Source organism: Amblyomma maculatum, chromosome 1 (assembly GCF_055883805.1).
Source record: "Amblyomma maculatum isolate TAMU_Amacu chromosome 1, ASM5588380v1, whole genome shotgun sequence".
Taxonomy (NCBI): Eukaryota; Metazoa; Arthropoda; class Arachnida; order Ixodida; family Ixodidae; genus Amblyomma; species Amblyomma maculatum.
Window position 1 is genome coordinate 350,535,300 of NC_139344.1, and position 60,948 is coordinate 350,596,247.

Genomic DNA, 60,948 nt, shown 5'->3' on the forward strand with positions numbered 1-60,948 from the left:
TATCACACTCACACGACTAGAAGTAGATGCTATTCCAGCTCACTGCAGGGTTAGTGGCGGGCCTTCGGTATTCGCAGCCACCCAAGCCACATGCTTCTACGCCACCGTGAGACCACCACCGCGAACCTTGTCTGCCATCAGCTACCCAGGCACGACTGAGGAATGCTTCAGCGGCTTGGCCAGACCGACCAAATCGCGAATCACGTGGGTAGAGCTCCTTCGCTGGTCGGCCGCTCGTTTGGCTATCATCTATGGTCTACCGATGTTAAACAGGTGCTCAATGCCCTTCCGACGATGAACTTACCGGACATGCGCAGTTGTATTGGATGTACGCTCTCGCGCTCAAGTCGGCGACATATGCCCCGTCCACCTGTAGTTTACTCAGAACCACAATAAGACTATAAAACACGCACGCAGCCTGTAGAATTACTACTAATCAAATAAAGTGAGCCAAAATCCTATTCTATCTTTTTTCAAGAACCAGCGTAAAAGTATTTCAGGAATGTATGAATGCTTTTCCTTTTTAGTCACTGTTATCACTGTGCTCTCGCTGTGCAGTCAGAGACAAAAGTTTGCGGGATGCGGATTTGCGGAAAAACATTTATTTTTTCATTGCCTCGCTGGTTTTTCCTGTGGTAGTTATTCTCCGATTGGGGCATGCATGTACCCTCGTGATTCGGCACATTTCATTCAGTACGTTTTTCTAGTCACACAGTAGGAAATATTTTCCCAGGAACTCACCTCCCGCAAACTTTTGTTCCAGACTGTACATACGTATTCCTTCACATATTTTCCTCTTTCAGTTTCTGCGCCAGGTGGAGTCTTTGGGCAGCCTCGAGAGGCGGCGGAGAGTTTAGGCAGCCGGCGACATGAGTCTTTCGCTGGAACTTCCCTCCCCTACGAAAATTTAGCCGGGCACCACTTCGTTTTAAAAGCTCGGTTTGACGACCTGAACAATGCCATTGTAAATAAAATGGGGGAAATTTTGAAAAAAGCAAGTAAGCGTATAGACGTGGAATATTTTCGAACTAAGCTCGCAGCTCGTTTCTTCCCGCGCTGAGCTGCTTTCTGCGCGTCCATCTCGCAATATGAGAGAAAGATCAGTTTGCATATTGATTTGTTCTTTATTTTCCCTACCAAAGTTAAAATGAATTTTCGACACAACATGCTAACAAGAATTTTAGTGAAAGATTCTTTTGGCGGATATAATACTTGAACGACACATTGAACGACGTCCATATTTACTCAAGTTTCTGGATGCACAAGAGAAAAGTATATTTAGTGACAACAGCTAGGTAGGAATTAAGGTAGTGTAATGAAAAATAAAACGAAGCATACATCAGAAAGCAATCTGAAATCTAGGATATTCGATAGGATAGCATAGAAAGGAAGGGGAGGGGAGGTTTCGGGTTTCTTGTATGCTCTATAGTTGTAGCGCTGCTTCGCAACCGACGTGCAAAGATTGAGTCCTGTTCGCGGCAATCGCTCCAGTCGGGCGAGACGCCCACGCAGATGGCACAGGGCAGGAGAGCGGCGTCTTCCGCGCCGGAGTCAAGATCAGCAGCTCCACTTAGCTACGCTGGTACGAGCTCACTGCCTCGCTTGGTCTTCGGTACTGCGCGTCAATAGCTTGCGGCTTGGCCGATGCAGTATATGCGTGGCTATGGCCGGGTCGTCGTCACGCGTCCACTAGCTACCACATTCCTTTCCCTCCTATACCCTTGGCCGATTATCCGCTGAATCACAGTCGCGCCCTCTACGTTACCATGGAGACGGCAGGCTCGCTGATCTGTTCCTTACCAGCCCGGCGTGGAGATAGTGGTTTGCGGGCTTGGCTGGGGATCGGAGGGATAGTGATTCGATTCCCGGTGGAGGTAGGCGTTTTCTCTATGTGCCACTACGGCGGACACTTTCCGCACACAGAATCTGATTACTTAATTCCCTCATGCGCCAAGAAAGGCTTTCATCTTAAAATGTATTAGGAGGGATTGTATGTGATTATAATTGGACTGTGTTCCGATTATGGAAGTGTTAGCATAATCTTTTGCTAGTATGTACTAAGCATATTTTTAAATTTCGTAGTATTAAAAAGAATATAACTAGAGTAGAGGCGATCCCATGAATGCTAATAAACGGAAGAAATACCGCCTGCCACGAAAATCCCCGAACTGCTCAATCCAGCTTTAGTGATGCTTCTTTTAAGGGCCTTCTTTAGACTGCAATGAAGTGTACAGTAAAAAAAAAAAAAAAAGAAAAAAAAAAAAAAGAAAAAAACAATAGATAACAGTTCTTAGCACATGACTGCGCATTACTTCGTGCAATAAATTCGTGAGCGCAATGAGGCATTTGCTTAGGAAAAAGGGATGAATATAAGAATATTGTAGCTGAAAGAGCAGTCCTGTATTTCAGAACGTCCATGGTAGTAAACCAATGACCAGGCTGTTGATAAAAAATGTTATCTATTTAGCCTGCCACATCCTAGAGAGTGGGGACGTGAATCTTCTTTATAAAATGAATTCACTCAGTGCAAACAAACTTTCTTAATATTGATCGTTTAGAACCTCGTTTAATTATGTAGCGACATGGAAAATACAAAACTGTTATTGGACTGAAATTATAGTCTGCAATTTTTAATTGTCATGACCGTCAAATATACTTTAGTACTACAGCTATTAGGCTCATGGCTATTGCCATAGTTCCGCGTCCTCTAAAGTATGCTTGTTGGCCCTTCATATTTCGGTGTAGCTTATCACTGCGTACGTTTACTGGATTTTAAATGAGAGCATTGGAATTCATATGCAATGCTCTGAGGTGCATGTTGCACTGGTGCTGATTGCTCTCGCTTTAGCGGTGCTGTAAGAGTTTATTTGCAACAGTCAGGATTACACTCAACACATCTTTCTGCGAAATATTCTGCAGGCGAGCAAGAACATGATGGCTTTCTTGTTGTCCTTAGTAACAGTTTATTTTAGTAGAGTTTCATATAGCTTTGTTTCATTATAATGCGTCGTAGTACGAGGCAATATCACCGCCTCATAGGAAACGAGGCTTCATAGCCATTCTGGCAAGGACGTCTTCTTTAGCTCGGGCTTTGCGGACAAGAAATATGACCCACTCCAACAACAGTGACAGAACAGCGACAGCGAGACAGGTGCAGAAGAGTGCAAATATCCCTTGAAAGTTCTCGAAAGACAGCGTGTCTCTGTCTTGTGGTTGACCGCAGCCTTCCCACTGGCCCGATGACTCGCGCCACCACTTTTGGATGAGGCCGCCCTCCAGAAGTCGAAGGATTCTGCGCATGTGAAACGAGTGGGGTTAGCGTAGCTATCACTCATAATAGTGTCTTACTATAACGGGCGCAGTTGTTCGCTGTGAAATGTTTCGATCATAAAGCTCACTAAAGCAGTAGAATTTCACAACACCTCTAATGGTGCTACTAACAGCAAGCTGCATTGAGCAACTTGGTTGATATTCCTTATGAGAATTAGCGCAAGAAAGGAGAAGAGGCAGACGAGCAGAAATCGACACGAGCCCTGCACAAGTACTGTACTAATGATATTATTGATTGGTTTGGTGAAATTAAATGCCTTATACAGGCGAAATAACGAACGGGAGAGGGAGTGAAAGCTCTAGTAAGACACAGTCGTCATTGTCAATGCTCTGTATGTGAAATCATTAGATGATTCGCCGACGCAAAAAGATGCCACCAGAAAAACCTTAGATGTCACGGCAGACCTGACAAAAAGACTCAACCAATACGCAAAAACTGCCGCATGAGGGCTAAGATGAAGATAGGCAATAATAACGATCTAGGATAGTTAAGAATAATAAGATTCTTAATAACTTAAACGATTTTTCAGAACTGGTAATGAGGCTAGTGATAAGGATTAGAGATAATATTGCTAAGGAATGAAGGTATGAAGTGGTAGACTAAACTGAGTATACAGTTATAATTATTAAGAGATTAGCGGTATGGTTAAGGGCAATAACGAGAAGGACTAAGAATGCAGCACACGACATTCCATTCACATATCCGTGTACCAGCTGACCCCAGTGCAATCCACGATGACCAAACGATGCTTCCGCTCTAGCAGCGCGTGGCTTCTTTCACAGATTGCGATAATCCGTGTTTCATTGAACGTGGTCTGAACACGTACAGCTAGAAGATAGGGGCATTTTGCATTTTCCTCCAAAGTCGATCGCTGAAGCCGGCATTGGATGCTGGGATCTGGATATCAGCAACAGAACGCCGCAACCGCTGAGCCAAATAGTGATTGTTTATTTCTAAAATACTTGTTCTGCGCAAGACGTCGGTTCTGAATTCCGCTAGCTCAGTTCTCAAAACGTACATGTGTGCGCTCTATGACGTATCATACTCCGATAACAATTCGTAGGCTGTAAAACTGTGACCTCAAATCTACAGGGCAAGGACTTCCAAAAATACGATGTCATGTTAGAATCGCGACATTGACATATTGTGGCTGAACACAAAGTCGAAATGGCTGGTGAAAAACAGATAACCAAATTTCCCCATTGAAGACAGCAATAGCATTTCTGCGGTCTTCCACAGTCTACTTTTTTTTAGATGAAGAGTAATTATAAATACCTACTTCCTTGTGACTCTTTAATAGAACTAACCCAGCAACCAAGTTTAGAATAATTTCATTTCCTGCATCTCATATTAGCGAATAGAAGTCCCTATATATTCTAATTAATTTTACTTGCTTGCAGAATTTAGAAACGAAGGACCTAGCAGGTGTGCACCTTCGATTGATGACATTGCGCAGTCGTGGTTCCAAGCGCTTGCTGAGGAACAGCACTGCGTTGTAGGTGTAGCAGGGTGTCTTGCCCACGTAGAGCTCGCCGCGAGTGTCGCTGGCGGCGCATGCCTTCTCAGCATGGGGAGCGTGCGAGGCTCGGCTCGATATTAGCACAGCTTCGGAGCGCATGGCTTCTCGCATCGCTTCAGGGGTCAGGATGCGGTAAACCGGGAGCACTGAGGCGTGCTTCTGTGCCATGCTCCACACTCGGCGGTAGGAAGGATCTGGAGAACCCTGCGCGCGGAACAGCACATCTTATACGTGCGTCTTTGAACTGAGCACAGCGCAGGAGGAAAACATCGACCACAAGCGTAACAATGAGCAAAGTGGTGGGGGAAGCCTAATACCCTCCCGGCCGACCTGAAAGGTAGTTCTGCAAGCAATGGAAATGCTTTTACAGTAGTAGCATTCATTGATGTCATGATGACACTAATGCCAACACTGCTAAGAAGAGGATGTCGATAACTAAGCACACTTGGTCTACTTAATGCAGTTAAACATTTAAAGATAATCCTAGCCATACTCAAGCGCGGCGTCACAATTCGGTCATAGTACGACTGATATTAGGCAACTTTGCTTTGTTCGCCATGCATAACCAGTTCATCAGTTAGGTGCGACCGCAGATAATGCACTGAATCATATGAGCGAACTTTAATTCAAAAATCCTGTCATTTCGATTGGTATATCGATTTGTCAGTTTCAGTTACTGCACAAAGAGATTTTTCTCGGTTCTTGCAGATAACACAGTATATCCAGTGTTTACAATAATAAAACGCCTCGTGTTAGTTTCCTTTGTTACGACTACTTACTCCTTACCCTAATAGAAGACACAACAGAGCTTCCCTGTGGGAGATATGGCTTTAGCCACGGCCTTTTGGCGATGTCTTGGATAGAATCTATTCTGTCAGCCTGTTTCTTGACCATCATGGAAGCCTTCATCTGTCCCGCGAAGGAGGTGCTCATGATGATCACCAGCACCCAGAAGACACTTGTCACCAGGCGGGCCGGAACAGCAGTGGGAGTAGTGGCGGAGGCTGCGCATTAACCGGCATCTTAGATGACACAGCAATGCGCACAGTAGCAAGTGCCAGCGAGCATGAATGAAAATTTGAGCATAATCATATTAAACTACTAATGCACCAGATGCCCCAGCTTAATGCAACCCAGCTGCTAATAGTCATGATACGTCCCAGCCAAGACACACTAAAAAGGGCTGTCAAAGTCGCGTCGCCTATAGCCTTCAGTATTTTTTGTTCTCTGAAGTAATTAACTAGAAAACTTCTAGTGAACTTTTATTTATTGCTTTCAAGAATAAAATGTCAATTAAGAGTCTGTAGACTGCGTTGAAAAAGAGCGCCATGAAATTATTCTGTACGAAAAATGGCACCGGTTGTGCAGCTAGGGAGAAATCTACCACGGGATAGTTGCTTCCATGCATCTCACCAGCGCACACGCAAATCTCTATCGTAGACAGCACAGTAGAGGAAAGCATATTTTGTTTCCTGAGACGCGTCTTGGAATGCTCAAGCAGCGTCGATGTCACGCCCGAGCTTTTGCATAAGACTAGTCATTCTTTAAGATAGTAAGATGAGCTGATTTACGTGATCACACATCAAAGCAGTTTTTTTTTTTTTTTTCAGTAAAATACGTAACTTCTGAACTGGCAACTCCTGCTTTGCAAGTGGAGATTTTTCCCTCCCAATATTTGCTTTTTTTTTTTTTTTGCCTGTGCCGTGTTTCTTCAGAAGAGACACAATAACGAGCTAGGGCACTTCCGCTTGTTTAAAACCTAGGTTATCTTTGACCGGGACACTTATTATATGTATCATCAAAACTTTTCATGTCTCTTAGAAGCATCACGAAAACAAGACGGGACGAAGTGAAATAACACAAAGATTCCAGTGCAACATTCAACTTTTTATGACCTGCTATTGTTGTGCATGTATGCCTGTACAAAGCTCCGGCGTTAAAACTAAAACAGTGAGGATGATTTGATGACACAACTGGTGCGGTTCATTTTTTTATTACGTTCATAACAATGGTAGGAAATATGGCTGTTATGAACGAACAAAGCGGTCGATAAGCTTTAATTCGGCGACCTTTTCAGCCACATAACTTGCGTTATGGCGGCAATAAAAAAAGGAGGAAATGAGGACGTTGTGGTATTTATATAGATCTTGGAATAGGATCAATTTTCTTTAATATCATTGAGATGTTAAGTGGTTTCACGTAAGTTAGGTCGATTTTGGGTTGCATAGAAGGCGAGAAGAATTAAGGAAATGTTTTGAAGGCATGAAATTGACTTGACATAATAGAGATGATAGAGAACTCTAGAATCGAGACAAGAAAGAAGCGGGAGTAAATAACTATCCTTTCTGCTTGCGCTTAGTATATTGAGGTAGAGAGGCCACGAAAAAAAGAAAAATTGCCGAAAGTGGGGCTCCGGTGACAAAGCGTAGGACGACATTAGGGGCTGTTGTTGTGCAAAATAAATTGGTGACTACACTGCCAGGCTGTTGCTACACTACTGTAGTGCAGGGGAGGTATGTAACAAGCAACCGTTCCACAGTGCGCATTGTGCAACTGCTTATCTTCCTTGATGCTTCGTAGACGATGCGTGGCTGCGCGCACATGCGCACGTCACCTGATTGTCGGGGGCAATAGCATCTACTTTCTCAATTAGTGTTTGACTGTCGCTGATGATTTTTTCAAAGCTGACCTGCAGAACCCAATTTGAGGGTGTGTTGGCCAATAGCAAAATAACAACACCATCCGATTTTGTATATAGCTTGCAGGCTCTGCGCATATCATCTCCAGAAAAGCGCCATATGATCTGGCGCATCACCTGACGCTGCGTGAATTGAACGAATTTTCACCACATGTCCACAAAAGAGAGAGTACAAAGCTTGCTCACTGCGTATCTACCTCCTGCCAGGGATTTGGGTGCAAATGATGTAGGACTGAAAAATCAAAAATTCTGACACAATTTTTGTATAAGTAAAGCTCTGACTGCAAACGTTTTCTTACTCCAATTAGATAATCAACGGTACATCTAGAAGCGTCACAAGACATGGAAATCGAACTCACAAGAAGCAGTTTGCAAATTATTTTGAATAAAAAATTCGCATTCGAATTGATGTAACGACGCTGTTCAGACTGAAATTTTTGGCCCGTAACCATGCTCAAAGGACATGTGCGCAGGCGACATTATGTTCAGGTGTAACTGGCTGAAAAAAAAAAAAAAATGAGATTATTTTTTACATTGTTTATAACGTTTAGCGGTTCTTTTACAATGGAGGATGGTTCTGAAAGTCAGGCATTTTTTGCGAATATATTATTTGCTTAGCAGCTTTGCGCAATATCGTCTATTGATTATATTCCAGGAATTGAACGAATAAAGCACTTTTTTTTAACCCCGTGATTGCTCTATTCAAAAGTGATTGAGGATCTAGAGATAACATCGTTATTGCTGAAATGATTGGTGCTACCAGCAAGAGTGGCGGCAAGTATCACTTGCCAGAGTTCTCACCTTCGCAGAATGTGTTAGCAATGAGCTCCCAAAGAGCATCTTTAAAGTCGTGAAGCCACGAGTTCCCCTCTGCCGTCGTTCGCTTCCAGAATTCGTTGGCTTGTGTGCTGTATGCGATCACAATAGCCGAAGAAAGCACGGCTCCAAAGAAGCATGCCCAGACCTAAACAAAAACAAACACACCTGTAGTGTTAATTGCAGTTAACGGACACGAGAAAAGGATTCATAACGCAAATTCCAACGATTTTTAGCATACAAAATAACTTCAAATTGAATTGCATATAAGTGAAAAGGAAAGTGACAAAGGTAATCCCAAGCGACGGAGAGCGCCATTAATTGCTCTTAAGAGGAATTATGTTGAAAGCAGAAAACGGAGCTAGTTTGGGCGTTAATGATGACTCGGGGTAGCCGGATATCATTTGAGGATGCAAAGTAGATCTAAAGAATAAGAAGGCTAGCTTGAGCTGGAGAGAGTTAGGTGACGTTGTATAGGTTTACTGAATATTGCACGATGGGTGACTTTTCCGAGTAGTATGCGTAATCTGTCCGACTGTGATTACTATTTTTATGCATTTGTACAACTGATGCCTCAAACAAGAGCAGTGACAGTACACTCGCAGTGATTTGACCTGTCTTTTCATAACGTGCCAGCGCCTTCTTTTTCATTTGCATCTTTTCCAACAAGATAGACATAGAATCTGTCATATGTCTAGTAGAATTTGATTTTACACGTACTTATCTATGGCTGAATCGTTCGTACACAGCGGCGTTACCTTTAGGTCGTCGTTCTGCGCCAGGACTAGCTGTGTACATTGTTGGAGATAAAGCTAAAATGTATGAGGGCAGTTGGTTTCCTGAGCAATTCTGTACGTCGGAGAAGCCCGGAATAGCCCTTCGAAGTCCAGTTCCTACAAGCAATTAAAACAAAATCGCAGTGCGTGCTTGCTGAATGCTGTTGGTCCTGGGAACCTCGCACATTTTGCTCGAAATTTACCAGGTTCACCGTATACTACATGCCTGCCAGCTGAATATGCGAGCTGTGTCGAGGATGCTGCCGTTGCTTCCGCTGATGCGCCCCGCCAAGATGACCAATTCGATGGGCACGAAGATCTGCACGCCGAAAGCAACTTTTTCGGCCTCGGCACTGGGGTTTATTACTGACAAGGCCAAGTCAACCTCCTGCAGAGGAACAAAATAACAATACTTAAAGTATCAAAGCCGGGTGAATATATAGGGCACGCTGTGGTCACACTTTTGATTTTAAGGCTGTCAACGTAGGTTAAGTGGGAAAAGCGGTCAATAACAAAGCCTCGACAAACCTCGGTCTTGAATTCTAAACAAGCCAGTACTCGCAGGTCCGGCCACCTAACTACGCAGAATTTTCCCCCTGCTTTTGTATACCAGGTGATTTTGCGTTCAAGCGTAAAAAAAAAAAAAAAAAACTGGACAAAACGTATAGAAGTACATCATACAAAGGTGTCTACTCAATAAAATATGTTTCTAGTTTTTTTTCATTTCTTCCTCTCTTTCTTATGAGCTATGATATCTTATCCTGTTGGCCATTGGTTGAAAAACATTCTTCTACTCTTGCATACCTTTTTATTGCTTTCTTTGTTTACACGCATATAAAGCGGAGGTGTTAACTGGAATGAATCTGGATCCTTCCTGATCATATTATCCTGGCACAGAAGAGTGCAGGCTCAATATACCTCGAAAATTATAAAAAACAGCAATTCGGAAAGTAAGGCCTCTTGCATGAAGATTGCAAACAGCACTAAACGCGTTACATCTCAGAAAGCACATAGTTTGTACGGATATATAACGCACTCACACTGTGCATGAGTGATCGAAAACAACTGGGAAATACTGTTCTACAAATTTAGTACTTTTCTTAATTTCATGGTGTCAACGTTCGATGTACCTGAATATTTAATGCGCTTCAAAATAGTTCGCTACGGCCCCAAGAGAATCAACTCCACATATCCAAGGTGAAGTACAACACGCCATGCCAATGCGGAGCGGACGCATTACTAAATCTCTCCAGTTTACCGCATGAGTTATATTTAAGCGTGCATGTTTCAAACAAAGTTTACCTTTACTTTACGCTTTATTTGTTTGTTTGCTGTGTACGTTTTAATTTATGCAGACACTATGGCTGATAACTAAAAGCTGGGATATAGGCGGCTGCAACTGAATTGAAGAGTGTGTCCATTAAAAAGTTGAAAATTTGTTATGCGGCAACGCTAAGAGGAGAACCTTTTATATAACACGGGATTGGGACTTCTTTAGGGGCATAATGTTATTTTTTGTTTTCACTGTAAAAGCAACAACCAGCCCTGCTTCCACCCTCGAGTCATCACGAGGTCAGACAGATATTGCGTACTTGCCACCTGTTCAGTTCGCTAGCCTGTCCCCTGTAATACTCGTTCAGGCCCCAAATGCCAGAAGGCGTTGACTTCCTGGGATTTTTGGTACCGTGCATTAAGCTCGCGCTGATGATGACCGCCCTTGCATTTCAGCTCCACTGAAACGTGGCCACTGCAGCCGGGCCGGTATTCGATCACGCAACCTTGGACTCTGAAGCCGAAAGCCAATGGCATTGAACATCCGCGACGGGCAGCCTGAAAAGATGCCCAATAAGGGAAAGGCGTCTAACCGTGGAATCGATGCCCATTATTTTCTCCCTAACAAGAAAGAATTGTCCCGCATTGTTGTTCGATCGATCGCTATCAAAAAGCCATATTTTACACAGCACACAGATCAATCATTTCTATGAATCAACCTGAACTGCAGTAAATACTTTGAAACGAATCCTCGACCCGTGTGTGAGCATGTTGTAACCTATTTTATTTTTTGTTGTAGCCGCTGAGACACACCACAAAGAGGATCGAAGACTGAAAAACTTAAATCGCAGCTACACGCTGAAGGCCATTCAGGCGGAAACAAAGAAAAGAGCCCCTTAGCGTCCGCTTTCTGGAATATAAGACACGGCTGAGCAAGTGCCGCTACACATGCCGCCAATAAATGATTTTGAATGAAATGAAGTCTTCTTACATAAGCTAAGCAGAAACACAGATGACGCGAAGGTAAGCGGGGAGGGTATAATGGTGTAATAAAAGCCACAACGTCCATCTCCGGCTCTATTCGGTGCCGTTTGCAAGTCAACCGTAATCAAAGGTCTCAGGCTCTAGGCGGGGCGGGGTGTGCTGATATGCGACGGCGTTAAGACGCACGTTCACCAGAGAAGGTAACGAACAACGCCACAGAAAAAGACGGGACAGAGGCAGTGTTGTTCCTTACCATGTCCCACGAACTGGCCTACAACGACACTCTTTTAATTGACCGAAGAAAACGGCGGAGCTGGACACAGTTAGCGTGTAGAAAAGATCCAGTCATAGATTTGATGTTGCACGTAGAGCGGCGGCGTGGAAAAGCAAATCAATTGCGCTGAAAATAAATTTGGTGAAGAAGTGGAGCTCGCGAATCCGGGACCTTCGTGTCTCGAGAGGGACACTCAACCCCTAGACCAAGCAGCCTTTTTTTTTTCTTCTTTAGTACCCCTGGAGAACACCCCACGCCGACACATGGCTACGATTGGTCAAAGCGAGGCTTTATTCTATACCGGGTATTGTATGTACACAATATGGTAGCTTGCGATTGTGTGCTATAATGAGCACACGTGAGGTAAAACAGGCACGAAATAAAAGACTGATGATTAGGCTAGTAGCAAAATGCGTGTACTCGAATAAGAATGGGTCAGGGAACCCGCAGATGGAATTGCTTAAAACTGTCGCGTCATGTACGAACTCATTTATGAGCTCGCACTTAAAGGCAGAGCTTGTGACCCCAGAATTTTCTATTTCTCTCACTAGACGTCCCAACAAAGGAATATTTTGAATGTATCACGCTCTTTCGACACATTTTTCGTACGTCACACCTACAGGACCCGCGAGTGTGAGAATAAAATGTGGCCTTCATTACGTCTCTCTGTACCATGCCGATGAGTCCTGTCCAGTTCCCATCCTCCGTTCTAAGGCCCCACTGTGTGTCCCGCGCTGGTATCAAGTTGTAGCTGCAAGCAATGAAAAAAAAAAAGTCATGTTTCAGGAGACGCAGTAAAAAGTAAAAAAAAAAAAAACAAAAACGCAAAGGCTCTAGACCTACTCTACTGCACTCTCACATTAAGAAGCCTGAAAATGTCGTACTCGAGAGCTATCACAAAGCAACTTGAGGAACTAACCGTGAATTGCGTTTTAAGTTCGCAACTATGCGGCGGGTATAGGTTCAGAATTGGCGGGGGTCGTGGTGGAGGGCTACTGTAGTTAGCAGTAGGATAACCACTTCGAACTTGACAGCTGGCACTTAAGGGTTCCATAAATTATATCGGTCGCTCTAACTGGCATCGCTATCAGAAGGTCTAGTATGGCATTTTGCTATAATTACGCAATCAATCCTTTACGGAGAGCATCATCCTGACGGTTTTATGAAAGTCTAATTAAAGTTTTATTACAGAAAATTTTGAGTGAACGCAAACCACCGGACTTACCTCATCCGCAGGGAAGACAGAACAGCTTTCAAAATTTCACCACATACCCCTTTAATGGACACATCAACGCCTCCACGTTCAAACACATGGTAGGGTGAGTACTGAAATAGAAAAACAAATCTACAGGTGCAATTCAGGGGTGAAATGTTTTTTATTAAGGACTACACAACAGATTTTGCTAAGGAACAGTCTACAATAAAGTAAATCAGAACTCTCTGTTGCTTTCTGGTGGGCTTTTGGCAACACAATATACGCCGCAGTAGAATACAGCTCAAAGACCACTGCGTCAACTATGAAATAAAGAAGTTCAGAGTTTTCAAATGCGAGCTACAACTTTCTGTTTACTTAAAGCACCCTTCCATACAAGTAATAGGAAACTGAAGTTATGGTTCATAAGAAAGTTGCACAGAACGAACTCTTTCGAATCTGGCATGTTAGAAAGATTAGTTCTAGATCTAATTTCTATCATACGCAAAAGGCCTGCTTCCAAGAAAGGAGGGGGAAAGAAGTAAATAATAAAAGAAACGCTTTATATGCAGCACCCTGAAGAGTTTTGAGCTGTTCGCCTCCTTCCTGTGTAAATAAAAAAAGCAGCTGTTGAAACTTTTGCTGAACAACCTTTCCTTATGATTCCAGCTATGTGCGAAAGATAAACATCTGTCCAGTTCTACTTACTCTTCTTTAAGTGAATTTTCATGAGTGGGTCAGATATCCAGATACAAATGAGCTGTAGTAGTTGGTAGCCCAGTATCATCTGCAGTCGACAGTCAACCCCATACAAAAATGGTCTATTTGCTTCAATGAAAACATTTATGGTCAGCTTTGAATGTCTATGGACTTTCATAGCTACAAAGTGCCATTATAATATCTGTAGGCAGCCATACAAAATTCTGTACTGCGTTGGCTATAGGTTTTGAACCATACAAAACCTCTTTAGATAGCTATAAAATTTTTATGTTCCCGAATCTATTGACCAACAGCCATACGGTGATCTACCGCTTTCTATAGACAGGGAAGTGGCTCTAGAGCTACAGACCGCAAGGCATACAATCTGTTTTAGCTTGCTACAGAAAACAGCTTATGTTCCTAAAACTATAGAAAAATGGTCAAACAGTTATCTTTAGCTGCTTATAGAGGTGTAAATGACTCTAAAGCTTAAGTCTGCAAGCCAGTCTTGGATAGCTATAGAAAAATTATATTCCTAAACTTACAGATAAGTAGTAATACCACTATCTTTAGCTCCCTAATAATAATAATAATTGGCTCACAGGAAGGGAAAGGCGCAGTATCTGTCACACTTGCTATGTGGACACCTGAACCGCGCCGTAAGGGAAGGGATGAAGGTGGGAGGGAAAGTGGATAGAGAGAAGGAGGAGCCGTAGTGGAGGGCTACGGAGTAATTTCGACCACCTGGGGATCTTTAACGTGCGCTGACATCGCACAGCCCACGGACGCCACTTCGTTTCGCCTCCATCGAAATGCAGCCGCCGTGGTCGGGTTCGAACCCGGGAACTCCGGGCAGTAGTCGGGCGTCTTACCACAGCACCACCCCGGCGGGGCCTTTAGCTCTCTACAGAAATATAAATCCATCTGAAGCTACAAACTGCAATCCATATAGGCAGCTTTATGTAGCTATAGAAAACTGTATGCTCCTGCAGCTATAGAAAAGTACTCGTAAAGTTATCTTTGGCTATCTACAGAGATGTGAATGCCTCCAAAAGTACCGATACAAAAGCCACATGAACAATTTTAGCTAGCAATAAAAAAAACTTATGTTCTTGAAGCTATAGACCGGTAGCCATGCAGTTGTCATTAGGAGCCTACATAGATATTAAATGGCTCTAAAGCTACCGGCTGCAAGTCATGCAAACAGCTTTACCTAGCTACAGAAAGCTGCGCGTTCCTGACGCTATACATACGTGGTCATACAGCTAGCTAAACTATGTAGCTGCCAATACAGATGTAAGTGCCTGTAAAGCTAGAGACTGCAAGCAACATATATTGTTTTTGCTGGCTATTGATTAATGTATATGCCGACAGCTGTAGACCAGCAGTCATACACCCTCCTTTAGCAGCCTGTATAAAGTCAGGAATGCCTACACATGAAGGTACACACATCGTCGGTTCGAATCAATCTCACAACTCTTAGCCTCCAAATTGAGTAAGAATTGTGTGCTATATGCAACAAGAAATTGTATATGATACCACCCAGAGCAATGCGCGACAAGTGCTTTACAACTGGTGGTTTACAATGTCTACGCGGATTTCGAGAACACATACACACCTACATACAAAGACGCACAATTGAAGGTATGTATATTGTCTGTTCGAATTCCCCTCGCGAACTGCCTCGAGGTTGAATAGCAGATATATGCTATATGGTACAGTAAATCGTAACACATCAATCGCAATGCTGCGCGACGAACGAATTGTGCCATAGTTTTGATAGAATTCGTGGGCCACTGTCGTCGCATGGAAATCAGCCGGCGGTGAGTATATCCGACCCACGGCGGATTTTTTCGTAGTGTCCATCAGCCTATGTTCAGTTATTAAAGCATCGAATTGAAAATCAACGACCAAAAACGCATAGCATGGTTACTGCATGGGTGTATATATCCGCAAGCAAGCTATACTACCACATTTAAAGTTCCTAGTTGTCTATAAAAATGCTAAAGGCTGCAGTATACAAAGGCAACCACAAGTCTATAGACGAGGTTAGACTTCTATAGCTCAGACTATAGCAACAGTTATGGCAAAAATTAAAAACTGCCATAGGAACGACTATAGATATTTTGGCCGTATATTCATAGCCGGCCGTATTAAGGTAATTCAATAGCTGACCATAGGAAACTTTGGTATGAGGCCACACACCTAATTGTCTTTTATGAGTCAATACCAGCCCCCGGATGCCACACTGTATCGCCTGTCATTATCTATTTCTCCCCGCCCGCATAAAATATTGGTTGATTTTTCATTGTTGTAATATTCAGTCAATAAATGGTAAATAGAGATAATGCGCACAATAATTAGCTTTCCGTCTTCTGTGCATTGTGCTCGATGTTGATAGTGTGCAGTAACACATAGTCTCATAAAGGAATAAAAACCGCCATATGCATAAAAACTAAGCCTTTCAGGCATTTTGTTCAAACTTTGGTTACACCGCTCGTGGTTTTCCCCTTAAAACAATTATTCCCTCTTTGGCCCCTCGTTCCCCGTCTTCTCAGTGAAAACTACCGTCGTATAGCCTTGCTTTAGCTTCCATCATATAAACGTAGAAAAGCACATGCAGCTGAGTAGCCACCTCTGCTCCTTCCCCAGCTATGATCCTGCCAATTCCCTTTACCGTTAATGAGATAAATTAGTACCATCTTTGAAAAGTAGCTTAGTGTTCTTAGACGATTCAACTACCACGGTTGTGCTACATTCGAACTCAAATGAGTCACACCCACATAAATGTTCGGTTGCCTTTAGAGTAATTCAGTAAGTGTCAGCAGCAATAGAACGACAGGTGTGGCGCTCCGCCGTGCACTTATTCTCCCAGACATGAAGAAGACACACCAATCCGACTATTAAAGCTTTGCAGAAAGTCTTGTAGTGGAATTTACCGCTTGCTAAAGAGCTTCCAGTTCTTATAGTGACGCCACGCGGCGCGTCTAGCTAAGTGAAAAGTTTCCATCTGCAAGTGTCTTCAGGTCACGCTCCTTAATGCTCTACATGCGATTTGAGCTGGGGCTAACGGAGGTGACCAGCACGCTCTTCTGTCGTTGTGTTTCAACTATACCTTAGCATTTTTTGCGTTTGACGAGCGTGCTGAGTGTCCAGCGCAGAGCATGATGAACAAGAACTGGAGTGAAAAAAAAAAGAGCACAGATCTGCCTTTCTATCTCAGGCATTCAGTGCTAGTAGCAAAACGTTTGCTACAAAAGTGTATTTCTGCGAAAAGGGCTAAGTTTTCTTTATTGTGCAAATAGTATGCACCTGGAACTTGCGGTGTTGTACGCACTGCATTGAATCTGGGCAATATAGGGGCAATATATCGTGACTATAGAGATGGCCTGTGCATCAGCAGTGATTTGAATAAAGCGGATTTTCGTTACCGATGCCACGCTGAATTGGTTAGAAGCATATGCAAATACCTATTGGCAGGAGAGGAAAGAAATGACATTGGAGATAGTGCTCTTTGATAGAATCGATCACTGCGCTACTCCGAGTGCTCAAGGCCTCGTGCCGTAGTGGCGCGCGTTAAGGTAAAAAAAATTATCGTTTACTATAGGTAGCAAATACGAGCCTTTGAAAAGGCTGAAAGCGAAAAGGCCGGGATATGTTTTTCAGGCAGTCTATAACACACACACACACACACACACACACACACACACACACACACACACACACACACACACACACACACACACACACACACACACACACACACACACACACACACACACACACACACACACACACACACACACACACACACACACACACACACACACACACACACACACACACACACACACACACACACACACACACACACACACACACACACACACACACACACACACACACACACACACACACACACACACACACACACACACACACACACACACACACACACACACACACACACACACAGGCAATTCTGCATTTCACAATAGATTATGAACCACGCTGTGAGCTTTACAACCGATATGAACTTACAGCAGATTCAGGAATCATCTTTGATAGTTCCGATGAGATGACTTGCAGAACAGATTAAAGAAAGCGCTGCAAACTCTGACATTGCACTTACCTTCACAAATAGCAAGTTTGGTTTGGTTTGGTGTGTGAGGTTTAACGTCCCAAAGCGACTCAGGCTATGAGAGACGCCGTAGTGGAGGACTCCGGAAATTTCGACCACCTGGGGCTCTTTAACGTGCACTGACATCGCACAGCACAAGGGCGCCTTGCTTTTCGCCTCCATCGAAAAGCGGCCGCCGAGGCTGGGATTCGATCCCGCGCCCTCGGGAACAGTAGTCGAGCGCTGTAACCACTGCGCCACCCCGGCGGGGCCAAATAGGAAGTAATTTGGTTTGTGGAGTTTAACGTTCCAAAGCGACTCAGACTATGAGAGACGCCGTAGTTGAAGGCTCCGGAAATTTCGACCACCTGGGGTTCTTTAACGCGCACTGACATCGCACAGTAACCGGGATCCTTGCTTTTCGCCTGCAACGAAAAGCGGCTGCCGCGGCTGGAATTCGATCCCACATCCTTGGGCACAGCAGTCGAGTGCTCTATCTATTGCACCACCGCGGCGGGGCACTAAAGATTTCCATTTAAGAGTACGACGCGACAGCTTTAAAGGCGCCCGTTTGCTGGCGCCCCTTGCGGATCCTTGTTCGCGTATATGCTCTCTCTAATTGGCCTGATCACTGATGTTTTAATGCATCTTTGTTAACCAGCACATACTGATTGGCATAAAGTATCAAGGTGCCACCTTATTTGAAAGACCACCCAATATAGATAGACATAAAAAAAAAAAAACCTTTAAACAGCGTGAGCGTGCCTGTGTGGCTTAGGAACAGCGTGTCAGAATCGGCATTCAATTGTTCTAGTGGACTGGATTCTGATCTCACCTTCCCACCTCAAATGCGAAGCCGGAGTTGGTGGCGCCTGCCAACTCAGCCATGTCATGTGATCTTGTGACGTCGCACAGCCTGACAGCTAATCAGTGCGCTGCAATGTCACTTGCCAATTGTCACTTGCTTGAAGCATGACCCTGTTTTTTCGCTCCCAATGCTGTCGCCGACTGTATACACTGACAACGCAGATTCCAGTTTTTCTGGACAGCCCAAAAGAAGCCCCCTTTTCTGGCTCGTCAATCATTAAACGATGATGATTCGTAATAATTCGGATCAAACGAGGCAAGTAACTGTTTCAAACTGGTAATAAAACTATATATGGTTGCATGCTATATCTGTGAGCGAAAGTTCAGCACCAACAAGTGCGCGGTTTAATTTGTAGAAATGTTTTGCAGTTCTTGTTTATGGTCTCAACAGTCACTTTATTTTCCTAGTAAAAGGTCCTGCAACGTATAAATGTCGTCAGAAAGGTAAGGGGGACCCATTTGGCCTCCAACAATAGTAGGTGAATTTGCTGGAAAAGTTGCCGAAATGATATCCCATTTCGAAACGCTGGCTGAAAAAGCCAAGATTCTCAATTTCCGCGTAGTCGTAGCAGTCGTCGAAGCTTTAGCGTTTAGAGTCCCGGTCCACCCCATCCACATAAACAGTCCCAGCAGTTGAATAGCTTCCAGAAGCGTTGGGCAGTTCACCCACACTTCAGGAGGGACATGAATGCTGCCGAGCTAGAACGTCGAGCTCTGAATGTTGCACGTACCCGACAGGTCGTCCCTTAAACGTGCAACAGAACGAATATTATCAATAGGTAACACTGAAAATGCGCTGCACAACATGTTGTGCAAGCCCCAAAATGGCGGGTGAGTGGTTTGATGATAGAAAAATAACCTGGAAGATATGCATTCAATCCCCAACTCGATAGAAACGGAGTTTTGATCATAGGCGAAAAGTAAGAGGCCAGCGTGGTGTGTGATGTCAGTGCACGTTAAAGAATCCCATGCTGGTCGAAACTACACGGTGCACTCTACTACAGCATCCTTGCACACTGAGTCGCTTTGAGAGTTAACTATAGAACAAATCAAAGAAGGTCCTGAAGTCCATTCGAACACATTTTTCGCTCCTTAATGCACTCGTATTAAGGTCATACATGCATGTTGTGTTTAGAGCAATCAGAAAAAAAAAAACTGTAATGCTATGGCAGGATGAGAGCCGGATACGACTCTTAAACCGCATCATCGTTGGCACAATTTCCAAATGGCAGATCAAACAGTGTATTGCATTTCTAATTAGAGACACGATCGCAAGGAGTCCGGTATGTTAAACTTTGTTTAAGAGAGGTACAAAGTTAGCGTCGGAATCGATAACACGCTTTTGCCAGACACATCCGTGAGCAGCCCCGTCGTAGTGGTGCAGTGGTTAGGGGTCTCAATTACTATGTCAAAGGATGCGGGATCAGTCCCGGCCGTGGTGACCGCTTTTCGATGCAGCTATAATAGGCGCCCGTGTGCTGTACGATGTCAGTGCAGGTTAGCGGTCTGCAGGTAGTTGGAATTTCAGGAGCCCTCCTCTACGGCGTCTCTCGTAGTCTGAGACGCTTTGAGACGTTAAACCCTACAAACCAAACATCTGTGAGCAGGTTACTGCGCAGAAAGTCAGTGTCTCCCCCTTTTTTTTTTTCAAGAAACTCACTGCATAAAGGTTCACTCTAGCAGTAGGGATGGGGGGAGGCATATGGATACGTCGAAGCAATTGAGGCGCGGTTCGGGTGTCCACAGAGCAAGTGTGACAGTTACTGCGCCTTTCCCTTCCTGTGAACCAATTTAATTTAATTAATTTCTAGAGGGTGTCTTCTATGGTCGTAAGGTACGCGCGGATGTGAGATTGTGAGGCCACTAATGCTCGCAGCTGCGTAAATAGGAACGGTCATTCGGGTCCATTCATCAATAAAATAGTGGCGAGTTTGTCCTGCCTAGTGGACGATTCTCTGCAACTTGATCAGTATCGAATTCTTTTAGCTCCCACTGTCGGCAAATTATGAATGAAATCTAACGTAAAGTGGAATCACCTGACGAGGAAGAGACATATCCTCAAGCCTAGTATACCCTCAAAAAGATACATGCCAACCTGCTAGCGATGACTCATCGAAATTAAATGTTCTAGCGAGGCCACCGTATACTGGCCTCTCGTGTTGCCTGCGATATGCTTCCTATATCATCGCCTTCACCTCCTTTCTTCCGTTCGCTTTCATTCGAACACTCTATTTCCAGATATATAGCACTCCTCAGAGTATTGTTAATTATGATTCATTATGTAAACAGCGTTTATTATCGTCAAATAAAATTCTGTATTGCACCACAGCGGGAGCCTGGTGGTATGAGCATACACTTCGTGTGCATGAAGTGCTGGGTTCGACCCCCGTGCCGCCGAGTACCCACCGGTGCTACAATAGGTACAAGCTTTCCCTGTGCCTACAGTTCATCTTAACTAGTATGAATTGCGTGGTAAATGGGTCGTCAAGTCCATCTTCAATAAAATAGTAAACACCCTTTGTACATGACACTTTTTGCCCTGTGCAGCCTTTGCACCCTAAAAGCCTGTAAGCATCAGAAATTTTCATGATACACTAAAGACCAAGTGTATTTCGTGCCCGTAAAAGTAAATGGCTATTTTTATTTTCTGTCGGCTCACCGTTTCTTAAATTTCATTCAGAGAAATTTAAAATACGCTGCGTAATACTTCAGAGAACTGTATGTATAAAAATATCCGCTGTACTGCAGAACACCCATGCGTCGTACAGGGTTGACAGAGACATGTTCTTGTTAAAGAACAGCAATTCATTCAGTATCACGTCACGCGTTTTTGCGCCTGAACACGGTGGCCAGTAGAGCAAAGAGTGATATTTTAACTTAGGCATGCCTCGTGCTCAAGCATTGGCGCAAAGCTATAATTATCAAAGCATGAGCGCAATGCCCGGAACAGGGAAACTGCGGTACGGTATCACGTCATTTGTTCACAGGCTCACTGCTAGAGCACTTAGACAAATGTGGTCCCCTCTGTACGTTTCACATCTCGGTCACCACCCGAATAGGAGTAATGAAATACCAGCGTGCGCCACACTTTGTGGACATTATTTTTTCTCGTACCCGATTCTTTCGTTGCACCAACAACCCTGTGTCAGGGTATCGGTTGTATCAGGCTTTGAAAGTGTCATGGGACTACAGGGTGCCCTTGCTACTCGATTCCGATAACTCTGGTTTGTGATGTCATCTTTTGAGCAAAGTATTCCTTTCCTTTTCCACCTTTTATATTTTGTGTATTTGTTTCACTTTCATTTCAAATAATCGTTAACGCCCAGCTTTTATGCACCTGCTCTTCCTGTATTTTGAACAAATCTTTTGACAAACCATCTAGTATTGCTTGAATTATTCAGGATATTGTTTTCATTGCCGTGAAAGTTATGAAAACTATTTGTCACAATCCTATACTGTAAGTCACTGCGGGTGAATTAAGTACATATATAAATGAATTAAAGGCCAATAAACTATGACGTACACCAGTTCAATTATTTAGTGTTCCGAAGAACCGTTTTACCTGATAATTTGAGGATGATGTTATTAGTGACAAAAGCTGTTTATAAATGCGGATGGCTTTTAGAGAGTCTAGCCGCTACTGTCTCCCGTACCTGGGGATAATGTTAAATAGTGCTTTACTCTTGTTACTTTAAAATAAATGAGAATAGCAATGAGCTATTTGTTAAATTCTTAGGTAATCACTTTATAATCAAAAGTGGTTTGAGGTGCCTTGCATGTGTTCTTTTCTGTCAATTGCTCAGCTTCGCATACGTAGCTGCAGTTTTTGTTGCTGGATTATGCGATCAGCACACACACACACACACAAAAAGGCCGAGAGTGGGCTCATAGATGGTTTGAGCTTTAAGCGGACAACTCCATGATGTGCGGTGACTTTGTTTTCATTACCACACAACCTAGCCGCTAAAACATGCAGTGTGTGTCTCAATGTCGTACCTTCACGTTATTACTCAAATATCAAACCGATAACAAGATCCACTCTGTCGAGGATGCAAGATGCATCATTAGTGACAGTGCGTACGAAATCTGTGCCTCAATAAACGCGCATGAACAGTCGAGACTGCTTACCGAGAAACTGCCGACTCTTAAGATTCTCAGCATGCTACCATTTGCGACGTCGTCCACCATGATGGCACTAACGGCAATGCACAATCAAAGGTAATGTTTTTGAGGTCGACGCTCAGCAATGAATGACGATTTGATTTTTTTTTCCGGCAAAATCGATATTTGCACTGATGATATGAGAACCTAGATTTTCTTCATGGCATCCATTAAGAGTCATTTGAATTTGAAAATCTGCACAAAACAGGGTCTCTAGAGTGCTCCCTTAAGTGCAGCTAGTCAGTGCATTTTCCTTGTTTGTGGCGCATAATGATATATACTTGCGCCTCATCTGGGTCCAGCCTAATTTATGAATTTGGTTAAAGTTTCTTGCAAATATTGAAGAAAACGTGTGTAATACAATTGGTGCAAGGTAAACATTCATGCCAAAAACATCGTTTCTGCGTGGCCGTTCCTGCGCGCCAGCGAAATGATAGCGTGTGCTCCTCCCTATTTGTCTTCTGAAAGTGAAGGCAAAGTTTGTTTAGGTTAACAAGAAAGGCTGCATTGCGATTTTTCACAATAATGACAAATGATCTAGCTATGATTATCATGGATATATATATGAACAAGTGTTATTTATCTTCTCGTTCAGATGTCTTGTTCCACTTCATTAGCAGCCTCGTTCCACATCGATTTTCCTTGGAATCAAAGAAGTCTTTACGAAAAGTGATTTTGGACTTCTGTATCTCCCAATTTACGGTTTATTTACGTACTGCATTGCCAGAGCCATGGTAAAATTGCACAATTAGTGCTAATTAGTTTTAATCACATTTTACTCATAATTAATTTTTATATACTTAACGATTCTGAATTAAGCACACGTGCCCGCAAGGGTCGTAACTATTGTTAGTAGTATTTAGCTGTCTTGTTTACTACCAATTAGCCTTGAATCCTATATAGTCAGCAATTGCTAGTCTTTACTAAGCATGAAGAGTAAAGCGTTGCAAACCTAACCTGTCAATCTTACATGTAAACTTAGAGTCATATGGCTGCTGAAAGGACTTCTCACCTACTCAGAAATTCAAAAATGTGGCATAGTAATGTTTCTGCCTTAAAAAGGCCTGTGGGAATACTCGCAATAAGTTAGCACGCTGTATACGATTCTAAAGAGGATTGGTAAGGAGGAATACTCAGGCCTAATTGGATACATGCTCTTAAGTCGGCTTTTATCAACACTCCAAAATTGCCCCCAAAGCTTGTTTCACTGTGTGCGACATCTTGAAACAAATCGCAGTCTAGGAGTACAGTACAAATTTGTGTAGGCCTGAAGAGTTGGCTAGAGTGAAGCTAGCGATATCGCTAGAAGCATATGTGTGCACTAGAGTATACTTACCGTAACATTACAAAAATTATAAAAATGCTCTAGAATTGGTCCACGGCCTTTCAAGTGAGAGACGAAGGCTTTCGGCTGTAGACCATGTTGCAGTAGAAAGCCCAGTAATATATCGAAGCACTCCAAAGTGCTCCACCATCGTACACATCCTTTGAGACCTCAAACAAGGCACTTGAATTTCTCCCAGAAATTGGTTGTTCATGTTGTTACGCTATACACTGTGTCTGTGAATGAGGACAGCAATTATATAACAGATAATTGTTTTTTTCTTTGCGTTAAGAAAGAAACTTTGCTTTCATACTGGCTGTCACCATAGGTGAGCAACAGAAAACATCTTAAGTGCACAACTACCACGTTGTTTTACTAAAACGTGAAGAGAGCTTTTTACCCTTTAAACCCGGACATCTCATTGTGATTAGAAAAGTCTATCTCGCCATTAGTAACAGAATTATCTGTTATCAGACTTTTAGATGAGAATATCGGCGGAGCTCTAGAGAACAGAATCATATCTCTGCACACGGGAGATGCTGAGATTTCGCGGCTGTGCGGCGCCTAGAAGCACACCCACAAGGGTTCTACAACCAGCGACTTAAGTGTCACGTACTCATGTACACATCGCCCGGCCAGGTCCAGCAAGCGAGCACAAAGTGGACACTCCCGTTTGTGAATTGTTTTCCTTCTGTTGCCCTTCGAAGGCTTAATCTTTTTATTGAACAGTGAAACATAAACTGCCTGTCTCAAATTACTGGTTTTTGCGCAATGCGTGCCAAACAGACAGCGCACGCTTTTAGAAAATCAAATATATTATTACCCGAACGAGCTTTAAAATGCAGAGCTCTACAATGTGGACGCGGATTAAGGACACGGAACTGTGTTGAGATATGGCGTCTATTCCAGAAAATGAATTTATACAATAATAAGTGCAGTTCCTGTCCATAAAGTGAACAGAAACAAACTATACTTAAAAGGCGGCCACGTGACAGCTTCCTCTTCTATGCGATATACCATTAGACACTATAGAGGACGAACGTGCGAATCACACTCTTGGATGTGTGGCTCAGAATACGCCGCTAGTGGGCGCCGGGCGGCGCACCTGGCTGTGTCGAAAATAACCCGATATGCCAATGAAATATTGTCTTGCCCCACTCCGAGAGCAGAGAACACCAGAAGCACTCTCGAAGAGAAATACGATTGTAGTAACACCCAGCATGGCCAGCCAGAAAAGCAGTAGGTCCTTGAAGTCGGCGAATGTGAGGCGGCCGTCGCTGATGGCTTGACCACACCCCTCCCAGTTTCCGGAAGACTCTTCCCACCATTTGGCGATCAGGCCAGCCTCGCGAAGCCACAGGATCCTGCATGGCCGGTTTCACATTAAACGAAGGCCAGTTAGCTCTCGTTCCGCTTTTACTCAAGACCACACATCAGAATTTGCTACAATTTGGTGGGAAATCTTTGACCTATATAGAAAAGAGTTCGATGCGCACTCCTGAATATTGTCAAGGTATCCCAAAAAGCGTGCTTATATATTAAAACATCAACATGTACAATGAGGCTACATCAATTAGTTCGGGAACATAAAAAAAAACTAGTAAATATAACATTGTCTTGCTCGTGCCCTCAGAGCACAACAGGTTAAATAAGAGACTTTTTAATCCACCGTAAGTTCAGACTTCGGGTTCGGTGATTAACTAGCCAAAGTGGAAAGGAGTAGTATCAAGGCGAAGTCTGCCTGCTGGAGTCTTACAAGGCGGAAAAGCTCTGCTTTTACATGTGGGTGACTCGAAAGCGTTAATTGCACTCCTCAGTGGCGCCCCTGGCGAAAGCTTTTTCGCGTACATGCACTTTGCCACTCGCTTCATCACTAATCAACTTGTGCCTGTTTTACTACACACATACTCATTAGCATATACAGTCGTAAGGTGCCATATTATATGAAAGACCACCCGACATAGAAATAAAATCCTCGCTTTAACCAAGTCACACATACGAATATGCCTGTGTGGCCAGGAGTAGTTGCCTTAGTCGGAATCGAAGAATACCAGAGAATTCATTTCTTCCTTTGAAAATAATCAACTGCGTTATTATTAGGCTTGGTCTATTATAGACTTCTAATCGCACTGACTTGTGTATTTGACACCGTTAGAAGCCTTGTTACGCAGAAAATCCCGCGTTGGTGTTTTCCACGAAGCAAATATGACTGGCACGCCTCTGGAAGGTGACAGTTCGTCGGTGACATGGCCATACAACGATTGGTCGTCGGGTTATGTGACGTCACGAGATCACATCACATTTGCCCATTCAACAGGAGCCATCTCGTGCTTCGCCTTTGAAATGGCAAGGCGAGACCAATATGCACCCTTCCAGTACCCTTGGATGCGGAGATAGACACGCTGCTTTAGGCACCGCGGGCACGCTCGTATGGCTTGGTGAAAGCAGGGCTTTGTAACTAAGTCGGGTGCTCTTGCATATAATCTGGCAGCTTACGACAATTTGCTGATTAGTATGCGTTGAATGGTAGAGGCGAACATTTTAAATGATTAGTGATATGCGAGTATTCAAGTGGATGTGCGTGAACTATGATCCTCAACGAGAGCCGCGAAACGGGAGCCATTACTGGTGTCGCGCCATACACTCAAAGAAGAAGCTTAAGCGTGCTCCAACTTCTTTTTTCTCATCGGCTTTGCCAGGTTAGGTAATACTTCTGTCAGTTCCCCGCGCAGTAATGCCTTCGGGCGCTGAAAGAGGCTCTTACAAACAAGTGTACACAGGGTTGTATAAGCGCGCCCTGAGTGGGCACTCTAGATGGAGCCTATTTTATGTGCTGCTCTTCAAACGTGATTTAGTATGCAGGATGTACGTTACTGAAGCAAGCCAGCTCGTGCGCATTCCGCACACGGTCAACGTGTACCTTCTGCCCACAGACATTTTCTGGGTTAAAGATGATAACCTAGGTCTCCATGTCCCGTTCGCGATAACTACCAAGGTTATGGTTATGGTTCCCAATTAACTAACTATAAGGTATAAATGCACAGATGTAGCTCTAAACATGGACACCAGTATTCCTAGCCGGTACTCTTCTTGTCCTCGACCTCTAACGTTGCGGCTTTGCCTGAGATGCTGTTTTTGTTTCAGAAAAGAACACCCTGCGTAGCATATTGATTGTGAAGTCTTTTCAGCACGGACCTGTTGTTGATAGCTCGCCTACGGTCGGATGAGAGACGCTTGCTGAGGTAGAAGACCGAGTTAAACTTGAACATGGGTTCCCGTGCCAGGTATAGCTCCCCGTACTTGAAGCTGGCACACGCGGCCGTGGCCCTGGCGGCGACGCTGGCGCGGCTCAGGATGAGCACCGCCTTGCCTGTCACCACCTCTCGCATGGTCTTGTCAGCGAGCACCACGGAAGTCGGCTGGTTCCCCTGGTACTTTTGCATCATGCGCCACACCGTCTGGTAGTCAGGGTCCTTCGAGTCCTACGTCAGGAAGATGAACCCTAGTTGCTGCATCGCGTAGGCATTCGTTTCATTGAATAACTGTACATTGTATACGTACTTCCGGTAATTAATCCACGTTTCGCCTCGAACATAGAGAGCATTCGCAATGGCATCAGCGTACATCCAGCCGCTTATATATTGTTACAAAATCAACACTACGACAGCCAAAGCGAGACCTCGGTAGGCCGCAGCTACGCTATGAAGAGGTGCAGCTACGGTCTCCTTATAAAAAAAAATCAGCCTGCAATGGCATTTGAATTCACGTTACCCCTATGCCACGGGCAGCAGCTACCAACTCGGGTAGCTCCTTTCATATGGGAGGGTTATATCAGAATCAGCCTGCCAGAACCATTTGCATTCTTGTTACTACTACGACACGCAGGCACGTCCATATGGCTTGGTTAAAGCTTGACTTTATATTTGGGCTCGTAGCTTACGCTCTCGCGTCATACCCTTAAAGGATGAGCCTAAAGTGTCCCCAGTAATGTAGCACCTTACACTGATAGGGCGTGATAGTGGAATAATGTAGCAGGCAAAAGAAGCTTCCGCCGTTGCTTTTCGCAATTCAGCTAGGGTTAAACAGAGCTAAACCACAACAAATATTTTGTTAATATATTTACTTCCTCTTGCGACCTCTTCGTGGAGATTAGTGCTGCGTCTTTTAAACGCTATGACTCGAACTTTTAGTATAGTTATAGCGCCTCACTTCACCGCCGCAAAAATTGCAGAAAATAAACAATTTAATTCTCAGTTAGATTCGCTTGTTCCAATATCTCGCTTGTATTCGATATGTTTTCCCCACTATTTCCTTCGAGTTCCATTCGACAGTGAAGCTTCTTAGTTCTTGTCCTTTTCGGCTTGACGAAGTTCTAGTCGCACGCCATATGGAGATCGTGCTGGCAGTCAGTGGCTTCTGAAGGTGGACCTCTTTGTCAGCGGCTAATTTGGCAGCCAAATAAAATGTAAAATTACAAGTACTGCTGCTCTGACCACTACCTAAAGACCGAATGGCAAGCACTCTATCCTCTACCTTTCCGAGGTGTAGGTGCGTCAATTCCGCGCAGGTTTTCATGGAGGGTGCATGATACGCCCTTGGAGCATACTCACTCGCACGGAGGATACTCCAGCGCTGCCGGCGATTGTGTAGGGCTTTATTGCAGGCTTTGCTGCGAGGTGCCGCATGCTGTCAATGCGGTCGGCTTCCTCGCGCACCATCATCATGGCCTTCATCTGGCCGGCGACTACGGTGGTAACCACGATCACCAATATCCAGAAGGTGCCCACCATGATGCGGGCAGAGGCCCGTGTAGGCGTCGAAGGTGATGCTGGAGTAGTCGGTGTGAAATGACATTTCTAAGATGGCATATCATAACAGAAAAAGAAATGAATATAAATATGTGGAGAGCGGTATACCTAAACGCGGCATGCTGAATGGAAAGGACAAAAAAGGAAACTTTGCTTCTCATATGTTACATTGTTGTTTTTGGGTGCGCGAAAATGTGGCACAAATAATACTTTTTCTTTGATATTCTGAAGCTTCACTTTCACCTATGGAACGAGCCATTGTGATGAGCTTTGTATAAATTCTGCCCCACAGAGGGCATTTAACATGCATCGAAACGGAACTACACGGGCATTGTTTTTATTCACTGCCGTAGTAATTAGGCCGTTGGGACTGGAAAATCAACGGACAATAACTAGCAACTTTACTGTTATCGGAGCAGTAAGTTTGTTTTAAGCTTCGATCTTTAATTTAAAAATCAGACTAAGACCTCCCTGCACACAATATTGCGATGTTGCATCCCTCGCTTCCTCTGTCTCCCCCATTGAGACTAATTCCTGATTAAGGTTGTTGTGTAATGGGTCGAGCATCGCATGTATTTTAGACGTCATTTAAATAAAATGCGTGTCATTGTTTCATAACAGATGGTCAAGGAGAGTGTGTTGCGGGATACCATATGGCTATATGCCACTGTTTTCCGGAATGCTTTTCATCATGCCGTAAAAAGCAAATTTGTAAACGATCGTGATGTGCAAATCACTTCCATTACTTAGCTGCGTATCCAGCATTTCATTGTAAGAAAGTTGACAGCTTTTAAAATAAATAAATAATGATGGATCAAGTACATAAGTGAAAATGAACTGCGATACAGAATCTCCAACGATGGCAACGCACATAATCAGCCGAGTTGTTAAGCTCATAATCATCTGGAAAGCGTCTACCTCTGAGGTATGTTTTTATTAACTCATAAAAACGTATTTCAAGACGAATTTGCAATGTATATAGTTTTTTTTTTTTTTTTTGCGAGCTGTAACGCGACTTGCGTCCTTCAGGCGGATTTCGACACTTGCATATGCTTTACGAAGACTTACTCTTAGACAAATAATTGATCACATCATATTAAAAACATCCCGTCTCACCACTCCGTGAAAAAATAAAGCAAGTTACCACTCAAAAATGCAATTGCACAATCCCACATACCTGCCTCTTCGTAACTAAGCAAACAATCTTGTAGCCTGCATACTGTTTTGCGGTGTAATACACGGGGCTTAAATTTGCCGAAACCCGCCGTTAATAAACGGCGCTCTAAAAAAACCCAGTAAGTTCCAAAGTAAATCTTAGCGCTGTGCAACCGGGACAGAATACGCTCAGCCTGCGCAAGTCCACAATACTGCCCCACGCTCCACTCTCAGCCATGGTAACAGCGTCCGTGACGCCTATTTACACGGAACGACTCCTTTCAACGGGCCCTCCAACTTCGGAAGGAACAGCACGTGTTTCGAAGAGAGTAAAAGCCTTCCGCTACCTTTTTTTTACTCTTAATATATTTTTTCCGGCAGTGACTGAGCGATGCACGGTTTCGGGGGGATGTCGCATAATTATGACGAATGTTCGGCGAAAGACCGTATAGCATGTCGCAATCCCAACTTCCGCAGCTGTTCCACCGGTCGTAAACGCGTTCGGCGCGCTTTTTTCAAGGACGTCTCGCAAGCACGCACGAAAGCGTCGGTGGTCGTCAGTCTAGCTCACCTTCGAGAAGGGTGCTTTCCACGAAGGACCAGAAGTGGCGTCTGAATGATCGTAAGAACAAAGTACGAGGCGGTAACTCTCCAGCAGCTCTCCAGTGGGCCCAATCACTGAGCGACCACAGGAGTGCCGACAGCCCCATGCTGCAAGCGAAGAGCAGCCAGACCTGACGACAGATGTTCATGGCAAAGGAAAATTAGTTACATAGGAATGTTTGTGCAGCACAGAGACTGCATGAAAAATCCGCCAGGTAGTCCTCTCTTCTTGAATCTGGCAGTATATATATACTGGGCATATAAAAACAACTCGTGCACGACAGGACAAGTTCTCAGAAAAGCCTTACACATTGCCGCGATACTATGTGAGTTTGGATGCATGCAATGTTTATGCGCGACTATTTCATTTACAAATTTATGCGTACACATGAGTGTTACGAATTTGGAATAATGCGGATCCCAGCGTGTTCCAACCTTAATGCAGTGCTTTGATTACTTTTAACATTAACGCTGCTTGTCACATCGAGGTTTGGGATGAGGTGTTTATTTATATTCGATTCGGTGATGGGTGACAAAGCAAGATGCCCAGTGGACTTACTTGAGGTAAACTTCTATAATTACCACCTTGCTCCTGCACTCTCGCTATAGCAGCACCTCTTGGTTTCCCTATTATCACACTGAATACCATAATCAGCCTCTGTTGCCACATCAGCATATCAGAACGAATGCGGCGATACACAGTCTGACGTACTTCCCAAGTGAGCGCTTGGATGATGCCGAACACGTTGCTCTGGTGCTTGGAGAGACGGCCGGCGAGAATCATGAGCTCGATGGGAAGCACGGTTTCGGTCTCGACGGCCACGTCTTTTTTCTCGCTAGTCGGGTTGGTGGTAGCCAATGCAAGGTCCGCTTCCTGCACAGCATGCACGAGCACACAACACACAAGCGCACACGCACATACGCAAATTTAAAACTTTGCAGGAAGCAATAACTCAAGCGTGGCGCGTTTAACTGCTCTAATTTCCACGAAAGAACCTGCGTTGATTCTCGTCGAATAGGGTTACAATTGAGGAGCTCAAAATTATATAATTTTTCCTCATACCTAACGGAGTGTCGATGGCAAAATGAATCACTAAATAGTTCTAAGCTGCATTCTCAAAAGGTGAAATACCGCTTGAAGTAACAAAACTGGAATTGTCTTAAGCCTTACGTGAAGTTTCGCCGAGATACGCAGGCTAGATGCACATCCAGGCTTCCTCGTGAAAGACTTGCGTCAAGCTACTAGGTTTATCAATGACTTATGCTGTTTCCGCGACAAAGTACCGCTTTAAACATTGTAACTGTTTTATGTTTTCAGTAGATTCTTATGGCAGAAAGATGGAGCATCTACTAAAAACCGTCTAGCCGCTATTGCCGTGTTCATAGTTATCAGGATGACCTAAGTTCCAGACTCTTCGAATGCATCTAAAGATATTTGCTTGCCTTTCGAACTTGGTGCAGTGTCTTCCCTTCATAAATTTACGGAAAACGCAGAGACGCCAAGACCGCGAAAATAATTGCTTGTTAACGAAGCATATAAGCACATTTAGAGCGTGCTTACGTCTCGTTGAAGCATTCCGAGTATTCCAGTCCAGTTGCCATCCGGCTTGAGTAGACCCCAGTATGAATCAGGTGGAAACTGAACACTGTAGCTGCAAAAAAAAAAAAAAGAAAGGGGGGGGGGGGGGGGGGGCTTCTGAATGTGACGGCTTTGACAGATGCCGGAGTTTGGAATAAGAAACGCAACAAACTTCAAATGGAATAAATAAGTATCAATATATGACGAACCTAAAAGAAAGTGTTAGTACTCCTTAGAACCACACGTAGTTGCTTGCATTGAACAAATGTAATTTAGCAAGACTGGGGCAAGATATGAGATTTCAGTTTTATAACCCTATAAACATGCCGCTACGTAAGCGCCAACCTGAAGTAAAAAGTAGCCGTAGATGTGAACCTTTAAAAAAAAAGGGTAAAAAAATGAATCAGCAAATTAGCGCTTCATAGTTTCCACCAAACATGCGCCCATAAAAATAAACAGTTGCTCAAGAAAGCTTTAGTCAGAAATAAAGCAGCTGAAAGTTTGATGTAACTGACTGAAATATAAATTGGGCGCTTAATAAGGGCCTGTAGCCGAGTAGAAGCGGTGGTGGGACTTGCCACCAACATCTTTATTCAGAAAAAGCGGATAATGCCGTAAAAATTAATCTACACCCATGCAAGCCCAACAATCATTATATTTGCTGTTTTACCGCGATGATCTAGTAAACAGGTTTCACTTATACCAGAATCTGAAGTTGCATAGAAATGTTAAATTGGGCCACACGAGCTTCTACCAAGTTTGCGCTGTCCAATTCAGCATGTCACATCTGCAGGCCCTAGTCTTCGCTATTCTCTCCCGAATAATCTTTTGTTTGCTCCTATTCATGCATCCAGGAATGCAGTCATTTAGCGGGCGACAAACTGATTTTAAGCGTGACAAGCCTGTGGATATTCAGGGCACTTCCAAATCAAGGTAACCGAAAAAGATGCCCTTCCCTGTCTGTCCTCCAGGTAAAAGAAGTAAAACCGTTGTGCCTGCCGTCGTTTAATGCTCCCGAAAACGTCGAGCCGATCCCTTTGTCCAGAACCCATCTAATTAACACAAGTTTAGAGTAACGGCGGGAATATAATAGAAACAACAAGTGAGCACTTTGATTGAACAGCAGAATTTTGGCCATCACACCCTATTCGCTGCAGTACTCCAGTAGACAATGGCTACGCATGAACCTTTCACAACTCCCTTCAGCTCATTTGCGCTGACTGCGTTCCCTCCTGCGCTCGTCCTAGTGCCCTACACATCTAAGCGATATATGAGCGAAATATATTTGCGTAACACCTACCAAGCCACAAACAGGTGCGGAAACACAATAAAGAGTTTGAGATTTCAGTTCGTACTGATCTCAATTACTAGTCTTATCCTACGCCAGCCCAAGTTCTGACCACCAGCTGATGCCTAAAATGAGCACCAAAACTGTTTTTTTTTTAATTCATATCTGCGCGGAAATTCCTGGTACATGCAAAGTCCTCGTCAATACGCATGTTACGCGACTCAACGTAAATAATCTGATGGTAAACGTTCGTTAAACATAGTTCAAGTAGAGTTCAACCGGTAGAATTTTTTTGCATGTGGTACTGCTAAAACTTGGTTAAGGGATAGTTTAACCTCTTCTATATTTCTTCCCGCGGCTTTGTTAAAGGACCCGCAAATGTTCTATTGAAACTATTCGTGTTTACAACCTGTAAAATTACGTTTGACAACCACTAGAAAATGATTATTGAAACTGTTCGTTTACAACCTTCGAAATGACATTTGCTACAGTCACTCTCAATTTATGGAGGCGAAAAGCAAGACGCCCGTGTGCTGTGCGATGTCAGTGCACGTTAAAGAACCCCAGGTGGTCGAAATTTCCGGAGTCCTCCTCCACTACGGCGTCTCTCATAGCCTGAGTTGCTTTGGGACGTTAAACCCCACAAACCAAACCAAACCAAACCAATTTACGTTCACCATTTTGCACCATTATTAGGTCACAAATTTGATGGCTGATGCAAGCTCAAACCTACTAGAACTCTTGCATAGTTTCTTTCTCAATTCTAACAAATATATCTCAAACTATACTCCAATCCATGCGAAGATGTAATGGATGTTTTAGTGGATGTAATGATGTTCAGGTGGATCGGGTGGCCATAGCGCCCACAAAGTCAAGTCATACATTGTAGATTTTACTTGTGCGTGCGTTTTCCTTACTTGGTTCTCAGTGACGATGCAACTGCCTTCAATATTTCGCCGCAGACACCTCGGACGTCCACATTGTAGCCAGGCTTGTCGATCATGTGGTAGGGGGCATACTGCGCATCAAGCGTGGTGCTCGAATGAGTTTAGAATGAGCGCCTGTTGTGAGAAGCAAGTCGCCTCTTCTTTCGCGATGCGCGACGAAAGTGAGCAACAACGAACAGAAACAAACAAGCATTTTTCGTTAGCACACAGTCCTGTAGCCTTTCTTCAACACAGCCTGGGTCGAATCCTAAAGACTAGATAACAGGGACATTTAAAGCGCGGAACAAATGGAACAATGTTTCCTTTTTTATTATCTAGACGATGGCAAGCAGAACATGTATGAGGAAAGTTTTGGAGAAAACACGATGCGGCAGGGTTTTCCCCGTGACGTGCAAAAGGTTGCAATTGGCTTCAAATGGCACTGCGGTCTTACTGTGCCATGATAAGATGAGAATGACTAGCAAGCATTTGTAAAAGAAAAGAAAATAACTATGAAAGCAGGAACAGTTTAGTCGATCTATTATTTAAATATAACGTCCAGCTTAGTCTTTAACGCATGCCGCAAAACCTGCTTCTCCCGCGCTTTTGAAGAGGTCGTTATCAGCAAATTGGCACGCCGGCTAACCGACGACCCAAATGATTTTTCAGTTTTTATGTGTGTATGAGAATCATTAATGTGTTCCATTGGGTACGAGCCTCAAACATGCATTAGCAACCCTTGTTGCCAGTTTACAATCCAGAGAGACTTAAAAAAGATCATAATCTGGATCGAAGTTCTAGCTTTTCTGCAGGTGTTTCGAACAAAAGCCTGTTTGTGTAATGCAACAATACTCGCTGCATCATAACACCGTGCGTTACTCGTCCGGACATCGAGGCATTAAGAATTTGGTTTAAAGGGGTATATCTTCGCTTTCCTTTTGGGGGTGGCAGCGCGTCAGGCAAAGGTTGGAAGATCCTTTTGAAGGACGGAAGGAAATCTACAATTTCTTAATAAAGCCAAACTGCCCTCATATGATTAATTAAAACTTATAAAAAGTGCTTAAAGGTCAGGTTTTGCTAGGCCCATGTTCAGTTTTCTTGCTCTAGTTATGCTTAGTACGGGTAAACAAATTAACATTATATAACAGTCACTGGAGCAGTGTACGCGAGGGTAAAGAAAACTTGCCTACAAGAAAATAAATCCCCACCACGAACTACCGATGATATGATTTAAAATTAGGCATAATTAATATGGATCCTAACAATTTCTAGCGCTCTGATTCATAGACATTTTATTGACCCTAGCGAGGGGCAGCTGCTGGGTACGAATACAGTATAAACCGGTACCCATAATAACAAGCCCTGCGAACAATCGCAGTTTATATGACGGAGATTTATCCTCCTTTAGAACAAACAATTATTCTGAAACCGCGGCACTCGGGTAAAGTTTCGCCTTAGAAATATTATATAATTTCATGTGACGCAGTCAAAACGATTTCACGATACCCTGTCTTTCTATTGCTGTCCGTGTTGCTCTTTTCTGTATTAAAACCTCTGTTGTTGACAACGCGGCATCTATGTGTGCAGCGCCTGCATAGAAGTACAGTAAGGATCGAATGAGCTCTTTTTCTAAGGGAGTTGGCTTTTGCAGCTGTCTGGCATGAGCAGAGTTACGAAGCAATTTTTAAGGAAACGTTGTTTCCGCTTGTTTACTCAATGTACAGGTCACTCTACAAGATGTTTGGAAGCCTGGAAATAACAAAATAAAGCACGATAAATTATTACGTAAAGTAAATAGCCTTTCAAAGGGATACACAGTTGCTGTGACAGCATATCACGTGGTGCAAAAGAGCCTGTCCATCGCATGTGCTTAATGCCAGCGAATAACAGCCAGCAAATGTTTTTCAGTCCTGTTCTGAACATCTAGCTAGCAAATCAAAATAGATCCTTCAAGGGCATACGACTCGTAAAAAAGGGAATGAGTTTCGCACAAGAGCGGTTAGAGCTGAAATGGAGGTAGGGGAACCGCAAAAACAACCCGTTTGCGTGCTTAGTATAAAGAGTTCTGAAAGGGCCGATCGTGTTTACATCAATGAACGTTTACCTCAAGGCGGCTGCTTTGCAAGCGAGATGGGTATAATCCATTTTTTTTTGTTAACCGTGAACTGTTGCACAAGCTGGAACTGAGCCAAACTACAATCGTTTTAAAGGAACCAAGATGCGCTATAAAAAGACAGCCACAGGAAAAAGCCAAGGAGACAGACAGAGCGCAAACTATCAACTAAGTTTATTTGTGTGAAAGTGCCTTATATAGTCAGAATCGCAGCAAAAGAACAAGGGGAATGAGAGAGGGGGGTACAGCCAATCAACTCCTGGTCAACAACAGGTGCGCAGAAAATGGTTTTCCTTGTTATACAGTTTGACAGAAGTGTCGCTTACACATTTATCACCGTTTTCTTTTATGTGATAGGCCTCCAAAAGCTCCCGCGCTGTTTTATTTTTACTTCTTCTAGAATCTTAATCTTTTTAAGCAAAGGCTCCTTGGCTTTTTCCTGTGGCTGTCTTTTTATAGCGCATCTTGGTTCCTTTAAAGCAATGCACCAACTCGCCCAACAAGAAGTTCTTCTAAACTACAATCGTTTATTGTTTATCTGGTTCTTCGGAGTCTCGATTACTGTAACAGCTTGTTCATATATTGCTGCCCTTGCTGCTGGGTAGCGACACTGTAAGGGGCACCGCCCTAGGAGTAATAGTAGCACGCTTTCTTCTTAATCTGGAATTCTTGATCTTTCTCTCGATATGCTTCGTCGAAGCATGTAGGTACCTTGCCTGGGCGGTGTCGTCTCATATAGAGGAAGGCACAATTAGGCGACGCAGCGCGCCTCGAGGTTTTTACTTGCACAGTGCATATCTGCACCAAAGTTGTCGCAGTGCGATATGACAGACTTAAATGCAAGCTGATTTAATCGAACATGTCTTAGCCTCACCCACTCCATAAGCGCAGTGCTTCAGTGTCATCGAGCTATTCACAACTTCGTTGCTTACGACTCAGGCTTTTGTTTACCGCAGCCAGGCTTGCCAAAAGGCTTATAATCGTAACAAGAGCTTAATGGTGTGATTATAGGCACGGAAAACTCGGCATCTGCACACAGCTGGTATGTCAGAGAAGTCTACCTGTGTTCATATATGAAGCCGGCACGGATTATAATCGTAACAAGAGCTTACTGGTGTGATTATAAGCACGCAAAGCTCGGCATCTGCACACAGTTGGTCTGTGAGAGAAGTCTACCTATGTTCATATATGCAGCCGGCACGGAGTCGGATACTGGGCGTTCCTCGGCAGGCGATAAGCGGAAATTCGCTGACTCTATGCCTAGTCCATGGATACTCGATTGGTTACAATCTTGCGGTATTCCGGCTAGTTTTCATTTATGGCTTCGGAAGGCAGTTCAAAGCCTACGTTTCCGTTAACCCCCCCCCCCCCTCCCACCCCCCCCCCCCCCCAAGGGTATCTGAATCGACAACTCACATCACACTAAAGAATTTGACAGTGACGGTGTATGCGTCCTACCCTGTGGCAACGGAGACACATAGGTAGCATTCCGCACACACAAACTAAGCACTAAAGTCTACATCCAGCAAAACGAGGACAATGATGCCATCAGTAAGTGTCAACACAATGTCGAGATCAGAAACTCTGTGCGTCCTCCATTTCATAAACTACAGTTTTTAACGCAGTGGTAGTTACCTTGCCGCAAGCAAGAGGAACGTTCGTATGTGAAATTAAAAAAAAAAATTCCTCTCAAGCCAGAGGAGCTCCATCTTTACGGTCTTCGGCTCGGGGTCGTCTATGAGGCAAAGACACCTTTTAATTTAAATTTCCCCGGAGCCTATCAGTCTAAAGTTGGCTAAATCTAACCTACACGTCACCACTCAGACCTTGGACTTTTGAATTGTATGTCAGACAGTTCATGTGACGCCACGCGACGCATCTCGGAAGTTCTGGGGATATAATATGAACGGCCGGCTAAATTACTGATGACAGACACTGTGGCAGTACTTTGCTCGACCTAAGGCTGTTTTATCCATTTCAGCGGAAAACATGAAAACCGAAATAGTTTGGGCATTTGCCTTTGTTCTTAACTATTCGCGCGAGACACCGGTCTGCACCTCACGTATTTTTTTATGGTACATATAAAACTGCAACCCGCATTTTACAGGCCTGAGGCCTTACTTGGTATGAAGTATTTCCAAAACTATTATTTTGCAGCTCTTGCCACGTTCGACGGCAGTGTTGACAACAGGCAGAATTGTAGTTTTCCCCGTTCCGTATACACGGGTGGGGCACCTGGCTTGAATAGTTCTAGAGAGGCAAAATAATGCAACGGGAAAATTGTCCTGACAAAAAACGCCCTGTCTTATTATTTTGAAGCAGAAAAAGTGAGCGATTTCAGGGTGAAAAAAAAAAAAAAAAAAAGCTGCTATGAAAAACAGAAGTTACGTTAAAACCAATTAGTATATGCGGTATATGTTGTTGCGGCCTTGGACAATGGCATACTATATATGTATGATATAGTTACCACGCTTGTGTTAGAGCACAGCTCTACTCTTCACCCTGCAGCTTCCAAGGCAATTCACTCGCACATCTGGCGTTGTGCCGTCGGAGCGGGCCTAGAGCGAGCGCTCCTGTCCGCGCCATGGACCGCTTCTTCGTCTTCATCGTCCGTAGCACCACCCGGAGACATCGAGCGATCGTCCCAATCGTGGATACGCAGGCTCACCGCTGCGATACCACGTGACTAGGCTGGTGTTTAACAACTGCTTCACCGGTAACTTAGTTGCTCAGTCTCGCCATGGATGAGGTACGTGCCGGTCTCAGTGCGTCAACGCTTCAGCGCTGGCGTCAGGCTGAGTCTGATCATCTAGCGGATGTAGCTCGCCGAGAAGCAGCAGCAAAGAGAAAGCACGATCAGCTCGAGGCAGAGACTGACGAATAGTAAGAAACTCGCAAGAGAAGAAACGCCAATACGATTGTGCATCTATGCTTAGCAGAGCTTGAGATAAGATATAACTGGGTTTAACCGCGATAAACTTCCGCATTTTCCCCCCTTTGTGCCTTTCCGTTCCTTTCAAACGCGCCCGCTGCTGAAGCCATCTGATTCACCTTGTTACCCCGCTGCTGAGTCACATAGCCTGTGTATCCCAGTCCATCTGAAATATCGTTTTGCTACGCTGAATATGAAGGCAGAAAGTTCGCGGTTTGAGCCTACTACTCCGAGAACGTCGTGCGCTGCGATCTCCCTACAGACTTACTGATGTAAAAAAAAAAAAAGATTAAAGTTAAAGGTAGGTTTCAAGCTTCAGCCTATTTGTGGGGAGAGCCAAAGAGAGGAGCAGTCGGCTGGCTCAAAATATCTTGGCTCTATCAAGAGGTGCGTAGCGTAAGTGCTCATGATACTTCGTTAGGACTTGAGACTTTCAAGGTGAATACTGAGGGCCTTGTGCGTGACTTCGTGCCTGCACGCTGATAGACGGCACAAAACTAACGCATGGCAAAGGGGTAAGAGCGGAGTAAACAAAAAATTGTCAAGTAAATCTATAGCCTCTGACTGTGCGGGGATGGTAATGTTTAAAGATCTGAAGTAAAACAAAAAGGAACTCGACTGTCATACCAGAACTCTCAAATGAGAACGCATCGTCAACTAGAAGAGCAACCAGAGAAGCGAGGGAGTGGACATCTCTTTAGTAAGCAAAAATAACGTTTTACGCGATCGCAGAATGGCAGAAGGGGATTTTACGACAAGGGAATATCACATTTGCTCAATGTGGTTTCATTGCACCATGGCGCATTTTGTTGGAGTTGTTTTGCGATATTTGCTTTGTAATTGATGAAAAAAAAAATTGATTTTTTCGATTCACCAGATTACTTCAAATACAGGAGAGTTCATTATCTATATTAGCATGCGGGGGATGGATTGCAGTTTAGGTACGAAGCAAAGAGACAGCGCACAGCCTAGCGTCGCCAGCGCGTAGTGGTGTTGCCAAGCCGACGTTGAACTCGAGAATTATTTCCGTCTATTTGTACGCCAAGTTATGATGGCCAGAAACTAACTGTGAATAATTCGGCAAGGAGATTTCAAGCTTTTGTGTGCCGTATTAAATAGTGCAAAGCAAATGTAAGATTGCTACCCTATGCAACCATGCTGGTATCTCTCGTGGCTGAAGCCCTGCTATAATTTGAGATTACAGTCTTTAGAAAACGTTCACGAGTCAATAGACTACTTCTTTCTCAAAGATGCTTATTGCAAGTACCACTTGTTCGCATGGGCGTTAGAAGCACAGTGCTGTACTCACAGAAAAGGTTGTCACTCTTAGGATTTGCGAGTCTTCCATCGCCAACTGCCTTCCCTGAACTGCGGATTCAAATGCGTGTCGTACTGCGAAGCTCCAGTTCTCCCTACCGGGGATATATTTATTCGCTTACTACAATCTAAAGCTCCTGACGGCGAACTGATAACGTCAGTGCTGCACCTCCTTTTATATTTACAGCTTTGCAGCTTTGTCATCAGAATGGATATAGCGTTAATAGCGCACATACGTTTGTTTCTCCCATACTATCGACAGGAACCTGAATATAGAGGCTGAAATTTGGCACGTCTAGTGTCACTGGTTGAAGCGGCATTCGTGATTGCTCACCTTAATGATATATCGGTCGAAAAAATGGCTCAGTTATTAGGACTGCTGAACGTTTCGCGGCTTCCAGTATTTCGATAAGGACTGCTCTGGCACTGCGAGAGATACGGTCTCTGGCTGCCACACAGCAACATACGGCGCCACCAAGTTGCCTGAATGGCGCCAATGGTATGAAGTATTCATGCATTCTCGAGCGGTGCGAGCGAAAATGATCAAAAACCTATATAGTCTATTATATCTTCTGATGGCCTGGCTTTGCTTTTGCAAAGCCGAATGGAAGTTGACTGCATCATTGAGTGGCTTTTGTTTGATCCATGGGGTATGCGCATTTCTGAATGATTTTTATTTGCGATTCATTTCCAAACCAAAGGCCACAGGTTGGGCTCAGCGCTGCTAGCTGCTATAGCTCCCCTCCGCATGCGTGCATCGCCGGCTGACCTTTGCTTGTCGCTACGACTGCTAAGACTTCACGCTTACACGGTTTTCGCGCGCGCAAAAAAGAGAGATAACCTGTGTGACGCTCATAGAAGAGCGGAGGAGCGAGAAGACGGCTGCTCATGGCCCTACGAGGCTAGGAATGGTAGGGCCGCGCCATTTGTTCCAGGGGCTCGCCTGCCACCGGTGGTTGTTGTACCTGTTGTAAGTCTTCATTGCACCCGCCACCGCTTAGGTGGTGGACGACGGCTGTAGCGGCGCGCGTCGTTCTCTCCGTCTTCTTTTTCTTTCTTCTCTACTTTCCCTCTTCTGTCTGCACGAGGCAGCGGAGGTGGCTCAGCTACAAAGCCAGTAGCCGGCCCGTGCATGTTCTTTTCTTTCTTCCCACAGCCACAACAACAACAATGATCATAATGGCGAGCGTTAGCGGGGAAAGACAATTTTTAAATCTGATATGGCTATCATAATGGCCAGTTACAAATATTTTATTCCACTAAGGCATTTTCGATGTTTAAAACCCAGTCGTTAGAATTTAGTCATCAATTTCAACAGACACTATGACACAGTCATCGTTTTTTTTTTATGTGCGCCCATACTAGCATTGACCATATATTGGTTGGTTTGTGGGGTTTAACGTCCCAAAGCGACTCAGGCTATGAGAGACGCCGTAGTGGAGGACTCCGGAAATTTCGACCACCTGGGGTTCTGACATCGCACAGCACTGACATCGCACAGCACACGGGCGCCGTACTTTCGCCACCAACAAAAAAAATGGCCGCCGAGGCCGGGATTCGATCCCGCGTCCTTGGGAACAGTGGTCGAGCGCCATAACCACTGCGCCACCCCGGCGGGGTATTGACAATATATTAACAGCAGTGCAAAGTCGCCTCGATGATCGAAAATAATTCATGTATATACCAGTTACAGCGTAGGCAAACAGCTTTCGCTCTCAGAGTGAGAAGCTGAAAGGGCACAACAAGAACAGCAATCAGCAACAGTTCAGTTGCACTCAACTTCTGGTGTTGAACTATACATATTACTAGTGTAAGGTAACCTGCTGACATTCCAGGCTTCAGTTCGCGCCAATACACCGTTTAATGTTACAGTGTGAACCGAAACCAAAAAAGCTTAACGCCGTATAGAGATAGAGAAGATTTAATTGGACGGCAGAATAACCATTCAGCAGTTCTTTGACACCTGCCGCCCATTAGCTCGGGCAAAAATTTCATGTCGCATAAAATGCGGTGCCCCGCCACGGTGGCGTAGGGGTCAAGGTGCCCGACTAATGTGCCCTAGTGCTCGGATTCCAAACTCGACCACCAGCGGCTGCGTTTTGATGGAGGCGAAACGGAGGGAGGCCTCCGATTTCACCCCCGCGCGCGTGTTTCTCTAGACAAACGCGCGATGAAGATCCCCTAGTGGCCGAAATTTCCGTGACCCTCCACAATAGCTTATTTTTCTCTCTTTCCACTTTCACTCCCACTTTACTCCCTCCCCTTTACAATGCGGCGTCGGCATTGTCGTTGTAAAATAATAATAATATAGTCGTTGTAAATAAACAAATTAATTGGTTTATAGGAAAGAGGAGTCGCTGTATCTTTAATATTTTTCCGCGAACACTTGAACGCGCCTTACGGAAAGGAAGTTAGGAGTGAAAGCGCAGAGAGAATTTTGTGAGGGGCTGTAGTAGGTGGCTGGCGAGTAATTTCTTTGCGCACTGACATCGCACAGCCCACGGACGGCTTTCCGTTTGCCTCCATTGAAACGCGGGTTCGAACCCGGGTATTCCATACAGGTTGGGAGTCTTAACTAGGGATGTAATTATATCCGGAAGTTTTGAAGGCCGAAAAAAAGAACAAGGAAAAACAAACAAGCTTTTTTAAGGAAGAACAAAGTTGTAAAGTATCAGTTATGCATATTATTCAATATATATAGCTGCATTGAAGCAGCTAAAAAAAAAAGCAGCTACCAGCCTTTCTAGTTCGCTGTTTTTTACTGGTTGTGAATATGTTGCGCCACTTTTGTTGTTGTGGCTGTAAGAAGAAGGAAAAGAAAATGCACCGGCCTGCTACTGGCTCTATAGCTGAGCCACCTTCGCTGCCTCGTGCAGACAGAAGATCAAAATAGAGAAGAAAGAAAAGGAAGAGGGGGAGAAAGACGCGTGCCGCAACACCAAAGTGGTGGCGGGTGCAATGACGGCCTACAACAGATAAAAATTCGGTGGCAGGCTAACCCCGCCGCAAGCGGTGGTGACCGATGTGTCAAAGCTTTTACTTGGTTTTAAAAAGACATAAATGACACTTTTCATGGTTATGAATGGTTCCTGCCATATATATTGCAGCCTCCACTACCGTCTTTGAGAGGAAGTAGTCAAATTTCGGCGGTGCAGGAATAGACTCAGCAGTCATACAGTACAGAAGCTGCTGTTCATTTGTTCCAACTTGGTTTAGTTTTTAGGTTGATGAGCCGCGTCGGAAATGACAGCATGCAGCGACTCGGAGTAGTGCGAATGAACAAAGGTCTGGTTTTGCATCCGAGCCTTCTTTTCCCTAGGGCGTCTTTTCTTTTTTTTTTCGTCTAATATAGCTTTTTGTTATGATTTGCTTTTTCTAGAGAAATGCTATGTGCACTTCAATCAACCGTAACTTCCGAACAATAGTCCACAGTGGGAAAGTGTTGCTCACCATGTCTTTTAGTTGTTGTTTAGATAGTCCCCGCCCTCTGTACAGCCCGCAGGAGCGAATTTCGGTTGAAAATAGCTGCTTTAGATTGTGAGCACGCAATATGCAATGGGTAAGAAAGAATGTTTTGTCAGCAAGTTAAACCGTGCGCTTTATTAAACCGCATGATTCCTACAAAATTACTTTTCATGGGCTAAATGCTACCGCGAAGGCTCTTTCTCTTTTCAGAGCAAACGCAATCATTCTGACTGCCAACGCAATCATTCTGACTGCCAACTCAGCCATTACATATATATTCATACTTCCATGAATTTATTGTTTATTTCTATTAATTTTGATTTCGCGTATGTGCTAACAAATACAAACACTGGAAAGCAGCCACTGTTTTCTGTCGCGATAGTATTTGCCTGCATATTGAAGTTGGCTCCACAGCAGACCTGATTTTATTATGTTATTTAGCACAGAACCATCTCGCAGGCGCCCACTGGAGGCACGTTTCCCCTCCCCCCCCCCCCTTTTTTTTTATAGCCAACCGTGGGATACCCTGGTTTCTACAAACAAGTTAAAAAACAAAATTCAGGCATAGTCTGTACACATCGACAGTTCCTAGTGAACCCAGGGCACGTAGTTAACGTGGTGTCTATGACTTATTAACGCATGTTTTGGATTGTACTGATGTTACAATAATAGTAACTTTAAATATTTATGTAATGTAATCAGGAAGTTTTTTTAGTATTCATGCAATGAGAAACTTCTAAGAACCATTACGAAACTCGATAATACCAAAATTGAGCGCTGCTTTTTAAGCGCTTTTGAGATATATTGGGACAAAGGATATGACAGAGGCAGATATGACATTTGCAGTTACAAAAAACCCTTTATTTTTCTGAGGAGCCAAAGAGAATTTCTCAGAAGAGAAGGAAAAGTCACAAGCGAGCAATGCAAAGCTCATGGCTTTTCTTTCTCTTCTACTGAGCAATTATTCTCTCTGGCTCGTGCTTCCAGGCTTTCTTTCTTGTTTTTTTTTTAATGTATTGCGAGGCTTTCATAGACATCAAAATACACAGCAGAAAAAGAAAGTAAGAGCCGCCAACTCCTACCAGTATGGCTTTGACACACTAAAATTCTCTAAACGCAACCAAGGGCTCTAATCTTGGTATCACGTCCGGGGCTCATGTTTTAGATTTCAATACCTCAATAAACTAGTGAATACTTTCACGAAAGTACATGCGTGACGGCCGCACATTTATATCACAGTGATATCTGGCCGTTCGGGAGTACCATATACAATGTAGGCCCACGAGCATAAGTATAAATCAAAAGGACAACCATATTCATTATCTATAGACAAAAATCTAATTCCATACGAGGTAAGGGTAACTCTTTCCTAATAGTCCTCTGTAGCATGTTCCAGAAATAAAACCCTTGAAGGCTTAGTGTCTAGAATGGTAATGTGTTAGTGCCCCATGTGGAAACTTACCTGTTTCTACCGATATTAGTTCTTTTCCATTCTCTTCATTTCATACGTTGTACCCAGAAAACGCACAAGCACTGCACTGCCATCTGTACGCGAAAAGAAAGCGTTGTAAAAGAAACGACGACGAAGAAATCTTCCCACAGCGCAGCCAAAAGACAAAGAAGAAAACGTGTGAGGAGCAGACACTTAGAACACCATGGTGCGTGTGTGGCGGGTGGACGATGTGCCTGCAGCCAGCTCTTCCGAATCTACCTCGGGATCAGGTAAGGCTGTTTTAATGCAGCAAAAGTGCACGATCTGCAGTACGAACGCTAATCCGAAACATTTGCCAATCGTAGAACCGGCAACGACAGATGAGTCCATCGAAACACCGGAGCTATCCGAGGATGCTGATGAGGTCGAGGATTTCGAGGTGATGCCGTCGCTTCTTCCAGAGAGGCCTCCGGAAGACGAACTAGGCAGCGTGGTGAAAGCGATGCCGAAGAAACAACGGGTGTTTTGGGTAAGCTGCGATACTTCTGCATTGAGAGTGATCTTGAAAGATACTGTGCGTTCTGTCGCACATTTCGTTTCCTTCAGCGTCACTTGAGGGGCGGGGTATTCAATGTTCAAAGAAAGGAGAGGCGCAATATCTGCCACACTTTATGTGTAGACGCCTGTACCGCGCTGCAATGGAAGCAAGGAAGGGGACAAAGCGAGGAGAAATATGTGACCCCGCCGGGGTGGCACAGTGGTTACGGCGCTCGACTACTGTTCCCAAGGACGCGGGATCGAATCCCGGCCTCGGCGGCAGCTTTTCGATGGAGGCGAAAAGCAAGGCGCCCGTGGGCTGTGCGATGTCAGTGCACGTTAAAGAACCTCAGGTGGTCGAAATTTTCGGAGTCCTCCACTACGGCGTCTCTCATAGCCTGAGTTGCTTTGGGACGTTAAACCCCACAAACCAAACCAAACCAGAAATATGTGCCGTAGTGAAAGGCTGCGGAGTGATGGCGACCATTTAGCAATCTTTAACGTGCACTATCGTAGAGCACATGGAGGCTTCTCAACTTCGCCTCCATAGAAACGCAGCCGTCGAAAACGAGAATCATTTGCTCACACAAAAGTGAAGCTGCAAACGCGAGAGAACGGTTTTGATAAGAGGGCACATTTTCACTCATCCAAGATAGAGGAGTGTGCAACATGAGGGGCTCACAATTTTTTGAAGCACTCCTACTACAGCTCCTTTTTTTTATTCTTTCCAACCTTGATTGGATAGAACGTCCTTTATTGAATAGGAAGGCTCATGGCCATGGATGGGGATAAAGGAGAGTAGGCAGAATCTTTATTGTTTGCACAGGTTGTCACTCAAATCATATTGCTCTGACCAGGCCCCTAAGGGGGCCATACTTGGCGAATGTCATCTGTGTGCTAGCATCAGTTTCTAGAAGGGAATGGTAGTTCAGGCGGTAGGGTTCGATCTCGGAGCGTCCAGTAGAAAAAGGAGGGCAATCGCAGAGTAGGTGAGATATGCCGCCGCGCTTTAATGTCGTACAGTGGATGCACATAATCATGTCCTCTGTGTACTGACGCAAGCGGGTCATAATACGTGGCGTGTAGGCCGCATAGGCGATGAGCTTATTCAAGAAGACGTCTTGACTTCAGGTGAAATGTGTTTTTCGCGTAAAAGGCAGGTCTGGTGTGGGCCACTTGCAAGCGATGCTGACTGAGGCTACGAAGACTGGTCCGTGTATAGTGTATAAGGACAAGAGATTGATTTATAGGAAGGGAAAGGCGCGGTAAATGTCTGCCTTGTTTTTTTTAGTTTCTGTGGACACCTCAACTGCGCCGTAAGGGAATGGAGGAAAGTGGGAGTGAAAGTGGAACGATAGAAAGAGCAGCTGTAGTGGAGGGCTACGGAGTAATTGCGACCACCTGGGGATCTTTAAAGTGCGCTGGCATCGCACAGCACACAGACGCCTCTTCGTTTCGCCTCCCTCGAAATGCAACCGGCGAGGTCGGGTTCGAACCCGGGTACTCCGGCACAGTAGTCGGGCGTCTACCACTGCGCCGCCCCGGCGGGGCTAAGGGCAAGAGAAGGGGTGCGTTGCCTACCCAAGGTCGAGTAAGGATGAAGCAAGGGGGGGGGGGGGCTGGGAAGTAAATGTGGACATCTCACCTGCCAAGGCAGCCGCGGCGTGATTCTCTCCCCTGATGGGGCTGGGACAGGTAGGTCACCGCCTTGCGGCGGGGGCTAGCCTGCCACAGTATTTTTATCTGTTGTAGGCCGTCATTGCACCCGCCACCATTTTGGTGGTGGATGACGGTTGTTGCGGCGCGCGTCTTTCTCTCCCTCTTCATTTTCTTCTCTATTTTCTCTTCTGTCTGCAAGAGGCAGCGGAGGTGGCTCAGCTACAGAGCCAGTAGCAGGCCCGTGCATTTTCATTTCCTTCTTCCTAAGCCACAACAACAACAACAGCCGCGGCGTGTGCTTTCTGCTTCCCGCTACGGCGCAGTTGACATGTTCTACTAAAGTGAGAGAGTTGCGCCACCTTTCCTCTTTTCAAAACGAATTTCCAAACCGACCGCCGTGGTGGATATATGGTATCAAGATGTTCGGCTGCTGTCGGGAGTACACGGGTTCGAACACAACCGCTGGCGGCTGCGTTTTGATGGAGGCGAAATGGAGTGGCTCCCGTGCGCTGCGTGACATCGGTGCGCGTTAAATAATAATAATAATAATAAATGGTTCACAGGAAGGGAAAGGCGCAGTATCTGTCACACTTGCTCTGTGGACACCTGAACCGCGCAGTAAGGGAAGGGAGGAAGGTGGGAGTTAAAGTGGAAAGAGAGAAAGGGGAGTTGTAGTGGAGGGCTACGGAGTAATTTCGACTACCTGGGGATCTTTAACGTGCGCTGACATCGCACAGCACACGGACGCCACTTCGTTTCGCCTCCATCGAAACGCAGCCGCCGTGGTCGGGTTGGAACCCGGGAACTCCGAACAGTAGTCGGGCGTCTTACCACTGCACCACCCCGGCGGGGCCGCGTAAAGATCCCCAAGTGGTCGTTATTCAGAAGCCCTCCACTACGGTACCTCTTTCTTTGTTTCTTATTTTCTTTTTTTCTCATTTCACTCCCCTTTCTTTCCTTGTTCCGTGCGCGCCGCCAGGCAGTCACGGAGCAAGAAAAGAAGGGGGTGTTCAGAACCACAGGTGGCTAGTGTTCCTGTATATGCTCCCGCAGGGAGAATATACATGGAGCATATACAGGGAGCGTATACAGGGAGCATATACAGGGAGCATATACAGGAACACTACAGGTGGCCATTTCTGCGTTCAGAGTGGGAAAGCGCTCCATGGGAATACATGTACCGTCTTTGCTAAAAGCAACCAAGCTGCATGTTTTGCTTCTCGCTTGTATTATACTGCCAACATGGCTTCCCAGAGGATCACAACTTGTTAATAAGTGAGAGCCAGAGCTCGTCTTTACTTTGCACAGATTTACAGCTTCAAAAGTGGTACGAATTTTCCACTACCCGCCTAGAAGCGAAACCCGCAACCTGGTTACTTTTGGCAAAGAGGTGCATAAAAGCGTTAGCAGCATTTTTCTTATTTCAGAGCTCAAATACGATATCGACCCATCATGAAAGAAAGCGCCCAGTATACCCTAGATTGAAAAATAATGAAGCCCCATTTCTAAGTTGTTGGATTTTTCGAACAGTGCAATACATACGCGTGGGAGTCAACCGGCGGCCGGCGCTAGACGGGAGCCCAACGGAGATGCTTAGTGAAACAAAATTTTTCCGAATCATTTTATCGCTTAGTCGTACACTCGTCGGCAGCTATTCGTTCACAGTTAGTATATCGTTTGAAAAACACTACGACAAGGTACGCAATGAGTTTCAGAATCTATAGTTTTTAAACTAGAGGAAAAGTGTATGTTGCCCAACCGGGCATACCAGTAGCAGACGCTCTGCCAGCTCGTGTTTCAGAATCGCACAATCTTCTGAAGTCCGACATTTTATTAAGTGCGCTTCAATGATTCATAGTACGTTTGTTATAACTGGGCAGCCAAGATGCTCAAAGCGAAAATCGGCTCTCAAACGGCATGCGCACCTTTGTAGACGGTGGCGCAGGCGATACCTGGCCATTGCGGTGGCTCGCACCGTGCAGACGATGGCTCAGACATCACAGCCGCATCCGCCGTCTGCGCGTGAGCAACCTAACCGGCAGGGTATCGTCTGCAACGGTGCGCAATTTATTGTCATTTATTTGGCATGTCGTTGAGAGCTGCATTTCGCGTAGAGAATCTAGACTGTCCAGGTTCAACGATCGTACTACGAACCAGTGGAGCGCACGTAACAGCATATTGGACTCCTGTGGAGAAGTTTTTGCGATTCAGAGAAACACCAGCAGGCACCTGTCAAGGGTGTGTCTGGCTTCACGTCACACACTTATCGTACTGTTTTAAAATATAGCTTCTAAGTGTAAGTACATATTTTGTCACAGTGCTCTTCAAAATGCACGCCAACTGTCAACGAATGGTTGCCTGCACGATGAAACAAGAAAACCTTAAGGTTTTGTCTCTTTAAGTCACGCTCCCGTGCGCGGTGTCGGCGGCCAGCGGCGGATCCCACGCGCACGTATCGCGGTGTTTGAAAAACGCATCGCCTTCAAGATGAGGTTTTATAATTTTGCAAATACGTTTTAGGGCATACAGTGAAACTTCGCTTGAACGAACTTCAAGGGACCTTGGAAAAAACTTTGCTGCAGTGAAAGTTTGCTGAACTGGTGAAATAAGTGCGTGGAACTTGTCTCCATAGCTGCACAAAACATCTGGCGTTCAAATCACATCTCTGCCCAATTATTTGTCACTGCGCTCATTTGCAAGCGAAGAATGTGGTAACCTTTTTCAGCACTATTTAACTTATGACTTCAGTGGTCTTGAACTGAGTCACTTTGTGCAAGCTCCCATGAAACTCTGCTGGCACAACGGTCTGCTTGTCAGCGAAGTCCTTCATTTTCTCAAAGAGACATTTGCTTCAGCAGATCATGGTCGCCCAGCATGCATACGTACGCCTTTCTTGGAGCTGCGAAAAGCAAGTCGCCCGTGTGCTGTGCGGTGTCAGTGCACGTTAAAGAATCCCAGCAGGTCGAAATTTCCGATGTGCTCCACTACGGCGTCCCGAATAGCCTGAACCGCTTTGAGACGTTAAACCCCACCAAACCAAACCTAAAAGACCCAGTAGGGCTAAGGCTCTGGCCGGCTATGACTATGGAGACAAGCATGCGAAGCCAGCTATGGATTCGGCTTGCTGCAAGGTTTTTTTAGATAGCCAATTCAGATTAAAACTAAACGACGGGCACTTTTCTTCACACTAATGAAACACGGTTCTGAACGGGAAAGTATGCAGCAAAAAGGGGCGGATTGTGCATGTTGAACTGCTCAGTATGGCATGGGAGACACGGGAAAATGTTCGTAGAACTTAAATGAAGAACACCTGAATTTCGTTAAATAAAGAACCTTTGCATAGCGCTCAATGCAGCTTCAGTGTGGAGGTTTAATAAAGATCGCAGAACTGAATAATGTGTTTAAACGACGTTCGTTCAAGTTGAATTCCACACTAGTGGGGTTTTCTTCATGAATGACCGACATCGTAATTGCAGTCTAATCATAAAAACAAAAATTGGCAGTGCTTTAGCTCCGGTTAAACCTAGTTGAGTTGCGAAACCATCAGCTCCATGGCTACGCTTAGGATAAGCTTCGCGCTGAGCAGCGGCCCGGCTCTCCTTATCCATAGGTGGTCGATTCTGGCCGCGCGCTCCATATACACCACACAAGCACGAAGAAGAGGTGCGTGTGGTGTATATACCGGGTGTCCCAGCTAACTTGAACCAAGGGTTTCAAAATAATATATTTGAGGTAGGTCAGTGAAACCAATTGCATACAACTGCCAGCCTGTTTGCGCACTACAGGCAATTTTTTGTTTTGCAATTACTTAATTAGCTAATTACGTTAATTTTTCTAATTTATTAAATATCGACTTTAGACCAAAAATGTGAATTGGAAAGCTGTAGAGCACCTTCAGAAACCCCCATTCCATTAATTGCGATAAAGAAAGTCTCACGTGTATCTTTTTTTCCGAGCTCAGAAGAAAGCCCGCGAAATACAAATAATACCACGTGACTAGCGCATTTGTGCGCCGCGATTGTGGTGCTCTCAGTCGTGGCTTGAGCGAACGAAATCAGCTGCGGCCGTGACCCGATGGTCCCGTTGCAGTGGCAGGCAGAAATGTTTGCGATGGTTCGAGCGAGCTCGAGCTCGCCCGTCGCCACCGCGATTTTGGCCAGGCCTGCGCACCGCAGCAGCCTACATCACGACAGGCGGATGGCGATAAAGAACCGGCAAATGAAGGTGTAGCGCTAATTTGAGTCACATGATGTCATCTCGCCCCTTTACCCAAGTCTGTATGCGCAGATTCAGTGGCTGATACCTTATCGCTCATCCGTTTGTCGTGACGCTTGCTGATGAAAGACGAGGAGGCCTAGTTAAAATCTCAGTGGTGTCGGCTCGCCGCTCTCGCTGCTACTGCACCGTCACGTGGGCCGGCTGTCTGACCCGGGCGAAGAAGCCATCGTAGGCATATCGGCCTGCCGCTTTAACGGGGCCAAGAAGACACGGCCGCAGCTAATTTCGTTCGCTCAAACCACGACTGAGAGCACCACAATCGCGGCGCACAAATACACTAGTCACGTGGTATTATTTGTATTTCGCGGGCTTTCTTCTGAGCTCGGAAAAAAAGATACACGTGAGACTTTCTTTATCGCAATTAATGGAATGGGGGTTTCTGAAGGTGCTCTACAACTTTCCAATTCACATTTTTGGTCTAAAGACGATATTTAATAAATTAGAAAAATTAACGTAATTAGCTAATTAAGTAATTGCAAAACAAAAAATTGCCTGTAGTGCGCAAGGAGGCTGGCAGTTGTATGCAATTGGTTTCACTGACCTACCTCAAAAATATTATTTTGTACCCCTTGGTTCAAGTTAGCTGGGACACCCGGTATAAGCTATATAAACACCACACACACGCCTCTGCTCCGCAAAACCAACGGAGGGAGTGATGCGCAGTTTGCTCCGGCTGTGGTTATGACGTCACTTCCGCCACCGGCGGAGCGCGTCCGAGCGCAGCCGCGATTGCAGCTCCGGAACACGTTGCTGCCTCTGACGTCACGCGGCTCCTCGCGCATGCGCTGCTTGGCCCACGCTGTGCAACGCGAAATGGCTCGACGACTAGCGTAGCGTTGTTTTCGTAACAAAAATTGGTTGTGGTTTGACCAATAGCCATCGTGAGTATTAATTGCGGAAACAACATCTGCGGCGAACGCGGTGGCGGCGGCACCCCTGAGTCACCCGTGCAGTAGAGGAGTCGGCGGCGTCTCCGATGCGGCTTTCCGGCTGTGCTCCGTGTGACGTCACTTGCTTCTCGCACATGCGCAGCTTGACTCAGGGGGGGTTCGCGAAATAGCTCAGCGACTAGAGTAGAGTTGCTTCCGCAACAAAATACGTTTGCGACTTGTGTTTACATGTATTGCTGTGGGGTCTCTTCCCCCTCTGGATGGCAAAAATGCCACTAGAGGCGCGCGCGTCACCCCGGAGAGCATGTCGGACTTCCACCGAGAAAAGGAACAGATATGACGCCTTTCTTTTCTTCTGAACTTATGCACCAATTTATGCTCACATGAGCTTAGCGTGCCGGCGCGTTCATTATGCTTAATTATACAAAATGCATAGCGCAATGCACTTCTAGTGACACCATCGTGTGCAGTATGCAACCGCGTTGATGGCAGCTCAAGGAGTAGAACAATAGAAAAAGAAGTCAAAAATCAAGCGCTCAATAAATCACAGCACGTGCTAAGCCATGCTGATTATTGGATAGGCAGAAACAGTCTTGGTTGACGTTTCGTGGTTGATCGCTTTTCTTTCGATATGATTGCTCCGCGATAATAACGCATAAATAATTGCTGGAAAGAGCTAGGGAAATATTTTTCAGTTGATACCGAGGAAATTTGTGGCGAGCATTACACTCCACGGCATCGTAAATAGAGTCACTGCATGTGCTTGCCGAGAAATCGACAACTTCTAGGATCAAACCCAATGCCACTTTTCTTGCGAAGGTGCATATGTGCGTTTTTGAAGCGACGGTTTCACTACGCGAGGTCATCGCATGCTTCCGACGACCTTCAAACAGCTTGCAGGTCAAGTTAGAGCATAAGGCACAACCACTTGGGTAGCTATGTTCCCCTCAAAGGTCAAGATCACAGGTCAGAAGTAAAGATCAAGGTCAAAGGTCAACTGACGTAGGAAGTAGCTTAACGCATGAGCACTGCGTGGCGAGAGACATGATCGCTGACGTAAATCTCGATTATATACAGAGGCGCGCTGCGCGCCTCAGCCGGAGTTATCCCTTCACACTATTGGTTTACCCGAAGCTGAACCACAGGTAATTTTGTTTTGCCCTTAAAAGTGTGCACCGCGAGATGTCTTCGAGCCAAACGATAGGGTCTGTTTTCATTGTTCTGCAGCAGCAGCGCGCCTCACTTATAAATTTGCGACGCCGACATGCCCGTCAAAACAGCCTTCAGGTTGCTAATCTGTTCTCGTCTTTTCTTTCTCTCCTCCCCCCCCCCCCCCCGAATTTGGAAGAAATGTGCATTTTTTAGCTAATTATGAACTTTTAGTTTTCGTAATTAAACAATTCCAGTCACACCTTTTTTGTTGTTACATTGTGCAGTTTGTCTGGGCGATGATCCGGTATCTGGTGGTCGAGAAGCTATTTGGTGGGCGCTCACTCAAGCCAACCTTGGTTCACGCTGTGACGTTCCTCACCTGCTTCGTGGCTGGGACGGCTGGATCCTTACTCGGCGTCATTATCAGCGTCGCCCGCCCGAGCCGAGCTGCTGACATCGTTGAGAACTGGACGATCGCGAAGCTGGAGCAAGTGGTCTTGGCCATCGCTCGTTCTGCCTCCGATAAAGCATCGCTGGCTGCCGCTCTGGCAGCACAGGATACCAGGGGCACCGCAGGAACGAAGGCCACCCGCGTCCCCGCAATCGGCTATCGTTGAAGAGCGACTGTTACTGATTCAGGCGCTTTCGTGGGGCCAGGAGGAAAGCTTGAGCATGTCGGGCAATAAAATGACTCGAGCTTAACGTACATCTCCCTTTTAGCTAGGCACGAACTATGAGCTATAAGAGAAAACTCTATTTTGGAGGGAAGCTGTATTTCTTCCATGCCAAACCTTAAGGTCATTTGGCTCCGAACACTTGACCTTAAACTGACACACATACTATGCCTTCATATCCCCAGGCAATTTAAACACCCCACTACTGTACCAGAGTGTACGGTTCGAACCTGACCGCTGGCAGCTGCATTTCGATGGAGGAAATAAATTAAAGAGCACTGTAGAATTTGCATTGGAGTAATGCGAAAGCACGGATGCTGCTGTTGGCTATTAAGCGAGATAAGCGCAATGTACCAATTGTATAAACCACGGGAGCACGCACCAAGTAAAAATTTTTCACAGCGGCCTCACAGCACAAGCATGGAAGCGCACACGCGCGGGCAGGGACCAAGTTTCACGTGTAGATGGAGCAGACGCACTCAAGTCAAGGGAGAGCAAGTCGACCTGCCCGGTAGGTTGCACGGAGCCGCTCGGGAGATAGCGCTGTTGGCTGGCGACCGCAGCGCCACGCCGCGATGTTTGGGTCCCCATTGTGAGAGAGAGCCGACATGGTTGGGGATGTCGAAGCGACAGTGAGAACGTCAAAGCGACGAGTTAAGTTGAGGAGAGCAACCTCCCTAAAAAATAACTGATTGTAGGGGCACCTACGTAATTGGGAAAGTATACACTTGCGGGTTTTTTTTTTAAAGACCACCCGTTACAAAGGGGAAGCCTCATATCCAAATTAAATCCAAAATCCAAATCAGACCAATGGTGCCACATGTCTATGCGCTGACAAGTGGCCTAGGGTAGAGTGTACTGGAATACGTTTGTAATACACTCTCCCTGGAGTGTATTACTGTATCGCTGTAAAACCATGGGGGAGACCTGGGTGGCTGCCACTGGCCCTCCGGGGCTAGCAACCTAGGAGTCCTCGCTCTGAGCGGCAGAGGCTCCTTTGCCACCAGTGATTTTGTATGTTTTGTACATGCCGTAATTTCACTCGCCGCCGCTTCGGTAGCGGACAGCAGCTGTTGTGACGCGCGCCTTTCTCCTTTTTATTCTAATCTCTCGAGTCTCCTCTGTCCGCGCCTGGCAGCGGTGGTGGCTCAGCGGGAGCCAGTTGCCAGACTTGTGCATTTCCTTTTCCTTCTTCATACAGACGCAACAACAGTACATCCATAGTTATGTAAACGTATTATCAACGTGTCGTGTCCTCACTTCTGGAAAATAGATAACATCACTTCACGCCGCAATGCTACCATCGAGGTGTGCCTTCAACGATGGTATTTCAACAAGCTAACGCTCGATATCCATGTTTGGCAGCATCGAACGGCTTGAGTTCTTTAGGACTCATTCTTGACTCATGCTACTATATCCCCGGATAACAATAAGAGCAGGAGCCTTCTCCGGTTCTTTACGAAAAATAATTGACATTGGTTTTATAAAATGCCTTATTGCAAGCTTGCGCAATAGAAAAAAAAATAAAATAAAATACTTTTTTCTCACCATGCAGCCAAGGCTACTGGGGGCGGAGCGTTCGTCACGATGTTACTACACCATGTACTTCCGTTGTATCTGGCCTCAGTTACGAGGTCGATTTCACTTCAAGCTTTGCTTGAAATCAGTTTTCTAGCCGCCAACGACGCAGAAACGATTTTCTTTATAATACTTAAGGCCTAAGTGAACGTAAATTCGCGGTTAATGAATATCGGGAGCTGCCTATTGTGCTGAAGCAAAGGCATTGCGAAAGGGTGCAGAAACTGGCGGGTAGACGTAGCCGACGTACTCTTCCGGAGATTCCCGACAGATGGCGCGGTCATCCCATTTGCTCTATTTAAATACCTATTTAAAGTACATGCATTTAAATAACTGTACTTAAAAAGAGTTGACTCACAATGGAGAAAAAGAACTAGGAAACTAACTAGTAAGTATGCACAAGGACGGAGAAATAAAGAGCATAAGGCAACAGGTGAAAGACACAGAAGGTAAAAACTGGATAAATTCTATGGAAAAGTTACAGAGTGTGGAATTATACCGAAAGTGGAGAAGCAGATCAGGAAGGAAGCTTTCTTTGATAACTCAAGAGGCAGTGCCTTACTTTTTGAAGCTAGATCAGGGTGCCTTAGAGCACGCAGCTACAAAAAGAAATTTAGCAATAAAGATGACGCATGGGCTGTATGTGGTAACTCCAGTGAAACAATTGACCATATTATACTCGAATGTAATGGTATCCACCCGGAAGTTGATGCAGGCGCAGGCACTGTTCCTGAAGCTCTGGGGTTTAGAGATACCAGTGGCCGGGTGAATAAACCGGCGGTGGAAACTAGCAAAAACCACTGGAAGATTGGTGGCTTAAAAGTAGAGAAGTTACATAATGTTAGTAATGTAGAAACAAAAATTTAATAAATAGAATGATGGTTTAATTAACCAATCTAAATCAATAATTAAGATATAGGGAGAAAAATGAGCATGATAGCTACTTCTACTGCTCCGTTTGAAAGGGGACGCCCCTATATTCTATCCATCCATCCATCTTGTAGATAATTTGCTCGCCGTACTGTACTAATTTTAAAATGCACTACATTAATGTTGTACACCCTCGTGTTGTAGTACAATCGCGATATAATAGCGAAGTGAATATTTCCATAATGGTATAATATTCTACAGCACGATCCGCGATTTCTATATTCTTCTACGCAATGAGCTGGTGGGTGCGTTTCGGTTCTGTAGATTTGGCCGCATAGCCAAAAAAGTTGTTTGGGAGTATAAATCTTTCTACAAAACGAGAAATTTCGTTGCATTTGGGGCCTCTAAAGAACACGTCACTTCTGTTTCTCTTCATGCTTCCCTTACTCCCACCTTTAAGTGTTTCTTCGTGGCGCGGTTGAAGTGTCCAATGAGACGTCTGTCATATCCTCTAAACCAATTTTACGTTTTCCCAATTTTCACTTCCACCTTCACCACTTCCATGATAGCCGGGTTCGAACCCAACTTCTGCGGCTGCGTTTCGATGGAGGCGAAACGAAGAGGCGTCCGTGTGCTGTGCGATGTCAGCGCACGTTAAAGATCCCCAGGTGGTTGAAATTACTCCGTAGCCCTCCACTACGGCTCCTCTTTCTTTCCATTTTCACTCCCACTTTCTTCCTTCCCTTACGGCGCGGTTGAGGTTTCCACAGAAAACAAGTGAGACAGTTACCGCGCCTTTCCCTTCCTATAACAATCAGTCAGTTCACCGTATATCAGAGACGGCACCTTTCATTTCCTCAAAACCAGAGGCAAGCGCCTTCGGATTGGATTGGATTAGAAAACATTTATTGTCAGCAATGAGCGATTTGTGGGCGCTACACTTAGATGGCCTCAAGTCCATTGCTCTCGGCGACCTTATAAGCCCACTCAGTAGCCCGAACTTGCGTCAACGGGTCTGAGCTGGCCAGTATAGCCTCCCATCGCTCTAGAGAAGGGACTGGTAGTAGGTCCGCCGGTGGCGGCGCTTTTTTTTTGCAGCTCCATATATATGTGGTCGTACACGGCTATTTCGCCGCAGTCTTTACAATTTGGATTTTATTGTGCTGGGTACATGTGCGCTAATTTAGATAGGCTGAAGAAGGCGCGCGTCTGGAGCCGACGCCAGATTACTTCCTGCCTTTTGTCAAGTTTCTTGTCTGCGGACGTTCTGTGAAGACAGAAGCCAGTACTATCCAATCCATTGGCGAATCCGCTCAGGGCAAGCTCAGTTTTTTCCAGTAGCAGGCACGACCGGTTTGTACAAGCAAATAGCGAAAATGCCAACCATGTCCCGTATTGCCCGGACTGTACTTTACTCGCGCAACTTCACCACCTCTGCCCTGCGACGTGCAGGTGGTCACGACGACCACGACACGTCCGGAATCCCTGGCTATGTAATGAAAATGCACATCCGTCCCTGGCATGCGCCATTTGCCCACCTTTTCCCTACGCTCTTTGCAGAATCTACCCTTCAAGACCGACAACAGGTTTGGGCTGACCATTAAGTTCGCCATATTCTTCGGCAGCGGCTTCGCTATTCCATTCTTCGCTGTTCGGCACCAGCTGCTGAAGAAGTGAATCATTGGAGATCGGTGAGTTCTGCAGCCGTATTGCCTTCGAGCGAGATGGCCAGCGTTTGGATACTTCTAACGTGCTGTTTGGTCTCTTTCTTTTCCCCGAATATCTTATAGGAACGCGGTGCGCACCAAGACAGAAGTGTCCGAACAGCGGCCGTAGCTAAACTTTGAAGAGAAAGAGAACAGGCAAAATAAACTCATTTCATCCCTTGTAGTAGTCATGCGCATTCTCCGTTCTCCACCCTGTCTAAATGCGGTGCGAAATCTGACCACTGCATGGATCCAGGGGCCACATGGCATACGTCGCTTTATAGATCCGCCTTAGATTTTTATCGCATAATACTTCCTAGTTTTCATCGAATATAGAATATAAATGAAGTACTATAGAAGCTTGAAAGCGATACTCTCACACGGCCTTGTTCGGCGCGTTCTCTGAATTGTAACGTATAAGAAACGTTGCGGGCCGCATTCCACATAAAGCGTGCAGTAATTGCAGAGTAATAGCACAGTTTTCGGCATTCGTTCAGGGCTTATTGCTGGAATTTATTATAACCATCTTAGACGTTCAGAAGCGAATAAAAACTGCTGCAATTATACGCCGTGCTAGTGCTCACTTAATGTCCTTCGAATCAATGGCGTGTAAGCATTTCTAATGCTCCCACATCGACAAATATTTGCATACTTGTAGATAGCTTAGAATATGCAGCTATTTCATATAAAGTGCATTAAAATGAAAAAAAAAATTGCAACACCGAGGTAAGCGCTGTGGCACCTGCCGGGGTCCCAAGTTTAAACTCGAACGTTCGATTTGATATGTTTGCGGCCCAGGAAAACAGAAGCAGTGGAAGAGAACCTTCAAGCGGAGCAGTTGAGCAAATGCTTTCCCATAGAATGACCTTGCTTTCTGCGGAAAGTGGCCGCAACAAGGCCGTTCGGAGACGAGATGAAGTGACTGAGCGTTTTTGCGAACGCTAACTGAGCGGTCGGCGAGATCCCACGTGTGTATGCTATTACGGTGTTGTGGACACTTTTATTGGTTACAAGTGCCGGCAAAGGGCTAACAACGTACAAAAGTGTTTTAGCTCGTCGTTTACATGATGCGTTCGGGCTTAGTTGTTTAAGCGCATGCAGAATGCCCCACTCTCCTTTTGTAGATTCTTGCCCTGATGGGGCTGGGACAGGTAGGTCACCGCCGCTTGCGGCGGGTGCTAGCCTGCCACTGATTTTTATCTGTTGTAGGCCGTCATTGGCCCCGCCATCGCTTCGGTGGTAGTAGACGACGGCTGTTGTTGCGCGCAGTGGTTACGGCGCTTGACTACTGTTACCAAGGACGCGGGCTCGAATCCCGGCCTCGGCGGCCGCTTTTCGATGCAGGCGAAAAGCAATGCGCCCGTGTGCTGTGCGATGTCAGTGCACGTTAAAGAACCCCAGGGGGTCGAAATTTCCGCAGTCCTCCACTACGGCGTCTCTCATAGCCTGAGTCACTTTGGGACGTTAAACCCCACAAACCAAACCAAATCATCTTTCTCTCCCTCTTCTTTTTTCTTGTCTATTTTCTCTTCTGTCTGTACGAGGCAGCGAAGGTGGCTCAGCTACAGAGCCAGTAGCAGGCCCGTGCATTTTCTTTTCTTTTCTCCTACAACCACAACATAAGCTCTCCTTTTGTAGCGAAAGCTAATAATAATAATTGGACGCCGCGGAATTTTGGACATCTACACCTAATCATGTTTTCATATTTTTTGTAGCGAAAGCTAAATTGGCCACGAACGATGGGTTTTGCGTGGCGGGAGGAATTGAGCCGTTGCCCAGCAACCGCCGCAGCTGCCGGACGCCATTCTAGACCACGCGCTCGCCGCGCCCTCTGGCGCTTGGAGGATACTTAAGCTTCGCCTTCAAGAGTGGAACGCGATAGCGTTATTGCACCTCGTCGAGAAAACTTATTAAACGAAAGGGTATTGGGGCATCCTCGCACCGGTACCCGCG

General features: G+C 45.2%; 3 protein-coding genes and 2 long non-coding RNA genes across 5 annotated transcripts in view; 2 read left to right on the forward strand and 3 right to left on the reverse strand.

The window, feature by feature from the left end:
• Positions 1 to 9,054, reverse strand: part of LOC146207744 (glutamate receptor ionotropic, kainate glr-3-like) — a 41,945-nt gene extending 32,891 nt beyond the window's left edge. The window contains exons 1-4 of the mRNA XM_084596912.1: positions 8,998 to 9,054; positions 8,350 to 8,512; positions 5,637 to 5,854; positions 4,722 to 5,054 (exon numbers count right to left, since the gene is read on the reverse strand). Of these exons, the coding sequence (XP_084453038.1) occupies positions 4,722 to 5,054; positions 5,637 to 5,854; positions 8,350 to 8,512; positions 8,998 to 9,054 (771 nt within the window). The remainder of the gene's footprint in view (positions 1 to 4,721; positions 5,055 to 5,636; positions 5,855 to 8,349; positions 8,513 to 8,997) is intronic.
• Positions 1 to 11,359, forward strand: part of LOC146207743 (uncharacterized) — a 95,155-nt gene extending 83,796 nt beyond the window's left edge. Inside the window, exons 3-4 of the long non-coding RNA XR_014704195.1 lie at positions 9,347 to 9,571; positions 11,212 to 11,359. This is a non-coding gene — a long non-coding RNA (uncharacterized LOC146207743). The remainder of the gene's footprint in view (positions 1 to 9,346; positions 9,572 to 11,211) is intronic.
• Positions 11,360 to 24,726: 13,367 nt separating this feature from the next.
• LOC146207745 (glutamate receptor-like) lies at positions 24,727 to 32,248 on the reverse strand. The gene is made up of 6 exons (XM_084587151.1): positions 32,161 to 32,248; positions 31,312 to 31,473; positions 30,568 to 30,730; positions 28,644 to 28,861; positions 27,229 to 27,515; positions 24,727 to 25,397 (listed from the first exon to the last, which is right to left on the reverse strand). Exons 1-6 carry the CDS (start codon positions 32,173 to 32,175, stop codon positions 25,103 to 25,105), a joined length of 1,140 nt encoding a protein of 379 aa, XP_084443277.1. The 5' UTR covers positions 32,176 to 32,248; the 3' UTR covers positions 24,727 to 25,102.
• Positions 32,249 to 34,379: 2,131 nt separating this feature from the next.
• Positions 34,380 to 54,842, reverse strand: LOC146207746 (uncharacterized). The gene is made up of 2 exons (XR_014700349.1): positions 54,547 to 54,842; positions 34,380 to 34,484 (listed from the first exon to the last, which is right to left on the reverse strand). It is a non-coding gene; the product is annotated as an uncharacterized LOC146207746 (long non-coding RNA).
• Positions 54,843 to 58,648: 3,806 nt separating this feature from the next.
• On the forward strand, positions 58,649 to 58,977 carry LOC146207747 (cytochrome c oxidase subunit 7C, mitochondrial-like). The gene is made up of 2 exons (XM_084587150.1): positions 58,649 to 58,782; positions 58,850 to 58,977. Exons 1-2 carry the CDS (start codon positions 58,666 to 58,668, stop codon positions 58,964 to 58,966), a joined length of 234 nt encoding a protein of 77 aa, XP_084443276.1. The 5' UTR covers positions 58,649 to 58,665; the 3' UTR covers positions 58,967 to 58,977.
• Positions 58,978 to 60,948: the final 1,971 nt, after the last annotated feature.

Coding starts and splice junctions, on each gene's coding strand:
- LOC146207747 (XM_084587150.1), top strand. CDS start 58,666: ATGCCAACCATGTCCCGTATTGCCCGGACTGTACTTTACTCGCGCAAC. Junction 58,783..58,849: donor CGTCCGGAATCCCTGGCTAT/GTAATGAAAATG, acceptor CGCTCTTTGCAG/AATCTACCCTTCAAGACCGA.
- LOC146207745 (XM_084587151.1), bottom strand. Junction 27,516..28,643: donor CTGGAGTATCCTCCGTGCGA/GTGAGTATGCTC, acceptor TTCCTGACGTAG/GACTCGAAGGACCCTGACTA. Junction 25,398..27,228: donor AGGCGAGCTATCAACAACAG/GTCCGTGCTGAA, acceptor CCGGCCATGCAG/GATCCTGTGGCTTCGCGAGG.